The sequence below is a fragment of the Rattus norvegicus genome, chromosome 5 (assembly GCF_036323735.1).
Source record: "Rattus norvegicus strain BN/NHsdMcwi chromosome 5, GRCr8, whole genome shotgun sequence".
NCBI classification, from domain to species: Eukaryota; Metazoa; Chordata; class Mammalia; order Rodentia; family Muridae; genus Rattus; species Rattus norvegicus.
In genome coordinates this window covers 148,954,631-149,026,567 of record NC_086023.1, presented here as the reverse complement: position 1 = coordinate 149,026,567, position 71,937 = coordinate 148,954,631, and the positions used below count along the sequence as shown (strand labels likewise).

At 49.5% G+C, this 71,937-nt stretch overlaps 1 long non-coding RNA gene across 2 annotated transcripts; it reads left to right on the top strand.

Annotated features, from left to right (window-relative positions):
• The first annotated feature begins 53,095 nt into the window (after positions 1–53,095).
• Positions 53,096–64,620, top strand: LOC134479036 (uncharacterized). 2 transcript variants are annotated; one of them, XR_010051990.1, is made up of 4 exons: positions 53,096–54,007; positions 54,473–54,603; positions 57,831–58,974; positions 64,087–64,620. It is a non-coding gene; the product is annotated as an uncharacterized LOC134479036 (long non-coding RNA). The 2 variants fall into 2 exon arrangements; XR_010051989.1 differs by having other exon boundaries at positions 54,473–58,974.
• The last annotated feature ends 7,317 nt before the right edge of the window (positions 64,621–71,937 follow it).

Here is a 71,937-nt window from a genome sequence, read left to right as displayed (position 1 = left end):
AGCACTGAAGACCCACTGGGCAAAGCTATTTCCTCCTAGACAGAAGAATAAAATCTACCTGGGAATGGAGACCTAGCATTCCTGTTGGGCTCAGTCACTCACCTGGCCAAGGACCCACCCCTCAGGAAGATCCTGCTACCCCTGTAGAGGTAATGTGCTCTTTAGTGAGGTAATGTGCTCTCCTCCCAGGCATCTGTCCATGGGGGATGTTGGTTTATGGAGCCCTGGTGTGTAGCTGTGCTGTCTGCCCAAGTTTGTTTCCCAGCCCTTATTCAGCAAACCATAGCATTTCCTTTTTCTTTGTCTATCTCTTTCCTAATCGAGTTTCCCCAGACGTGTTGGGCTTCCTTACTCTTTTCTCTGAAGCCTCTCTCCCGTTCCGTGCCCACCTGGTTGAGTTCCGTGGCAGAAACATCCTGACTTAAATGTCGTGGCTTTCTCTCTTCCTTTTCTCCAGCTTCCTCTCCAGCAGCTACTGAGATGAGGGCTTGCCCGCTCTGCGACTTTTCTTTAGAATGCTACTAAATTGTCCTTGAGCTTCCTTTGAAGTCCATTCTTAAATTCTCTTGTTAACAAGACCAATAACCCGAAGACAGAGGACGCCGATTTTCCTCATAACACTTTCTCTGCCCAAGGTCGTTCTTTCTAATTAATTAACTAATTCATACTTTGAGATAGGGTCGCCTGTACCCCTGGCTGGCCTTCAAGCCACCATGAAGCGGGGATCAGAACCGTGAAGTTTTGCATCTCTTGGCTCCACCTCCTGAGTGGAGGATTACTAATGTGTGACACCTGCCTGGTTTTTGTGTGGCACTAGGCTTGAACCCAGGACTTTCTCTATGCTAGAGGAGTACCCTCCCAACAGAGCTAGGTCCCCAGCCCTGTCCTCCTTGTTTTGGAAGCTGTTTCTGTGTCTAGCGCAGAGTAGGGTCCTTGGGGGGAAGAGCTACAATGTTACAACTGCTAGCTTCTTTTATTTTTCTGAACACAAGCTGTACTTGATGGGGACTTAGGGACAGCGAGCTGCAGATGAGGGAACTCCAGGGGCAAAGGCTGTGGGGTGATACAAAACTCAGCATGGTCAAGTAACAGAAGGTGGGCCATTGTGGCTAGTGAGGACCTAGACGGTTCTGGGCTGGGCACTGGGAGGTTTCAATGCCAGGAGCTCTGCTTCCTGCACATGGGATGTGTGGTGCTGTTATTGGGGGTGTCATGGTTAGAGAATGTTTCTTACCTTTATGATGGCTGTGAAACAGGAACACCCTGGAGGGGGTGGGCAGAGAGGCCATGCGGCCCCTGTTATGACACTACAGGAGATTATGAAGCCTTCTGGCAGTGGATACCGAAGGACAGCAGGGGACAGGCAGGTTTAGAGACACTTAGGGACTGCTACTGTATTGGCACACTTTGCTAACAAGGTCAAGTGTCCTGAGTCAATGGGAGAGAAGTGTTGAGGTGAAGATATCTCCATTCCGCTTCCAATTTCTGTCGCGGAATGGAGGCCAGCAGAGCCATCTAAGGACACGGTGCCAACAGAAGAGCAGGTGTGAAGTCGGGGCGCTGCCTCCCCCACTGGGTGAGTCTGACAGGCCTTTGAGATGGGCAGGCGTGTCTGATCAGGAAGCCGAGCTGTTTACCATTTCTATGGTCTCTTGTGTTCCAGAACGTCTTGAAAACAGAATTAGAGAGTTCACTCTTCACGCAGGCTTCTTCCTCCTAGCAATGCTGTTAAGGTTTCAGACCTGGGACAGATGGCTGAGGTGCCCATTTGACATAGCAACACAGATCTGGCCACCAGGTTCTCCCTCAGTCCCTACCTGACACAGTACCCTTCCGTCTGGTGTACCCTTCCCCCTATCGTAAATTCTCCAGCTCAGGAGGCTGCGCTGCGCTTCCTTTTATAAGTCAACCATTTCTGGTACCCGCCCTCTTGGTAACTCCGCCTCTTCTGACTGCTGCACCTGGTTCCTCTGCTCTCCCCTCTCCCTAACCCTAACCTTTCCCCCACTCTTCTCACAGGGCACAGCTCGGTCTGCTCCTGTCCATGACGCTGTACTCTCCCAGATGTCCCTGCTTCTGGCTATACTCTCTCACGTTCTATAATAAACTTTCTCCTCCGCCATGCCTAGGACCCGTCGTGTTCCTCCCCTCCCCTCCCCTCCCCTCCCCTCCCCTCCCCTCCCCTCCCCTCCCCTCCCCTCTCCTCTCCTCTCCCTTTCTTTTTTTCTTTTTCCATTTGCTGCTGAAACCCGGGACCAGTGATGCTCTTGCCTTTCCTTTTTATTTCTTCAAACGTGTATTTTAAATGCACATTGTTCTTATACAGCTTTATACCGCACTCGTATTTTTACCATTGAGTAATACTCCATTGCATAGGTGCCCCACGGCCCATCTTAAGAGCTTGCCATTTGGGAAATTATGAATAAAGTGGCTATGGACATCTGCCTGGACGAGTTTTTGTACAAACAGATGTTTTGAGGTCAGTCAGGTCAACTCTCCTGAGCATAGATTGCGTGACTATTTCCCTGGGACATGTGAACAAATGCCTACTTGCCTCAGATAGGAGATCAATCATAGATCAAAGCATGCACACCAACCAATGAATTTCATTGGGATTGCTTACGGGAATATGGCAGGGGATCATTCACAGAAAAAGAAATGACTCATAGGCAGCTGTGTCACCAAAGCCTGCCCCAGCATGGCTGACAGCTCATGAAGCTGGGAACCTGGAATTTACTGCAAACTTTCAAGCAGCTTAACAAGTTAGAGTGTCTTTTCTAGACAGCTCCACTGATTTAAGAGTAACTCTCCACACTCCTTAATTACTAACTTCAGGGAAGGGGAAGCCTTATACAAAACAACCCCTGGTTAGTTCTAGAGACTTCCTGAGCCTTCTGAGTTGTTTACTTCCTGAGTCCTAAGGAACCTCCTTTTAGAACGTGAGTCTTTTTTTTTTTTTTTTCCATACAGGCTCTCTGTTGCATAGCTCTGGCTGTCCTGGAACTCACTCTGTAGAGCAGGGTAGTGCAGAACATACAGAGATCCACCTGCTTCTGCCTCCTGAAAGCTGGGATTAAAGGCTTGTGTCACCACACCCAGCTCATATCCTGAGTTTTATGGGCATCCCTGTAGAGACTCCTCAAGATCCATGAGCCTTAAAGAATTTGCTTCATAACAGCTCGCTATTGTAATGTTTTCTGTTAGCTCTGAAAAAAAAAATAAAAGCTTGCAGGTCTTCCACAGCTGGCGAAGTGTCTGTTCAGATCTTTTCAATTCCTTTGGGGAGGTGGTGTCAGGGCAGGCCAAAGAGCTCAGAAGGGAGAGGTACTTGAGCATAACCCAGTGACCTGATTTCGATTCCCAGATCCTACCAGGTAGCAGGAGAGAACTGACTCGTGAGAGTTGACCTCTGACCTCCACACAAGTGTGGTGGCATGCACGCAGCTATAATCACACATGCAAACTCAACTGAATAAGTTAATTAATGAATAAATGTCAAATAAGTTGTTTTCTTGCCATTGAATTTGAAGGATTCTTTGTATATTTTGACTATGGACACCTTATACTGGGTCTATATTTTGCAAATATTTTTACAGTATTTATCCTGCTACTCCAGATTTTGGTCTTTACTTTTTCTGTTTTTGAGACAGGGTCCCACTATGTATGTAACCCTGGCTGGCTTGGAACTCACTATGTAGAGGCTGGCCTGGAACTCACAGAAATCCTCCTGTCTCTGCCTTCTGGTTGCTGAGATTAACGGGGAGCACCAGCACACCCAGCTGATGTTTATTTTTTAACCTTTTTTGCTCAGCAGTTTTGTTTGTTAGTTCCCACTCCTGAGAGTGGGACTGGGACCATGGACATGTGCTCCCTGTTAATAGCCCCGCCCCAGCTGTGCTCCCAGCCAAGCGCCCCGCCTTGAGCTGTGCTCTCAGCCAGGTGCCCCGCCCCAGCTGTGCTCCCTGTCAATAGCCCCGCCCCAGCTGTGCTCCCAGCCAAGCGCCCCGCCTTGAGCTGTGCTCTCAGCCAGGTGCCCCGCCCCAGCTGTGCTCCCTGTCAATAGCCCCGCCCCAGCTGTGCTCCCAGCCAAGCGCCCCGCCTTGAGCTGTGCTCTCAGCCAGGTGCCCCGCCCCAGCTGTGCTCCCTGTCAATAGCCCCGCCCCAGCTGTGCTCCCTGTCAATAGCCCCACCCCATCTGTGCTCCCAGCCAAGTGCCCTGCCTCAAACTGTGCTCCCAGTCAGGCGACTCACCCCGAGTCAAGTGTTCTGCCCCAAGCTGTGCTCTGTTAGGTGACCTGCCCTGAGTTGTGCTCCCAGTCAGGCGCCCTGCCCCAAGCTGTGCTCCCCGCCTGAAGCTTTTCAGTTAGGTAGGTTTCAACTTGCCCAGCCCAGACCCTGGTCGTGCTCCATTTTGAGTGTTGTGCCTAAAACCATACAGACTGAAGATCGCCTTGCCCTCTCCTCCCTGTCTTCCACATTTCCTTTTAAAATTCTTAAGTTTTGCATTTTGCACTTAAGACATTTAGTTCTACGCTCCGGTTTGATTAATTTCTGCGAAAGATCTAAACTTTGGACCGAGGCTCTCTTCCGTTTTGTTTACACCGGGGTCCAGCTATCCCAGCAGTTCGCCGAGAAGACCATTTTTCCTCTGTTAAATTGCCTTGCTCCTCTGCTTAAAAAAAAAAAAAAAAAAAAAACACAATGCGCCAACTATATTTGTGTCTATTTCTGGGCTCTCTCCCGGTTCATCGATCTGTGTGTCTAACGTTGCCGTCTTGATTACTGGAGCTTTATAGTCAGCCTTGAAATTGGCTCAGACTCATCCTCTATTTAATTTTTCTTTTCTGGCTTTTTTGTCTCTGTGCTGGCCACTCTAAGTCCTTTGCCCTTTCACATAAATTTTAAAATCAGTTAGTCGATAGTTACAAAGTATTTTACAGAGACTTTGGGGCGGCATGAAATCTATATCACAAGTTGGGAGAAAGTAGTGCCTAGCCATATCGAATCTCTCAATCTACGAATATGGAGTGTCTTTTCCATCTAGAGAATTGAGACTTTCCGTCATGTTTTGTATTTTTCTATATGTGGCCACTATATATGTTTTGTTAGAGTTCTAAGTATTTCATTTTGTTGCTATTATAAACGATATTTAAGTATACATATGTGTGCCCACGTGTGTGTGTGTGTGTGTGCATGTGTGTGTATTTAAAATTCCAACTATTCATTGCTGGCATACAGAAAATAAATGTTTTTTTTTTTTTTTGGTTCTTTTTTTCGGAGCTGGGGACCGAACCCAGGGCCTTGCGCTTCCTAGGTAAGCGCTCTACCACTGAGCTAAATCCCCAGCCCCGAAAATAAATGTTTTATATGAACCTCATATCCTGTGATTTTGCTGTATTCACATCCTAGTTCTAGAAGGACTTTTGTTTGATTTGTTCTTTGGTTTTACGTAACTTCTTAAGACCTTCTAGGCCATGATATCACCCCTGGCAAGGACAGCTTGCTTCCTCTTTCTGAGGACACACACACACACACACACACACACACACACGCACACACATACATACACACACAAACACTCACACATACACACAAACACCCAAGCACACACATACAAACACACACACACACACACACATACAAACACAAGCACACACACACACACACACATACAAACACAAGCACACACACATACATACACACACAAACACTCACACACACAAACACCCAAGCACACACACAGGTACACACATGTACACACACACACACACACACACACACACACACACACACACACACCGTGTGTCTTAGTCTCACTGTCCTGGTAAGGACTTCTTGTGCGGAGTAGAACACTTGCGATGACCGAGGCTGTACTTGTTTTTGTTTTTGTTTTTTCTTTTCTTTTTTCCGGAGCTGGGGACCGAACCCAGGGCCTTGCGCTTGCTAGGCAAGCGCTCTACCACTGAGCTAAATCCCCAACCCCGAGGCTGTACTTGTTTTATTCTTCATGTCAGTCTCACGACATTAGCTGTGGACTCTTTTCCTTTTATAAACCATTCTGATTAAGTAGGGGGGACGGGAACGTATCCCGAATCTCGGATTTCTGGGAGCTGGGTCCATTTCCCCCTAATTTCTGGGCATTGGCATTTTTGTCAAATGCACTTTCCACACCGACGGGTACCATCGTGTGCTTTTATCTTCGGTCTCCTGATGTCATGTCAAGAGGCAGCATTGCCATGAGAAACTTCTCAGAGCACTCAGGGGATAGCGTGATAACAAACCTCTTTAACCACAGTGAGTGTCCAGTTCTGGCTAGTGCCCAAAGAGAGGCCAGGCCTGGACAAAGACTCTCTGCAGCTTGCACTGGTTTGAGATAGAACATCGTCTTTCTGCCTATGTTTCCATCGGCAAATCTCCTCTAGGTCCCACACACCATGAGCAATGAAAAACACTCCACACAGACAGAAGCTGCAAGCCTGGTTGTTTTTGGACAAACAGGGAGATTTACGATGTAAAGCTATGACCATGGTTATTCATTCCAGCACCCCAGAACTCGTTGGTTTGCTGCCTGCCCTTACACATTTGCTATTTGGAGGACAGATCACATAAAGGGGGTTCTTTACGGTTGTCTTTACTGTCTGTCCTCCTGGCTTAATTCTCTGCAGATGTGCTCACGTGAGATTCATGGCAGTGGTCCACTCCTTTCTCTGGTTGAAGCATCTCGGATGGACAGGCTGTGCTGGTTTCAATAGAAATGTCCCCCGTAGGTTCATAGGCATGGATGCCTGGCCATTGGGAAGTGTCTATGCTTGACAGGGACTGCAAGTGGGACCTTGTTGGAGTAGGTGTGTGCTTTTGAGAGGAAGTATGTCACGAGTGGTGACTTTAGGGATTTCAGAAGCCCACTGGCTCTTTCTCTGCCTGCAACCCACCAATCCGGATGTAGATCTCTCAGCTACAGCACCATGTCTGCCTGTAGACCACCATGCTCCCCCACCATGACAATAATGGCCTAAACCTCTGAAACTGTAAGCCAGCCCCAATTAATATTTTCTTTTGTAAGAGGTGCTGTGGTCCTGGTGTCTCTTCACAGCCACAGAATGCTGACTGAGACACGAGTCGTGTGCATTCTTACGTGATGGGGTAAGAATAGGCTAGTTCCAGGGTTTTGAACCGTGGTGCTATCGTGTCTGGTTATGAGTCTTTTCCTTCACAGGGATTTCTATTTCTCTCAGGCAGACTGCTGGCTATGGAGCTGCGTAGTCCTACATTATGTTTGACTTTTGGAGAAACAGCCATACCAAGGCTGGAGGTGTAGCCGGGCGAGTAGACCGCTTGCCTAGCATGCAGGAGGCCCTGGTTTTTATTCCCAGCACCGTACAAAAAGTGTGTGGCGGTGCACGTGTGCCTGTAATCCCAAACATGGCAGAGGCGAAGGTTGGAAGTTGAAGGTCTACTCTAGAGCTCAAGGACAGCTTGGACTGCACCAGACCCTGTCTCAAAAGCAAGCCAAACCAAGAACAGCAGAGAGGAAGCTGCCTTGTCACTGTGCCAGCTCGGTGTCATCGTGCCAGGGCAACTGTGTGATTTCCATCCCGTGGGTGGCAGGTCCTGCATTCCCACAACTCTTCGCAGCACTTGGCGCGGTGGCTTTAAGCCTATACAGTTGCCGTGTCTCACTGCGGTGTGGCAGCCATTACTAATGTTACTTTAGAGCATGTTTCTGCAGTCACTTAGCTACCACAGGTTTGCTTCTGGGGAGCATCCGTCCAAGTTTCGGGAACTTTTTGTTTTGTCCCAAGTAATTTTATTTTTTTTAATTAAAAGGTAATTATATCATTTCTTCCCTTCCAACTCTTCTTATCTCCCCCCTGGTCCCTTTCAAATCCATGGCCTCTTTTTCTTTGTCACCCAATTCGGTCCATTTACTGTTGGCATGATTTGAGGACTGACCACTTGGTGTTAGATAACCAGTTAGGGAGTTCATCCCTGGGGAAGACTCTTTCTCCAGCTTTCAGCATCCCTTAGTTGCCTGTAATTCTTTGGTAAAGGATGCCCCAAGCTTGCGGCCTGTCTTTTTATTTTCTTAATATTCCCTGTGGAACAAAAGAAGATTCTTTTCCCCTCCTCTGGAGGGGTGTGTTATTAGTTACTTTTCTAGTTATGACAAAACACCTGGAAAGGTTCCAGTTTTGTTTCTGTTGTAGAATTACCTCTAAACCCCAAACAAAGCAACTCACAATTCCAGGTCACAGTCCAATTACTTTGGGGAGTCCCAGTGGCAGGAGCTTGAGACAGCTGGTCACATGGCATTTGTAGTCAAGGGAAGAGAGAAAATAGATACAAGTGAGTTGCTTGTTTGCACTCAGCTTGACTTCTATTCTCTTATACAGTTCAGGAACCCCTGCCTAGGGAATGGTGCTGCCCATAGTAGGCTGGGTCTTCCATTATCAATTGACTTAAGGCAATGCTCACAGGCCAAACCGATGTAGGGAATTCCTCATTAAGACTCTCTTCTTGGTCATTCTAGGCTATGTCAAGATGTGTCAATCAAAGATAACCATCACAGAATGGCTTGTTTTGCCTAGATAATTTAAGGATATGGTTCATTATGACAGAAGGAACTGAAGACAGCTGGTTCCCATGTATCCAGAGTCAGGAGGCAGAAACATTAGTAGTGGTGTTCAGTTTGCTTCTCTCTCTTATTCTATCTGGGCCCCTAGCCCATAGAATGGTACCACTCACCTTCAGGGTGAATCTTTTCACTCTCGTTAACCTAATCTAGAAATTCCTCATGGATATGTGTTAATTTTACCAAACAAGAGTAAAAACCATTACCTAAATTCTTTGGTCAACGTTAAGTGAGCTTTGTTTTTTGCAAGATGGGGCTGTCTCCCTAAACTGGGATTTGAGAAACTTTGAACTCAGGAAAAGTGGAGCTTATATAGCCCCCCAAAACTGCAAGACTAAGGGGTTTTCAAGGGTTGGGTGATTTCCAGAGGAATTTTGGATATGTACGAACTTGTATGAACATTTCAAAGTTATTCGGCAGAACATCTTTTCTTATCAGAGTACATTCAAGGGGCACCAGATCCCGTAGGGAGCATGTCAAATTCGAGAAACGGGTTAAAGTATGGTCAGCTTGGAGGTTTTCAGCAAATAGAAATGGACTTGTTCTGATCTTATACAGAATTACTTCCGTCCTTAAAATGGAGTCAGGGTGGTTCATCATATGCCCACAGGCTTGTCTCCAAGATGATTGTAGATCCTGTCAAGGTAACAGGTAATATTAACCGTCACTTCGGGTGCTGGGTATTAACCATGACCTTGAATATGGAGTAAGTGCTGTACTGCTGAGCTACATACAGCCCCAGGCCCTGGACAAAAGGTTTTAATTTCAACAGGGTCATTGGTACTTTCTTCGTGGTCATGGGTCACACTTTTGATGACATTTATAAGAACCCTGCCTGGCACAAAACCATGAAAATTGACTCCTCTGTTTTGTTCAAGGCATGTCATGGCTTCTGTTCTTATATGCAAATCCTCCACTCATTTGCATACAACCTTCGTGCCCTACCACTGCCTTGCCCTGGCTGTGTGCTCGCTGAGAACCAATTGGCCACAAACACACAGCTTGCCTGGCCTGGAGCTCTTACATTTGATCTACCCACTTGTCTTTGCACCAACGCTGAGCCGTCTTGATGAGTGTGGTTTTTATGAAGCATTATAAAATCAGGCAGTATCACTCCTCTGACTCTGTTCTTTTTTTTTTTTTTCAAAATTGCTTGCATTTCCACATAAATTTGAGGGTCACTGTGTCAATTTCTAAAGAAAACAAAACCAAACTTCTGAGGCTATTGTTGCTACTGCATTTCACATGCAGATCAATTAGAGAGAGCTGAGATAATGCGGGGTCTGTAGCGTGTGCTGACTATGAAGTGACTCTCTCTGTGTGTTCGGGTCTCCTTTAATTGAGTTCACCAAAACCGGAATTTTCAGCATCCAAATCTTTGTCCCTTTTTTTTTTTTTTGGTCAGTTTGTTGTTGAGTGTTTTCTTGTTCACACTGCAGCTGTGTATCAGTGTTTTGCTTTAGATCAGTGAAGTTTGTGGCTATTCTATCCTCTAGACTTCTGGCCCCTTGAAACAGCTTCAGAAGAACTAGGGTGTCAGGAGGGCCAAGCACTGGCACTTGCCTTAAGCCTCTTTCTCTTCTCATCCTTTGCCTTCTCCTTGGAGGGAGGAACCTGGGATGGGGCAGCAGGAGGCAAGCAGGACTGATGGGAGGCTGAGCCGCTGGGCAAGGTCCAGATGTGCGTTGAGCCCTGTGCCCGGTTATCCTGGAAGCTCCAGATGAACAGATAAGGCTGTCAGATCAGGGGCTTCACAGAGGTGGGATTCCGATTCTCGTGTGTCTAGGTGGCAGTCAAGAGCACAGCACGGGAGTTGGCTGGATGCAAAGGTCTTGGACACAGTCTGAGGGTCAGGGTCAGAAGTTGACTTCAGTACTCTGAGTAGTAGAGAGATGGTTGTGGAGCAAGGTGGTGTTTGTGACACGGAAGCCTAAGCCGCCTCAGGGAAGGCATCGCTCCCACAAGTTCACCCTCAAGTGTCCACCATGTGCTAGGTGCAGAGGCTGGCCCAGAGCTGAGGCAGCCAGAGAGGGAACAGCAAGGAGCTCAGATAGAGTAAATACCAGGTAGGCTAACCTCAGTGACCACTTACTGAGCACCTGCTGTCTATTCGCTCAGTGCTATGCCTTAGGACATTACAGTGAGGAGCTGATTAGCTTGGCTTTACACTTGAGGAGGTGAAAGCTTTAAAGAGGTGAGGGGATTGGCAGGTGGGTTTTCTGTTTCCCTGGTATGACACCAGTGGCTAGGTTGACTTTGGGGCATAAGTAGAGGGTGAAGTGGAGGTTGCTTTCTCCTTCTTATTCTACCTGGAACCCTGGCCCATAGAGTGGTACCATTCACATTCAACATTGATCTTTTCACTCTTGTTACCCTCATCTGGAAATTACTCGTGGATGTGTGTTAATTCCACCAAACGAGAGTAAAGACCATTACCCAAATTCTCTGGCCAAATTAAGCACGTTTTATTTTCTGCCAGACAGGGCTATCTTCCTAAAGTGGGGGCCTGCAAGCATTGCCTTCAATCAATTGATAATGGAAGACACATCGCTCCTCCGATGCACTGCATGGCATGGGACCCACCTTGCCACTCAGGGTGACAGAGAAGCACTGTAATCTAGACAAAAACCAAATGGCGTTATATTGAGTAACTGGGGAGGGGTGGGTAGTACAGAGGCTTCTGAATGAGGCCATCAATATAGCTGTGGTTATCTGGAACCAGCTGGCCTTCCTTCTTTTATTATCACCGAACCCCAGGGAAGCTTACTGACTTCTATCACATAAAAGTTGGATACATTTGATCTCTCCCTGAGACTGGGTGGTAAAGCAGGAGAATGCCCTGCAGTGAGAGAGAGAGAGACGAGGTTCCTGCTCACCTGCCCTGAACTCTCATGAGGTGAACCGTAGCTATTTCTAACTTTTATCCCCACCCGTGGTCTCATAACAGTCCATGCTTCTCCTTGCCTGCTCTGGGGACTTGTGCAATCATCCTAAGACCCGAGGGGGCTGCTTGCCAAAGAGTATCACGCAGGGCTGTGGCCTGCTGACACTCCTTCATGGAAAGAAGAGGTGTGGGGTGGGGGTGGGGGAGGGGGTGGGGGTGGTGTCACTGGATCCTTCCCTGAGTGTCCAGTCACTGACACCAGCCACTTGTATGCAATTCAAGCTGCAAAGGATCTCAGGGAGGAGTAGAATATGTGTTCTAGGGAAGGAAGAGGCTCCATCCATGTAGCCGTGGGAAGGCTTACCCATGCGGGAGGCTAACCTTCCAGGGAAGATTCCTTGGAGACAGCCATGTTCCTGTTTGTAAACCCTGACCCACCTGTGCTTTGCAAGAGAACCTGACGAGCCCATTGGTTCTCCAGGGTGAACTTTGGCGGACGTGAGTGAACTTCAGTTTGTTGTTGGGACCTTGTGAGGAAGAGGTAGGGGTCACTTAGACCTCCCTCACCCTGGTCAGGTCACAGGGATTCTTTGTGGGCCCCATCAGAGAAGCACCTTTTACCTTGTGTGAGGATGGTTCATCATCTCAATCTGTTGTGTTTTCCTGGGTCCCGCAAATCTGGGTTTGGGCGAGCATCTGACTCACAGCAGCTTGAGAGTCAAGATGATCCCGGAGCAAGGTGCTGGCTCTGGTGGGCGTCAGCCTTCAGGGTCAGAGCCTGAGAATCCTAAATCCCTGATGGCCCCCACCTTTCCCTCAGCAGCTGCTGGGACCCCATTTGTAGATGGAAGGAGTCACTATTAAACTGTGCTGAGCTCACTCCCGCCTAACAAGTCTCTGTGGATGTAGTTTGGTGTTTTGTGTCTTGGCGAGAAGAGGAAGAGGAATCCTTCCAGGGCACAAACACATGAAGAGCATCTCCTTTTGGGAATCCACTCGCTTCTACTCTGGGAAGGTCTAGGAGGTGCCCTCCCAGGACCCTGGCAGACACTCTGTCAGCCTCCCGTCTCTTCTCTCACAGACACTCTGTTAGCCTCCCGTCTCTTCTCTCACGGTCTCCTCTTTTCTGGGTGTAGGATATGGGAATCGCCCTCGTCGGCTGCATACTTGCGGCCATTGGCCACCCCATCTTAGCATAGCCCACTGGCCATCACTACGTTCTTCTTTGTGTCTCACTAGCAGCTAGTGGCTTAGCCCTTGGAGGAAGAGACCCCAGTGTTTTAGCATTGTGATCTGGAAGCTTGTGTCTTAGTTTCTACAGGTAATTGGCTCTTCTTCGAGGGCTGAGAAGGGACAGGGCTGTTGAGTGTATGGCTGACGCTGTCATTCCGTAATCCGTGTGATAGAAGAACAAGTATCTTCTTTCCAGCTGTCAGGGAGTCTTCCGTTCTCACCCAGCAGGCTCAGCAGGTGGTGGACAGAGCTGAGGACATTGTGTCTTCCTGGACACTTGGGAGAAGCTGTCACAAGCCACAGGTGGTGAAGTTATTGTCACCATCTCTTGCCCTTGTCTAAGACCCCTTTGCTCTAGGGCCCTTGCTTTTGGTGGCCACTTATCTCCATCTGTCACCCGAGAAGACTTGATTACTTGTGACCCCACTGAGTGATGCTTATGTTCAGCATCCCACGTCCTGCTATGAAGGACTCCTCGCTGAGTTCCAGTCCAAGGCTGTGACGAATCAATGTCAGGGGTCTGTCTCCTGGGATAGTCCTGGGGTCAACTCTGTACAGTCAGGAGATGTAAACCACTTTGGAAGTTTAAACATGGACGTTTTAATTTGAAGCGATTAATGTTAAGCTAATGAAGGTGGTGGAGGGTTCAGAGGGAGTAAATACATCGACCAACGAGGCGGAGAGGCTGAGCAGAGAAGCAAAACCTCTCAGAGATAATGCCTACCCAGGGCCCAATCATAGGGTCTCTTTGGGAGGGCGTGGCCCTCTGAGGGACACGCCTCCCACCAGTAGCCAGGAAGCCGCTGCAGCGATCTTGTTGGGTGGCTCAGGAGACAGTGCCCCCAAGCGGAAAAGCCTCAGCTGAAGACCAGACTTGAACCCCAATCCTGCTTCTGAGCTCTTGCCCTCTCCTTCCAGCCCCCACCATTGACAACGTCTGCCACCAAGCTCCTGGCAAAGGGAGTGCGGTGACAAAGCCAGGTTTTTGTAACCCAGATGGAGAGCCCAAATAGTGACAGACTGATCCTGGCAGTGTGGAGGAGGACCCTGGTGCTGGAAAACGCTCTCAGAGCGCTTGGTCTCTGGAAGCTCAGGAGACTTCTGGAGTCTGCTCTTCCCCGCTACTTCTCAGCTCACGGACCTCAGATCACCCCTCTGAACATCCGTTTCTCCATGTGCTAAGGGTTGGTCTGATCCCTAGAGAGAGAGGTCGGGGTGAGTGTGAGGAGGGAGTCATCAACTTTCTGATCAGCAACAGTGGATGTGGTCAGGGGGTGACAATTAGATGGGTGTGGGAGTCACTCTGCTCCTGTCGTCTCCTGGCTTTGTGTCTCCATCATCGATGCTCTCCCTGCCCACATCAGCGCCCTTAGCGACTGCGACCTTTGTATTTATCAGGATGCCCAGGATCCAAATTAAAGCCACAACTCAAAGTGACTTGCATAGTGACGGCATTCATCATGGCACGTGAGGAGAATCCAGGGTGGGTGAAGCTTCGGGATTGGTTCGCTGTGTACCTAAAGGACCCTAGGAGAATTAAGAAAGGGTCTCAGCAAATCGTCAGCAGGATCTGAGGGAGGGGAGGCCTGAAGAAGATGAAATACATTTACACTATGAACACTTTAGGTAGCACGATCTCGGGGAGCCCTTTGGCTTCTAGGAGACTCAGTTTCCTTGACTGCACAACTGGAGGCTTGGGGTGGGGGTGGGGGTGGGCACAAAGTCCTGTGTGTGGTGCCTGACTGGCAGCAAGCAAAGAGTGAGCCCTTGTGGCTGTCCGGTGACACATGGAGGCCGTGGTAGGTGATCTCATCTCAGCTTGGGGACATAGGGCTTCATGGTCCAGTGTGCTGAGCAGTGAGGAGCAATGGTCAGTGCTCTGAACCTAGAGGTATAGGAGCTAAACTCAGGAGAGGCAAGGAGGGATGTGCCACTGCCAGGAACTGTCACCTATTTGAGGAGGTGCGTACCTGGCTGGGGGGCATTGGAGGGCAAGTTAATGATGAGAGGAAACTCTACATATGCTAAGCATGGGGGAGGCTGATGCCCTTCCTGGGCCTTGTACAGTCACGGGGTTAAGGGCTGGGGAGATGGCTCAGCCAGCAAAGTGCTTGACATGCAGGAAAGAGGAACTGAGTTTGATCCCCTGGACCCACATTAAAAAGCCAGGTGTGGCAGCACGCGCTTGTTGGGGTAGAGATATGGAAGCCAGAGGATCCCCAGGACTCGCTGGCCAGCCAGCCCAGCTGAACTGAGCTTCAGGGCACTGGGAGACACTGTTTCAAATAACAAAGAATATGGTACTGGAAGAATGACATCTGAGGTTCACTTCTAGCTCCCATGTGCACCCCCAATACACGCCCATACACAAGAACATACCTCTACACACACACACACACACACACACACACACACACACACACACACACATGTAGCTTTTTTACACCAGGATTCTTATCTGTTAGTCAGTGATTCCTGACTCAAACCTTGCATGGCCACTGGGGATGGTTGGCCAGAAAGGTCTGAATCACAAGGTCCTTTCTCTCTGGGCTCAGCCAGTCCCCGGTGCCCTTCTCTGGGCAGAGGCTGGGCAGAGGCTTGTCCTTCTGGGCAATGTCCTGCAAATCAGCCAGCTTTGATACTGTTGAAGCTTGGACTTGCTTGTCCAGGCTCCCAATCTCCCTTCCTACAAAGTGTAACTGGTTCCACTTTGATACTTTACTTGGGCTGGCACCAGCGAAGGGACCCTCTGGACACTGGGTCAAGCACTCTGGGCTTGTCTTAGTGAATTCCCAGTAAATGCCACTTCCCTTAAAACTGAGTCACTGGTCTCCATGGCTGGAAAAGAGGAGAGAGTAATGGGGCTGTGGTGGGAAGGCCCTGGGTTCAAATTTCTGCTATGCTTGACATCCTGAAACTCAAGCCTACTGCATGGAAACTGTGCTGCCAAATGCCTGCCTCCTGAGTAGGTGAGAGTCAAGGAGGCTGACCAGGGCTCTCAGGTCAAGTCCTGGTCCTGCCACCCTCCCTCTGTGTGACCTGCGCATGGTCCATGTCCTTCTGGTTCTGATTTCCTCATTAACATGGGGACCATAGAGCTGTATAGCCTGTGAAACACGAACATAGATTCCAGCAGAGCTGGGTGTCTGTTCCCACTCAAACCACCACAGAGTTAGGAAGGGAGAGTTATCATGGTGCTGAGGCCGCCTGTGTGGCGGCCATGTTGAGGCAAGCATTCCTGGGTCTCAACTGTCTGGGTTCTCAGCCCAGATTCAGGTCAGGGTAAGAAGCCAATGGAAGGAAACACCTGGCTCCTTGCCAAGTCTGCCTACTGCCCATCAGTCCTGTGACTCCCTTCCTCCCCTTTCTAGGCCTCCATCTTCCCTGTCTGGAACTATCAGGGAGCCAGATGACTGAGGCTGTGGAGGAGGGAGGGGGAAACAGAAGCTACGAGTTCTTCAAATGAAGTCCCCAGGGTCAACCTGCTAGCTGGTGACCAGCGGGGCCTCTGACTCTTCCAAGAACCCCCATTTTCAGTGTGAGGCCTTCTTCTTCTGGGCCACGCTTCAGAGTGGCAGCACAGCTCCTGGTAGCGCCCCTCCTGGGGGGCTTGATGCTTGTCTCTGCCTTTCAATTAGCGCCGGGGCTGTTTTCATTAAGAGAGGGCCTTTCAGAAGTGACATAAAACACGGCTTGAAAGGAAACTCCAGTTCCATTCCCCGTCTTGCTTTCATTACACATTTCCATTTCAACGGCTTCTCTTCTTTTCCTGCTCTCATGTTTTAAGCTCAAAGCATGAAAGGGCCCTAGAAACGCCCCTTGGAGCCATTCTTCCCCTGCGCCTTCCAGCTCCCCGAGGTCTGGGCTTAAGAGACAAGGGCAAAGGTGACTGTATACCAAGGTGAACTCTCTTGGACTCAGGCGTGGTCGTGTTCGGGCACTAGGGTGTTCTGACTCCAACAGTGGGGCTGGACTGGAGACAGAGACATGGGGTGGAGGCTAGCTCAAGGGGCCAAGAAGGAGGAGGAGGAGGGCACAGAGCAGAAGAGAGGGACTTCAAAGGGCCAGGGCTTGTCATCCAGTGGCAGAGTGCTTGGCTGGCAGATGTAAAGACTTGAACTCAATTTTCAGTGTGCAAAAGGAGGAAGAGGAAGGAGAGGAGGGAAGGGAGGGAGAGGACGAAGAAGCTGAAGAGTAGGACAAGGGAGAGGAGAGGGAGGAGAGGAGGAAAAGGGGTGAAAAGAAGAGGAGGTAGAGGAAGGAGAAGAGAGAAGGAGGAAGCGAAGGGGGAGAAGGAGGAAGAGGAAGAGGAGGAGGAAGAGGAATGTAAGTTGATAGTCAGTAGCTTTTATAGTCATTCAGGATTTTCAGTCCCCAAGACTAACTGGCTGATTTCAAGGAATGGTGGAGGATGGGAGGTTTTGGCCCAGGGCTAATAGAGACATTGCTGAGAGACAGATGAGCACAGGGACCCACAGAGAGCTGTGGTTCTATCAGCACTTGGCCTCAGTTTCCCTAGTTATAGCCATGTGAGCAGAATTACAGAAGTAGGCAATTGTGGTGGACATTTTTATAGCAACTTGACACAAACTAAAGTCATCTGTGAGGAGAACCCTCGATTAAGAAAATGTCACGCTGTAGGCGAACCTGTAGAGCATTTTCTTACGTAGTAAGTAACAGGAGAGGATCCAGCCCATAGTGAGGAGTACCAGCCCTGGGCTGGGCTCCTGGGTTCTGTAAGAAAGCAGGCAGAGCAAGCCGTAAGAGACAAACCCGTAAGAGCATGGCCTCTGCACCAGCCCCTGCCTCCAGATTCCTGCCCTGTTTGAGTTCCTATCCTGAACTTGATGAGGAACACTGATGTGGAAGTGTAAGCTGAATAAACCCTTTCCTCCCCAACTTGCTTTGTTCATGGTGTTTCCTCACAGCAGTGGTAACCCTGAGAATGACAGTAGTAGATAATTAATAGTGATTGGTCAAAGGGAACAGCTGGAGCAGGCAGTCCAGCAGGGGAGGGGGGATTGGTGTACAATGCTACTTGCTGACATCTGTCTCTTCCACCAGACTGTGGTGCTATCTTTCATGTTTACTGCTGTGCCCTTAGACCCCACAGGAAGCCTGGCACTTAATGGCCATTCAGTTTATTCCTGTGTGGGCAGACCAATGAATGCCAGTGGAGAGCAGCTACACCTCACATTCCCAAACCCAGTAAGATCCAGTAGGATCCAGGTGCCTTTGACCAAGTACGCAGTCCAGAATGCACAGGAAGTAGGCTGTTTCCCTGACACCTGCCAGACCCCACCCCCACCCCATGTCCCTGACCTTCCCTGTTTGGAGATGGCTGTTGTGTGGCAGGGGGCCTCAAGCAGCTGGGTGCTTACCCTTTGTCCAAGAGAGTCGTTGTGGGCTGTCCCTGTGGCCACTCGGTCCTGAACCAGGTGAGAGTGTGGGGCTCACGATGATGTTTGCCTTTGAGGGCAAGGAGGCCAGAGAAAGGACACCAACCCAGGTGCACAGCCTTAAGAGGCTGCCATGTCACCACTTGTCCAAACAGTTCAGGACAGATGATTAAGTATCTCCCCATCTGTACCTATGCCCGGGCCCTGCCCTGTCCAGTCAAGCACCGATCTGGACATGACCTGGCTCTGCTTTTCTAATGTGCTCAGTTCTGACCCTGCCAGCTCTGTTCAGAAATAGTTTGGGTGCTTCTGCAGAAGAGAGCCACAGAGCCTGGGGAAGGAGGCTGGTCTTCACCTTGGTCAGGTCTGTGACAGTCCTGTAAAGGCCTGGGCAGTCGACTGGGAAATGGCATGGCACCGCTCCAAACCTTGGCTCAACCATGACTCGGAATGAGAATACTTCTGAGAGAAGCATCTGGCTTAGCCCTGGACCACCCCGATAGATACATCTTCCGAGTTTGCGGAGTCAGCTCTCCTCCCTCCTTTATCTGCTGAGCCATCCCACAGACCCAACACATCTCCATGCACGTCTGGCCGATCTGTCACTTGTACCTACCAGGGCCAGGTCAGCCCTGAGTCATCTGTTCATCCTTCCTTGTTCCTTGGCTCCAGCCATACACATCTGCTTCCAGGCAGCGGCTCCTCACAGGCGAGTGCAGCTCACATCTCATCCCTGCACTCACTCGCTCTCCCCTGCTTGCTCTCCCTCTGCTCAGATGCCACAGAGCCTTCAGTGCCACAAGTCTTGGGAACATAGGCAGCGTGGGAGTAAAAGGAGGACCTCGAGTCAGAGCTGTGTGGGTCATCCCTAAGTGAACAGGCTTGGAGCCCATCTCTCTGAGCCTTAGTTCATCCAACTAGAGCAGGCCTGATGCCACTCCCCTCCGCATGGGACTCTCACATGCCTTGACTCTGGTCATTTCCCCCTATTGCATGGTAGGTGTTTAATAATTGCCGGCTGGCCTAGCCAGTGCTATGCTGATACTCAAGACCTTCCCCTGCCATGTCACCTCCCAGTGGATTAAGGCAAAAGCCCTGGGGAAATCTTATCCGCCAGCCTGGCTTTTGGAAAGAGAATTGGACAATACTCTAATTCCAAAGAGTAAATGTCACAGGCTTGGGAAAGATTTGGAGAATAAATACCAGCTTGGAAGGAGGGAGGGAGGGAGGGAGGGAGAGAGAGGAAAGGGAGAAGGAAGAGAAGAGGAAGGAGGGTGGGGAGGAGGAAGAGGGGGCTCCTTTCTTCCTGGATTTCACTTATGGGACCCCACAAAGGAAGAGAATGTGACATACTCCCCTGTGTATATTTATGGGATGAGAGCTGGGCAGGGCAGGGCAGCAATGGGCAGCCTGGATCAGTGAGCTGGCTGGCTGTGGGTTTTTGTTCTCCCTTCAAAACGTTGCTTGACAATATCCCGACTGTCTCCACTTAGATGTCATTTCACCAGAGGCCTTTTTTTTTTTTTTTAAATATTTATTTTCTTTACATATATGAGTACACTGTAGCTGTCTTCAGACACACCAGAAGAAGATTCCATTACAGATGGTTGTGAGCCACCATGTGGTTGCTGGGAATTGAACTCATGACCTCTGGAAGAGCAGTCGGTGCTCTTAACCGCTGAGCCATCTCTCCAGCCCACCAGAGGCCTTTCTTGGCCCTCAGGAGAAAATGGTTCTCACTGTCCTTCCTCTTCTTTCTCACTGGGAAACATCAGTAGCCAATGGCTGACCCTTTAATGTCCATGGAGAGTTACATTCAGAGCAGCACAGCACCTGCTCAAGGACACCCAACCTCTGATTTAGTCACTTGGACCACAGGATTGTAAATGGTGTGTGTGTGTGTGTGTGTGTGTGTGTGTGTGTCTGTGTATATGTGTGAATGTGTGTGTGCATATGTGTGTGTGTTTTGTGTGTGTGTGTATGTGTGTGTTCAGGGTGTGTTTGTGTATGTATTTGTGTGTGTTTGTATATATATGTGAATATGTGTGTGTGTACATATACATTACAGAAAACCTATAATGTGTGTGAATATGTGTGTGTGTGTGTTCAGGGTGTGTTTGTGTGTGTGTTTGTATGTTTTTGTCTGTACATATGTGTGAATATGTGTGTGTGTGTGTGTACATACATTACAGAAAACCTATAATTAAAATACCTGTAAGGACTTCTTCGGGCAATGAGATTAGAGGAATCTTATTTTAGTTGCGGTCTAAAGCAGTGTTTCTCAGCCTGTGGGTTGTGACTGCTTTGGAGGCTCCGATGACTCCTTCACAGGGGTCACATATCAGATATTTACATTATAATTCATAACAGTGGCAAAATCACAGTAATGAAGTAGCAATTTATGACTTAGGGGCACCACAGCAGGAGAAGTTGCGTTAAAGGGCGGCAGCGTTAGGAAGGTTGAAAAACACTGGTGTGAAAAGTTTTCAGAGGGAGTGAGTTATGGAGACTCCCACCATGTGACGATCCTTCTGTCTGCTTCCAAGTAACGTGCTGAATTTAAAAATTCAATATGTTGCGTTTTAGCTTATACCCCAAATTCTGGATGAGGTAGAAAGAGATTTGGATGAGGAGGGGAGAGCTCAGGGCTCCAGTCCTGGCCTCCTCTTCCCAGAAGCCTTCCTTAATTGCCACCTCCGGCCTGGCCTGCATGAAGAGCACCTCTTCCCTGCATCAGTTCTGCATTGTGTCCGTTTCCAGTGGTAACTCACCACTTACATGCCTCCTCCTCTCCGCTGGGGCTGGGCATGGTGGCTCATGTCTAGAACCCCAGGACAGTGGAGGCTGAGGCAGGAGGACCACGAGTATGAGGTCACTCTGTGAGTTCTACAAACCAAATTCTAGGTCAGCCTGGCTACATAGTGAGGTCCTGTCCCAATCAACCCATAGGGAAATAAGGGAACAGGAAGTTGTGGTCTGGCAGAATGAGAGAAAGCTAAAGAAAGAGTAAGAGTCGAGGTGTGATTTGAACCCAGGGCCGCAGGCTAAGCCCCCGTGGATCCTCATATGGAAGCAGAATATGATATTAGACAGGAAGGCAGATGGACAGTTAGAGAGGCTTAGCAGGGTCTTGTCAATGTCTGGTGACTTACAAACGCATCTGCCCTCTCCAGGAGAAGCCAGACGCTGGGTCTCTCCTTGGCATAGCGGGTACTGGGCCATTTTAACTTTAACTATCAACTTGACACGACCTAGCATCACATGAGAGGGAAGTCACAGTTAAGGGATTGCCCAGACCAGACTGGCTGATGGGCACATTTGTGAGGGATTAGCCTGAATGTTAACTGAGGTGGGAGGACATACACATGTACACATACACACACATGCACACTCACATCCAAGCTTCCATACATGTATACCCACACACATGCAGACACACACAGGTGCACACATGTGTATACACACACACATGAATATACACACACATACATATAAGCACATACATATATGCACACATGTACACACACAATGCACTCATGCACACATGCACACACATGCACATAACACATGTGCACATATACATACATACACACATGCACACATATGTTTACTCTCCCACATATGTGTACCCATACACATGTAGGCACACACATGTACATACATACATGCACACACACATGTACATACATACATGCACACACATCCAAGCTCTCACATATGTGTACCCACACACAGGCACAGGCACACATACACACACACACACACACACACACTTACAGAAAGGCACGCTTAAAACCACAATGCTTTCTTTATAAATCATGCTCTTTTCCCTTCTTCTGACTCTATGATATTTTCTAGACTTTTTTTTTTCAGAGCTGGGGACGGAACCCAGGGCCTTGCGCTCACTAGGCAGGCGCTCTGCCGCTGAGCTAAATCCCCAACTCTATGATATTTTCTTTTTCGCAGTCCTCTTGAGAAGTGATTAGCAGGTCCCCTTCGAGTAAAAGCAAGTGGAGATTCCTCTGTGAATGACACACACATGGCCAATAGACTAGGAAGGCGGTTCTGCATTTACTGCTGTGGGTTAGAGTTGGGAAGTTCTTGGAAGTTCCTTTTTGGGGATCCAGGCCCCAGAGCCTGTGAGCTCCTGCTCTGTTTAGCGCATGCACTGCTGGCATGAGCCTCTTCAATGCCTGTCTCTGCTGCCGTGTCTCGTGTGCTGATAACATGGCTCTAATACATTTATAAACATTTGGGGACCTTCTCAGTTATTAATTTTCATTTACGCTTAGGAAAAAATAAATTGTCTCTGTACTCTAATAAAACCGCCGTTCCGTATCCTTGCACTCGCTAAGTGGATGTGAGCTGGAGGCCCTGGAGCTGCTGGTGCTGAAATGGTGTACTGTTTCTAGCACTGGATGGCCAGGGACCTTGCTTTGCAGCTTGGGGACAGTTGCTTTCCTTCTCTGGGCCTCAGGGGTGTCCAACCTGCAGCCCACTATCTGGGGACAGTCAAGGACAGCTATAAGTGGGGTCCCCCAAGCCCATAAACTTACTTAAGACATTATGAGGGGGTTTGTGTGCAATGTGCGTATAGATGACAACAGTGTGTCCCGATGTCAAAGGTTACACATGCCTGCAAGTGTCTTGTGTTCACAGTCTCAGTGCTCCAGGAGAATGAAGTTCTGTGTAACAGGCATAGAGAAGATCGGCTATTAAGCATATAATGCACCCATTATGTGGCTGGCACATGCCGGAAGCCAGCGAGGCCGACTTATCTGTGATCATAGAGTATGCATTTTGGAGCAGACAAAGCCCCAAAGTTGTTGTGTTCTCAAGTTCAACACAAACAGGGATTTCCTGTTCACTTTGCTCTCTGTTGTTGCCTCCTCCAAGGACGACCTGAATGTCGCAGAAATGGGGCATGGGACACGTCCAATGGAGCGCCATCTTTCTTTTGTTGTCTTTGCCCTGCCCGGAGGTCAGCCATGTTAAGGGAACCTGGTACATGTCTGAGACGTGTTGACCCTAGGCAGGCTCAAGACCTCAGGATACATTGTGCATGCAGCAAGTGCTGGTCTCAGGGGCAGATGGATGGCACAGCTGCTTCCTAGGGGCTCCTACCCCAGACTGAGGTGGCCATCGCTTTGTTTCTCCTTCCCCATCTCCTTTTTGAAATCACCCATCATTACTTTACCTAATGCCAGCCAGGAACTTGTTCTTTAAGAATAGAAAGCTGGTGGACCCTGTTGTGGGCTCTATCCCTGGACTGAACCTTGGACTCAGAGAGGCGGAGTCACAGGAATACATAGCCCAGATGTGACCGTTTCCCTTTCAGCCCAGGACTGAGAGACATTAGCAGCACTTGTAGCTATGATAAATGGATGTGGCTGCCATGGTTCTCCAGAGAGCCAGGAACCTCAGGCTATGGGGGCGGGACAGGAGGCTACCTGGCGAAATGACCACCTGGGAAAGGAACAGAGGCATTATGTGCAGGGGAGGCATAACTGTGAGTGGGTCCTAGAGGTGACAGGGTAAGGTGGGGCCTGACCATGGGACTTTGAAAGCCACAGCTAGACAAGGTAGGTCTCGGGAGTCAGAGAGCCCATGAAAGACCTCACACAGTTCCTCCCCAGAATGGGCTGAACCCTGCCTTCTGGAAGACCCCCTACTTTTGGCTAGCTCATCCCCTCCCTCTCCCATGTATCATGGGACATATTTGAGCATTTCCCGTGGCAGCCAGGGGCAGCTGCAGACAAGCTCTGCGTCTAGCCTTCACATTTCCCTTCTTTAATGTCTGTCTTCTGCAACACTACGCAATTCCTCACGGGGGATCCCAGGTGCAGGAAAACCGGCTCAGACTTAATCACTCACTGCTTTACGAAACCACCACGTGATCTTGCTCTGTTCCCGGTCCTTTTTAGGACCCCCATGATCAAGGGTCCAATATTACGCCCATTTCACAGGTGTGGAAACTGAGGTACAGAGAACCTTGCCCATCATTACATGACAAGAAAACAAGACGCCTGGAACTCTGGACTGATTATCCACTAAGAGCTGTGACCCTCTAAGTGGCCCGCTGTCACGGGGTGCTCTTCCCAATACTCTATTCCTCTTTGTTCTTCTCCACATCGCCATCCCAGTGTGTAAAAGCAAAGTAAATATTTAAAGAGCTTGGCTCTGGCCTTCCCGGGCTTGGGGGATGCTGTCCGACCAGCCGTGACTTCACATATTATCCCTTCTGCTAAAGGGAGCTAATTATCCTCTGTGATGTAGGCCCAGCACCTCTCATATAACCCAACTGAAGACCTCTGAGAGGCAACACTAATTATCTCCATGTCACAACCCAGGATAATATACCTCAGAGACTCACGGGGACTTGCCTAAGGTCACACAGCTTCGCAAAGCCAAGGACCAAGATACCTGGCTCTTGTTCTGAGCCTCTCAGCCAGAGAGCTCTCTGATCCAGTCTACCTCTCATAGAGAGGCCATGAGCAGAAAGAACGAGCTTGCTTTGGCTTCCGGTGGGCGGAACCTGAACCCACAGACTCGTGTCCCCCCTCACCGTTCACAGGCTGCACCTACTGATATGCCCAACACCTCAAGCTGGGTTCCAGCCTGAAAACCGAGCTGAAATGCCAGCATTCACCTCTCTCTACTTCCTCTCTCTGGGAATAATGTGAACACTGCCTCACAATTTGGCAGCCTCAGCTAGAGCCGCTGTGGTCTCCAATCCTTCCCCAACAGAATGGACTGAACCCTCGAACTGTGAATCCAAATAAACCTTTCCCCGTTGCTAGCCTAGAAGGAATGCTAACACCCATTTTTGTCAGGTGTTTTGTTATAGCAATGAGAAAAGTAGCTAATATAAAAAGCAAGTTGATTTGGTCCTTTATATGGTAGACTGGCAGAGCAACTCCTACATCACCCCAGAGCATGAGGACACACTTCTGCAAAGCTCCAGGCTCAGGACTAAGCCATTTTGCTTGCTGATGCTGTTCTTGACCACAGCCTCATCGTCTGCCTCCACCTGCCTGTCTAGCCATGCCCGTCACACCAGGGGCTCCTTCTGGCTTCCTTTGTGTGCCCCCTGCCTGCACACATCCCGTCCCAGTCCCTGCTCAGCTCTTCCTCTCTTGACTTCCCAGACTCACCCCCAGTTACAAAGCCAGCGAATCTAAGTGTCTGCGGCAGAGACAGAGTTCTGGGCTTGGGGTTCCCTCAGAGCATGGGTCTCAGATTTGCAAGAGGCTGTTGTGAAGTCATGGCTGATTATTAGGTTAGCCTCAGGTCAGAGTTCTCTCAAACACCTGTAGCTGAAGTGGCATAAATTATTCTGGTCTGTCTTCAAGGACCTGACTTTTGGGTGACCTTTTAAGCTCACTGTTGCCCTCCTGTTTCACACAGGAGGTCTCTGCACCATACAAGAGTCATTCTAAACTGTGGGTTGTGACCACTTCGGGTGTCGAGCGATCCATTCACAGTGGTTGCTTGAGAGCATCTGCTTATCAGATGTTCCCATTACGATTTATACCAGTAGTAAAGTTAGTTATGAAGTAACAACAAAATGCTTTTTATGGTTGGGGTTCACCACATAGTATTAAAGGGTCATAGCATTAGGAAGGCTGAGAATCACTGATGTAGAAGATGGGAGAGGGTAAGGGAGAGGGTGTCAGGGTAGCCCAGAGTGAGCCTGAGCTGAAGGAAGGAGAAGCTCACAGACTCAGGGAACTGTCAGGGCAGAGGAATGGCAAAACCAAGAGGGCACAGGGCACAGAGGCGAGAGCCTAGGTCCAGCATGGCATCTGCAGTCACTCTGACTCTGCCTGCTGTAGCCTGGCTGTCCTTAGACACTGCTCCTCACCCATTAGCTGAGACCTGTGAAAGATAGATCTGTGTTGTCCTATGTCAGTTCCCTGTCTGTGCTCAGTGCATGAAAGCAATTGCTGGTCCTAAGGCAACTGCAGGGCCTCAGCCTGCAACTCAGAGACAGATTTTTCATAGTCCAACAGGTCTATGAACACATTGGTCCCCACTATCCACTTTCTCTGAGACTCTGTCCAGAGACCCATGTCACCTCAGGTGGTACCACAGAGACCTAGGAAGCACAGAGAGTTTCCAAGATGCCACCACAGAGAAGCTGTGGCCTCATAGGCCACAGCTGGAGCGTGTCCTTCTCCCTAGAGATGTCCCCGTTCTAAGAGCACAGTCTTCTTCTGGAACACGGCACTGGCCAGGCTCAGCTGGGCCTCCGGAGGGCAGCGCCTGGTGGCCCTTCCAGGTCTCAGCTCCCTCACAGCCTTCACTTCAGGCAGATGGCAGGAGTGAAGTGGGAGGAGCAGGGGGCAGGGGTGGGCTCCAAGGGGGTCCTCTACTCCTCTGTACTCTGGGCTGTCTTTCAATGAGACAAAATGACCCACCAACTGCTTTCCTTTCCACTCAGTGCTCCCAGGAAGGCCCGCGTGACATTTGAGGCGGAGAGAAAGCAGTAGGAGTGAGAGGCACACAGTGTCTGATGGAGTACACAGGTGTGAGAATTCCTGTGCGCTCAGCTCTGAGTGAATCTTCGTATCTGTTTGTGGAACCAGGTGATGCAGGGGGACAGATCTGACATGGGACCCTCAGACAGCCTCATCACAGGAGGGAGTAGTCGGGTAGTGTGTGTGCGTCTACGAATGTCTCCTCCCTAAGACATGGTCTCAGGCTCTCACCAGCCCACCAGAGAGGCCCTGCTCCCTTTGTGACTCCCCTGCAGCCTTCATAACCCCAAACAGAATCCCACCTGAGCTGTCTTTCTTTTCTCTCCAGTCCCAGCCACACAGAGGTCTAGCCATCCATATGGGCTAAGAGGCAAACTATATTCTGTCTTTGAGGTCTGCGTGTGAGAAGGACGGAGCCATTGTTTGTTTACTGTCCCCTTGATTAGGGTCACGACCACGGGAGAAATCCCAGGTATGGGCTCGTCACAGCAAATGCTGCTGATTCCACTGCCAGGGCACCCTGCTTCCTCCTCTGTCCACCCTGTGAGCAGAGGCAAATGTATGACATATGTACGCCCAGTCTCCTCACCAGGAAAGAGACCATCACGGGCCTGTCTCTAGCTGCTTATTTCTGCAAGCTAGAACCCACGTCAGAGTCTCCACAGCCTTCAGAATCAAACTGCAGGCTGGGGACTCAGTGTTCAGAGCATGAGCCTTGGGACGGTTCAGATTAAAACCTTACCAGCAGGCTGGCCTCCAGGACCCTTATTTTGCTATTACTATTCCAACATGACCAGAACAATGGCGCTGCTTTTATGATGGACAGCGGCCTCTGTGTGCACCTGCCAAGAGCGTCAGACACAAGCTAGCCAGATCAAGCCAGCTGGCTTCTCATCTTGAGTCTCCTGACACTCCCTATGATCTTGCAGAGTCCTTGTCCCTCTTTCCAAGTGTCAGGTTTTCATCTGTTAAATGAATTCATAGTCTTCTGGAAATGTCCAGGAAATAAAACATCCCTTTAAATAGATCCACAGGCCTTAGGCAACCTTTCAAACAACTTAAGACAACTGAGGATGACTAAAGATAAACCTGCCAAGCTTTTTTGGGTCCTCTGTGTTACATCCATTTGCTAATTTACTGAAAATACCACAGGCAAGGCCAGGGTTTGGGGAAACATTCATTCAGTCTTTCATGCATGCATCCATTTATTCATCATCATCCATCTATCCATCATTCATCCATTATTCATCCATCCATCCATCCATTCATCCATCATCCATCCATCCATCATTCATCCATTTCCATTCATCATCCATCCATCCATCATCCATTCATCCATCCATCCATCCATCCATCATCCATCTATCCATCATCCATCCATCTATCTTTAGTTCCAGCTCTATCACAATCACTATTTGGGACCACTAGAAATACAATTGTAAAAACAAACAAACAACCCCTAAAAACCTATCCCCAAGACGTTCACATTCTAGAGGCACAGGCAAGATGTGAGTAGTTGTTTATCAGTGAATAGACAGACAGATTTCAGACTGCACTGAAAGCTATGAAGGTAACAGGAGACACGTGCTGGAACTCAGTGGGTGAATGACACAGGGAGAGAGAGTACCTCCAAAGATGTCACCCTGGAGCTTATCTTGAGCAATGGAAAGATTCGTCATGTGGAGATTGGGGCAGGAAGAGGATGGGAAGCAGAAAGCTCTGGACAGAGGGGACAGTGTGAGATAAAGGCCTGAGGTAAACATTGGCTATGAGGTAGAATGGAGGAAGGCTCAACAGAACAGAGATCTGGAGGGGAGAACAGGGGGAAGGGAGGTTGGAAGTAAAGCCATGAGGACCAAAGCGTTTATGCAAGTTCTTGGCACACAGTAGGTCCTTTAGAGATTCTACCTGATCCTGCATTTCAGAATCCCCCACAATTCAGGTAACTTTGGAGGGAGGTTTGAGATTCTTGTTATGCCCACAAATTTGTGAACAGCGGTGGGAGTTGAGAAACAAACTCCTTTCGGTAGATAAATTCTCCCACACCTAAACAAGCTGGTGCTACTAAGTGGTCTAGGAACCATTCTTCCTCCCAGGTGATTCAGAGGTCTCCAGAATCATGACTTTTTCATTACTAGGATTTTGTTGTGCTTCTAAAGACAGGTCTAAATTTCACAATGAAATGCAAAGATGAACTCAAGATTTCAAACTCTTTCCACGAGTGTCAGAGTATCCAACAGTATTCTAAAATTAGACATTTGGATATGAGGTAGAATTTCACTTTGACATGTTTGGAAGCTCCTCTTGTCCTTCCTCTCCCCCTGTACTGCCTGGGAAGCCTGTGTCTCAGAATTCTGCTCGCTGTCAAGGGCTGTGCAAGAGTTTGTCAAGGCTGACCCTTCTCTCTTGACTTACAGGGCTGGGCCCAGAGTGGAAAGTCAAAGGGCCCATTTCCCGGAAGAGAAGACTGAACTCAGAAGTCGGAGACTTTTCTAGGATGTCTTGTAGGATAAAATTGGGTTGTGGGCATCTCCCTCAAGACCAGTGATGCCATAGTACATGGGAAGCAAATGATCATTCCAGGTGCTACACGACATTGTCCGAGCAGACATCAACAAACATCTGCTTGCCCCAGAGAGTTGGCAACAACCGCAGATCAAAGAAATGATTGTGTCCACATCTGGTCTAGTGAACCAATGAGATTATCAGAGCTTCTCGAGTGACTCTTGCAAAGCTTCATAACTCAAAAGCCCACCTCTGTGTAGAGAGCATGAAAGCTACATTGCAGAAGTTCCTTGCTCAACTTGCAGGCAGCTCTACAGAAGAGTCTCCTTCCTTGAGCAGTTCCTTACCCCTGTGGAACTGAGGAAGGGCCTTTTGTGCATCTTGTAACTTTTACAGCTTCCCAAGCCTGTAAGTTTCTTGACCTTCCTGAGTCTAGTGGCTTTTCTTTCCTTCTGAGTCTTATGAGCCTCTCACTTCCTCCAGGAAGGAGTATTTCAATTCCGAGGAGATAGCTACCCAACACTAAGCATGTCCAAACTGTCGTGGCCAATAACTGCAGTTAGTTAATTGATTAATTCTAAGAATATTTGTTGATATGCCAAATAACACTCAAGACACTAGGAAAACAGAACAGACTAATATTAAATATTTGCTCTCAAGGGAGTGGGACTGTGATTAGACATGGAACACATTGTGCCAGGTGGAAAGGATCGAGGTTTGTACAGGAAGCCATCCATGGCAGAGGCAGCAGGAAAGTAAGTGAGGTACAGAGACAAGGTGGGTGGGGCAGCATTCAAGGCCTTGCAAATATGGGCAGGGGAGATGGCTTCGTTGATCAACTGCTTCCCCCACAGACATGGTGGGGGTAGAGTGGGCTAAGTTTAATTCCTAGAACCCATGTTAAGCACGAGGCAGCAAAAGCAGAGCGTGTCGGCACACTCTAGTCCCAGGACTGTGTAGGTGGAGACAGGAGGATCCTTAGAGCTCCTGGGTTGGCCAGTTTACCTGAACTGGTAAATTTCAATTTTGGTGAGAGACCCTGCCTCAAAAATCTAGGTGGAGAATGATTGAGAGAGGCATTCAGTGTCATCTTCTGTTCTTTGTAGGCACATACACACATACATGGGTATACATACACACACATCATCTGAAAATACTCAGAGGTCTCAAACACTAGCTGTTGGAGATATGCTTGGGAGGGGATGGTTAGGGAGGCCCAGGCTAGACCATCAAGGCTTTCCAGCAACAAACTGTCAGACTAAGAGCCTCAGTTCTTTCTTTCTTGTTTGTTTTTTCACTCTTTCTTGTTCTGGCCAGGTAGCCCATCAACGACCCCCCTGAATCACATAGTAATCATGTGACCCAGAAGTATCCATTCATAGTATCGCCTCCAGACATTTACTCTGGTTGATATGGGGATAATCACGTGACTCTATTCGGGCTAGCCACAGTGTTCCTCTGGATTTTATGAATGGTTGGAGGAGTGGGTTAGCCTGGTCTCTCCCTGGGCTATAAATTGATACTGTCTTCAGCCAGAACCTCTGGGGGGTGGGGTTGAGATGAGTAGAACTGGGCTCTTGTCAGTTTTCTATCTCAGTATAAAGAGGCTTCCTACTTAGGTCCGACTCCAGGCTTACACGAAGCTCACCTCTCTCACAATCCCTGTCTTCCTGGGTCTGCTCAGTGAAGACTGTTCTTCTACAAGTCTTGTCCTTGCAGTGTTGGAGGCAGGAACTGGTGGCTTCTTTTTTCTTTCCAGGAAGCCCTAGTGGATGGCCCAATTATTTGCAGGCAGGGTCCTCTTCAAAGAGTCTGCCAGAGCAGGGAACTCTCCCCACTGGAAGTCACAGGGCCCTGCTGATTTAGTGATGGGCCAGCGAGAGCCCTGTTTCTGGAGGAGATTGTTGGAGAGATCTGACAAGAGAGAGAGAGAGAGAGAGAGAGAGAGAGAGAGAGAGAGAGAGAGAGAGGGAGAGAGGGAGAGAGGGAGAGAGGGAGAGAGAGAGATCAGGATGGTTACTGGCCTGGTTTGAGAGCAGGTTTTATGGGGCTAGCACATTGGGACTGCTCTGAAGGATACAGAGAAATCTAGGTGCTGCCTGCGTGTCCCAGATGGGTAGACCTGAGTGCAGAGGCTGTTGAAAGAGGATGGAAATCCTGCCCCATGGCTTTGTCTATCTGTGGATCTGTGGGAGGTACCTCTCAGGGGTTGCTTGGGTTACCAAGGTTCCATCCCTCACTTCTTCCTGGGGAAGCTATGATAGGTAACATTACATTTAAATCTTTAATTACTCTGCTTAAGATGAGTGCCTCTGTGTGTGTGTGTGTGTGTGTGTGTGTGTGTGTGTGTGTGTGTGTGTGTGTAGCAAAAATGCCTCTACCATGTAAACCTCTAGCTTGTGCAGGCTCTACCCTAGCAACCCTCTGTTTCTTTTCCCCAGACACTGAAGACTATTCTATAATTACTGATCTTGTAAAATTTGCTACTCCTGCAAGCTAGTAGATCATGAGACTAACTGCTAATTCTGCTTTTGCAATCCAGCTTACTTACTCTTCTCAGAAAGATGACTAGGACAACTGCAAGACATATATGTTAAAGCAAGACCCAGTCTACATGAAGACAGAACACATGAAACCGTGTGGGGTTTCCTCTATAAGCCTTGGGCTCGTGTGACTAGGGCCTGCATCTTGGGAGTACTTCTCTCCATATTGTACACCAGTGGCAAAATAAAAGGCTCCTTACTGAAATGTATTCACGGTCATGGTGAATCTCTGAGCGGATCTCTGCATGAATACGTTCATTTCTTTGGCATAGCATTTAGGTCTGTCATGCACAGGTCCCCAGGACACCCTCAGCCCCTTTCTGGCCACAGTAAACATGTCCTCGGCATGTTATGAACCTGCATGACTCTGGACCTTTGAGTTCTGTCATAACTAGTTTTTGGTCAAATTGACACTGTCACACACACATACACACACACACCACACAGAGCTCTCACCTTAAATGGAACAAGAGATTATTTATCCTGGAGCCAAATCAGAGTGACAATGGCCTTGGAACAAAGATTTCGGTCATTCCCAAATTCCATGTTATAATGTCAAAGGAGTTTTATGAGTTTTATGGGTTTACAAAGAAAGTCATAAATCAAGGCAAGCTTAGAATACATTAGTGAGTACACCAGAGACGTGTTTACAGCGAGATGGAGAAGTTTTGCTGTGGACCTCAGATGACTTCTGATGACATCCTTAGCTTTGGGTTGGTAGAAGTGGGTGGTTGGCTAAGTTAATAGGTTAGAAAAAGGGAAAAAGGGTTTTTTTTGTTTTTTTTTTTGTTTTGTTTTGTTTTTTTATCTATCAGTCACAGGATGTTAGTTCTGACATAGAGGTTGTCAGGAAGCCTCTGTTCAGATAAAGTAATTAATCTCTAGACCTGCAACATCCCAACCCCCCCACATCACTGCTGTGATGAGCTAATCAGTCCTGTAGACCCAGCTTCTTGACAACACAAACCAGGACACACCTGGGAAGAGGGGCTCTCAGTTGATAAACTGCGCCCATCAGAGTGGCCTGTGAGAGTGACTACGGAGGCATTTCTCTTGGTTGTTAGTTGATGTGGAAAGGCCCGTGAGCAGTGGCATCCCTGGGGCAGGTGGGCTGGGCTGTTTAACAAAGATAGCTGAGCAAGCCGGGGGGAGCAAGTCAGTGAGCAGCATCCTTCATGACTTCTACTTCAGTTCCTTTCTTGTCTTCTCACAATGGCAGACTACAACCCTGTCAGCCAAATAGCCCTTTCTTTCCCACAAGTTGCTTTTGGGTCATAATGGTGTTTATCATAATGACAGGAATCAAACAGGGACACTCTTCATCTTCCCTGTCTGGACTACTGCTCCTCCCTCTCGGCTGCTACCATTTTAACACTGGATGAGGAACCACCCTGTCCCACTGGCAACGCTCACCGCTGTCCTCACCTCCCACTGAGGTCTCAGTTCAAGTGTTTCCTTATTAGGGAGACTCTCCCTGTCTCCACAGCCCCCCAAAAATCACTACTATGTCCATCCCTAAGACTTCTTTCTAACACTATCCTTCCACAGATGTCTTTGTGGCTGCATTGATGATCGCACTGGCTCCTGGGGACAGAGAACTGCCTGCCCTCGACTTCACTGCCAGACCCTGCACACAGCACATAGTAGGGCATCCTTGCTAGAGTGAATAAGAATGAAGTTAGTCGTTTCCCAAATCCCTTGATCTCCCCCTGGAATGTGCCGGAACTGCCGCTGCCCCGAGGCTCCATCACCTTCCCCGGTCCTTCCTTCTATCTCATTTCTTGGCTCCTTCCTGAGATCCTAATAGCAGCTACATTTTAGGGGCTGAGAATAGCATTAAGACCAGACACTTTTTTTTTAAATGGGCCAAACATGGATTTGCACTGCAGCCTGTGAGGACCTTGCCTTAGGGGGTGAGCTGGCAGCAAACATTTATTTTTTCCAAAGGGTAGAAATAATGAGGGCTACTTTAAGATTCTGATCTTCTCCTTCACTCCCAAGGAAACAGAAAATCCAGACAGTGGTGGTATGCATTTGTAATTCTGGAACTGGGGACCAGAAGACCACAGATGCTTGGGGCTCTATGGCCAACAGCCAAGCCAGTTTGGAGAGCTCCAGCAAGAGAGAAACCCTACCTCAAAAACAAACAAACAAAAACCCAACAATAGTAAATAACAACAAAACCCAAACCAAACTCACAAAGCAGACAGTAGCACAGGGACGACACCTGGGGTTGTTCCCTGGTTCTACCTGCATGCACACACAGGTATGCATGTGACACACACACACACACACACACACACACACACACACACACACACACTAACTTTCCTGGGATTGTCATGATACAGTGACCATCTTTGTTTCTGATGGTGTCTGCATTGAAGTCTCTCACCTTCAGGAGCATAAATACTTTCTCTTTGTTTGCAACAGTATCAACCTATCCAGTCTCCTTTAACCCACTTCCTCCTTTAGACTTACTTGGGTTTTCTCTCAGCAGCAGTTCATAACTGGGTCTGGCTGCTTGCTCTAGTGTAACAGTCTGCCTTCTAAGTGGACATGCTTCTCTGGGACTGGTTTCTATTCTTCCTTCAGTTCCTTGCTCCTCCTTTCAGATGAGTTTGGCAATGTCTACAACAGCTTTTTATCCCCTCTGCTGGCTTCAACTCTAACTCTTTGTTGTTTTGTTATTTCGGTCTTTGCCTGAGGGCGCATAGTAAACATTTTTAACTTCTCGCAGCCCTCTTTCAAATGATATCTCAACACTCCGGTTTGGTGTAGATCCATTCCCATCTTGGTGCTAAAGCTGTCCCGTTTTCTTCCACATAACAGTACCAGTCAATTATCTTTAAAGGGGCTTTAAATAATGACATCATCATTGATATTTACCTGCAAGGCTCTCACTTGCAGAGCTGCTGGTCATTCTATGTCTGCACCCATTGTTCCCATCCAGAACTGCCGATTTCCTTCCATCCGCCCTGATTAGAATTCTAAGTATCCCTGAGACTTGGTGTTTGAACACTTGGTCCACAGAGTGGCAGCGCTGTTCTGATAGGTCGTGGAATCTTTCCGAGATGGGGCCTGCCGGAAGAAGTCAGTTTGTAGAGAGTGAGCCTTAAGCTTGATACCTTGGCTTGCTTTCTGTTCTGTCTGCTGAGGTATGAGCCAGGAGCAGCCTCATGTTCCCACCAACATGAAGCTACCTGCTGACACGGAACTGCCACCACCACTTCCCCGACTCAGCAGAATGGAACTCCTCAAATTGTGAGCTAAAATAAACCTTTCCTTTCTTAGGTTATTCTTGTTGGGCATTTGATCACAGCAAGGAAGAGAGTAAGTGGCTGATACTCCACCATTAAGAGCCACACGTCTTTCTGGCTGTTTGTCCCAGCCTTCAGCACCCTCTCCCACGCCTCTCTGTTACGGCTCAATGGGAGCCACAAGCTCTGTCTGGAACATGGTGGGTGCTCAGGAAACAATGGCCTCTGATCATCTGTGTCGCACTGTGCGCACGGTGACATATGAGGACTTTGGGGTTCTGATGCATCTAGCTAAGCCAGATCCCAGGAGCAGACGAGCACAGGTACAACCCCTAGTTCTGATATGTATCTCATGCTACTCTGGCCCACTCAGGCCTCTCCAGATGTGACCTGCCCACATCTGCATCATCCTGTAGGAGCAGACTCTCCTCTCTGGCTCTAATCATCTCTAATAGCCAAGATCCACTTGATTTTAAAATACTCGTGTGTCATACACAGCGCTCCAGGGAGACCATAATTCCACGTGCACAAGAGGCAGGAACCATATCGGTAGGCTGTTTCTCTAAACACCTGCAGGGCCTCTGGGTAATGACTTCATTTAAATGGAGTATCAAAGAAATCAGAGGTGACGCTGGTATTTCTGCAACAGGTTGTTTGGCTTTGTGAGGAATTAATCAAGCGCTGGGCCAACTCCCGTTTACAGGATCTAGTCATCTGCTTAGAAGCTGAATGAAACCCATTGTCTCCTACCCAGAGCACAGGGTGAGGCCCTCAGAAAAGTGATTGGCAGCTGTCAGTGGCCCAATAGGGGATGAGATGGGTGAGGTGGGTGATGTAGGGATGGGATGCTATGCCAACCATCTTTACAATCGAGCTGCCAGAAACCTCGTCCTGTTTGCTTTACAGGTGGAGAAAGGTTGGCTGCATGAGATGAGACAGCCTAGGAAGAGCCACAGGGTATCCAGGGAAGACTGACACCAGGTCTCACCAGAGCAACGTCCTCAAACTGGGATCTTCTCATCCCCTAGCTGGTGAGTGATGATTGACTTTGAGATTAACTTGATGGGATTTAGAATCACCTAGGAGGCAATTCCCTGGGCACATCTCTGAGAGAGTTGAGGTGGAAACATTAACCAGAAATGTGAACCGTGCTACTCCAGGAGCTGGAGTCCTGGGGAAGACTAAAAAGGAGAAAGCAAGTTGAGCCTTGGCATTCATTTCTCTTTGCTTCCTGATTGAGGATGCCCTGTGACCAGTTGCTTCACGGTCCTGTCACCATGGCCTCACCACTGTATTACCGCTGCATTCTTGAATTACGAGGTAAAATAAATCCTTCCTTGCTTTGTATATGGGCAAGGGGGGGTGCAAGGACCACAAGGACAGGGACTGGACAAACCAGGGCGAGCTTGGGATATAGTTCTTGCTCTCCAGCCCATCAGCAATGGGGAAGATCAGACTCCTATAAGTTCTCATTTCTACCCTGTGGAAAAATAGATGTTGGCTGCCATCTTGTCCCCATAAGATGCGGTCCACACAAGCTACTGTGCACATTCATGCTTGACCTCATCCACCTCACCACTTACTGAAGAAAAAAAAAGTCTGGTCTCAATGCTTTTCTCCAATCTCTAAAATATGGCTGTTAGTGGGAGCTCAGGAAAGAGCTAGAAAATGTCACCGGGACCGGCCTACAGAAGGATGATTGTCTCTGGGGGCAGCAAACAGTCCGTGCACATTGCAGAGGGAGAACTTGGGACTCTGGAAACACCTATCTTCCTTCTCATTCACTCTATCAAGGTTCACCAAGCTCTGCTATGAGCTGTGGGTAGGGCCTGGCAATGCAGCTGGGGGCAGGCATGTCTCAGTCCCCAGGAGCTAGTGGGATGTGGGGATTGAACTCAGGTCCTCGGGCTTGTGGACAGATGTATTAGCAACGGAGCCATCTTCTGCGATTTCAAAATGAAACAACAGCCTTAGATGAACCCAGTAACAGAGGTCTGAAACTAAAAGAACATCAGAGAGATCTATCACGACTGGATGAATACAGCTGTGCTGATTTTCCGGTACACAAGGGAACAAATAAAACGTGGGTGAGGGTACAGAGAGTTAGACGACACCTTCAAAAATAGCCCAACTCACACTTGCAGCAATGTCAGAATATGCACTGCTTTCTAGTCTAGGCTATGGAGAGACTGTGCTATAGGTTAGGGTATGGGGAGACTGTGCTATGGTCTAGGATATGGGGAGAGACAGATGACACGGGAGGGAGGAACTCAAAATTATCTCAGAATTTATTCTCTAGCAAGGAACATTCTCTAAGTACTAAGTACACACTGAGTTAGTGATCCGTTAACACAGAAATATCTAGAAAACAATGGTTTGAAAAACCAATAACTGACTTTAAGATCACCCACGGTATGGAAGAAAGTCAGAGAAATGACAGAATTTCCTGAGTTGAATACACATCGAAACATAACAGGACAAGTTGCCAGCTGTGAGTGGGATGTTAGAAGGAGTTCCTTCACTGGCTGTAGGGTGATTTGGTTGCTGATGGTTCAAGTCTGGAGCCAACCCAAGTATTGACTCAGATGGATTGGGGTGTATCCATTGTGGGAGCAAGACCCATGAAGAAGAAGAAGAGAAGGAGATAGGGGAGGAGGGAGGGAAGGGAGGGGGAGAAGGAGGAGGAGGGGGAGAAGGAGGAGGAGGGGAAGAAGGAGGAGGAGGGGGAAGAAGAGGAGGGGCAGGAGGAGGGGAGGAGGGGGAAGGAGGAGGGGCAGGAGGAGGGGAGGAGGGGGAAGGAGGAGGGGCAGGAGGAGGGGAGGAGGGGGAAGAAGAGGAGGGGCAGGAGGAGGGGAGGAGGGGAAGAAGGAGGAGGGGCAGGAGGAGGAGGGGGAGAAGGAGGAGGGGCAGGAGGAGGGGGAGGAGGGGGAGAAGGAGGGGGAAGAAGGAGGAGGAGGGGGAGGAGTGGAGAATAACAAACCACAGCTACTCACCACAATTCAGGGAAATCTCAAAATAATTCTGCCGGGTGAACCAAGCCAGACAAAAAGATTACATGTGTTACAGCTCCATTTATATATAATTTGAGAAAATGCCACCCATCTGTAGTGGCAGAAAGCAGACTGTGGACTGCGAGATGGTTTGGTAAAGTGCTTGCCACATAACCACGAAGACCTGAGTTGAGATCCTCAGTACCCACTCCAAAGCCAGGTATGGTGCCATGCTTGCATCTGCGATGCCAGCTCTGGGGCGGTAGGGATAGGCAGGTCCCAAGAGCTCATGGGTCAGTCATCCTGGCCCAATGGACATGGTACACTGAGAGACCCTGCCTCAAAGAGTAGAGTGGAGATCCACTGAGGAGACACCTACTACTGATCACACACATCTGCACACTTTCAAGCACTTGTGCACGCATGCACACGTGCACATATGTGTGAGCACACACACATACACATGCTCACACACACATGCATGCACACACAAACACACACACATGCATACACACACACACACACGCACACACACACACACACACATACACACGTCTGGGGTAGGTAAATGTCATCTGTTGTAGGTCTGGATCATAAAGGGATTCAAGAAAGATCTGGATGCTGAATGCTCATCTTGACTGTAGTGAGGGTTCTGTCGATGGGTCTGTATGTCAAATGTATCAAGCTCGAACTTTAAATCTGCTTGTTTTATTGAATGACACATATACCCCAGTGAGGCGGTTAAAAATAAGTCTCAGGTATTTTTAATACCCGTGCTAAGGATCGTTCTACTTTATTTTTATTTTTAAATAAAATATGAGGATGATTCCGTTTTTGCCTTTACTTTGTGAATCATCACACACATAGTAAAGAGACCAGCACAAAGCCATGTGGTTGACCAGTAGGCGCTTCTGCTAGAATCCCATTCCTAGTCAATATCACTCCAGATACTGTGCTTTCAATACCCAAGAAGCACATCCCGCATCTTTTCCCAGTGACCTTATATGACTCAGGCCCCAGTGATGGGATTTCCTGAAGACGCTGGGGGAGGTAAGGATAGAACTTCAGGGTTCTTGGGAGCTGGGTGTCACCTCTGAATGGGAGGAGGACAGACAGCTGCTGCCCTCACATTCCCTCATCATTTAGCCATCTCTTGGTTGTCAAGAGGGAAGAACCTTATCAATTGGTAGGGTCACCTGGGGTCACAGAAGCAGAGCAGGCTGAGCGGGAGCTCATTTCCACTTCTGCAAAGTCGAAGTGCCTCCCCTCCTGTTAGCTCTCCCCTCTGTCACCCATCTGTACCCAGAGTCTTCTGTGCAACGCTGAGCTTCTCCGATTCCGGGACTCTGACATTAGGGAAGGGCCTACGAAGGAATAGTAGACTGACAAGAGGAGCAGGTACAGCCATGCTTGAAAAGATTCAGGCAAACTAAAAAGCCCTCCTCAATCCTGGTGTAGCTTCGTGATGACAGAGACATTTAACACATTCTCTACTGTTGCTTACCTACAAAATGGAGTTAATCATGTCAGCCTCAGCTGGCCCTTAAGATACCAAAATGGGTGCAACTAATACTCCAGGGAAAGACCTTGCCCCCTCCTCAGAGCATTGAGCTTTAGGTGTTCCAGGCTTCCTTTGCCTCCGCATACAACCTGAGATTCCTCAGAGAAAGGCAGAAAGAAGCTTGTTTATATAACTGTGGTGCTCGGAACACAAGATGACCCTGAACCAGCAGCCTGACAGCACCCAAATCAAGGCTCTCCTCCCTGGAGCCCAGGGTAGTGCAGACCTAGGACCTGCCTTCCCTAGTGGGGATCCATTTCCTGCCTTCCTTACCTGATAATTGCTCAGACAGAGCTCAGAGAGGCCCTACTGAGGGGTCAGGAAGCTAAGAATTCCCATCACCCCGAGGACGGAGGTAGACTATCCTTGGTATATCCTCTTTGCAGTGTGGGGCTGCTCAGGCAAGGACGACATTTTTAACCCTCTGGTATCTGAGTTCCCCTAGAGAACAGCCTTGGCCAGTGGTGTGTGGGCAGTGAGGGAGTAGACCCTTTGGATCACCTGCCCTGGGCTCTCCCTTCTCAGGACCCCAGAGGCCACAGTGCAAATAACATTATGGTTGAAGGCGGCTGGGTCGCTGCACCACACCTGGAGAAGACCACCCTGGGGAAGGTGAGGTAGAAATGTCATCTTGGGATTGTCTGGGAGAGAAACAATCTGGGGAGCTTAGGCAAAGTTGTCACAACTCAGGACTGTTTGATGCATATGCTGTTCTCATCCTCCTCTCCATCCAGTGGGCATGCATCTGGCCTATCATACGATATCCATGGTGAGAGAACAGAGAGGGGTGGGGGGAGAGACAGAGACAGTGACAAAGAGGAAGCGAGAGTGACCTAGTGCTTAGCTTATCCCTCTCTGGACACACCCTCACTGACATACCCAGAGGTATGTTTCTCAGGTGACTCCAAATCCAGTCACACTGACAGAGAAAGTGAACCATCATGACAAGACTAGGGAAGCCAAGCAAAAGGTTAATAACACGTACATTGTGTGATAAATGAAAAGGTGACACCATGAGCCGGGGGAGACTAGAGGTGGACTGCCTCCACTCCAGGCACCTCAGCTCCGCACTGTGTCTAGGGATCTGAGTACAGGAGATGGGGGAGATTCAGGTGACAGCCTGGACTCGGGGAGTCTAAACAGAATGTCCACTGTTGTCAGTTCTTCATTGTGATGTAAGCCTTTTAAACCTTCCCCTAGCCCGTCAGTGTCTCCCCAAGCCGCACATTAACACCTGCCCCTGGCTGCTGCTCTAAGATGTATCTAGCTGTAGTGCAGCATATGAGAAATGCTCTACCCAGAAGCCCTCAGATCCTCTTGGGGTGCCCGGCTATCTGTTCCTGATTAAGCAATATACCACAGGTCGCCATGTGGCCATCTTTAATGTTGGGTCCTTTCTGATGTTCTCATTCCTACAACCTGCTAATGGCCAATTTTCTTCTGTGCCTGAAGTTTTGATCCATGTCTCTGACGCAGGGTCCCCGGGTCCCTGCCTGCTTGCTTTCCTTCTTCCACCCAGAGACAACATGGCCCAGGCCAGAAAGGTCTCCATGACTATCTTCCTAAGGAGGGAGGCCAGGGCAGAGAAAGAGATGTTTCTCTACCAGCTTTCTAGAGCCCAGTGCTCGTGTGTGTGTGTGTGTGTGTGTGTGTGTGTGTGTGGTATGCATGTGTGAGTATATGTATGGGTTGCTTGTATGCACATGTGTGCATATGTGTGCACGTGTATATGTATTTGTGTGCACATGTGTATATTTTCATGTGTGTGCATGTGTATTTGTTCCTGTGCACATGTTTGTATTTGTGTGTGCATGTGTGCAAGTGTGTATGTGTGTGCACATGTGTACATGTGTGTGTATGTATGTGCATGTATATTTGTATGTGTATGCACAAGTGCACATGTGTGTGCATGTGTGCACATGTGTGTGTGTTTGTATTGTGTACATGTGTGTGCATGTGTGGGTGTGTGTTTGTATTGTGTACATGTGTGTGCATGTGTGGGTGTGTGTTTGTATGTGTGCACATGTGTGGGACAGACCAGGGCTTGACATTGATAATACAGCCCCTGATGTCATGCACAGACATGGCAGTAGGGTCTCTCTTTGTCAAGGCATTTGTTCTCAGAGCTGATTCTCACCTAAGAGACATCAGAAAATGCTTGCCATAGAGAGAGGTAGGTGAGAGGGAGGGAGGCTGGGGTGCAAAGGGATTGCTGACTCCGCAGCATCCAGGAACTGAGCTACAGAATTCCACCCACGAGGGCATCTGGCTCCCAAAATATCCCTGGCTTCCCAGGCTAGCACACACACCCAGAGCCCTTGTAGCTGAGCTGCTGTGCAGTTTCCTGCTAGAGTGAAGAGGCCAGATGCAGTAACCCCAGTGCAACCTCTCAATGGAGTTCTCCCCAGTTGTAGACACTGTGGTGGGGTCTTTCTTTTTAGAGTTGCTTCTTTCCCTCTGAGGCATTGTGCAGGGTTGTGAGTGTGCTGGTAAGGTGATTGACAGGCAGAACATCTATGACCTCATACATAACGAAATGTTCATAGATGGGTCATAAGGGGTGACAGTCTGGGGGTGTATATGCCCCACTCCCCTTCCAGGAGACACATACTCAATGCAGTCTGCAGAGCCTGGGAGTCGTCTAAGCATCCTAGGACCTACCTGAGTTCTCATTCAGGCATCTGGCTCCTGACAGACTGTGGGGCATCAGAGATCCCCGCTCTATCTGAATTCTGATCAGAGAGCCCGGCATTCGACAGAGGGGCTGACAGCTCAGCGCACAGCAGAGCGGTTGATGGCACTGTGGGCCGTTTAGTGCACATTCATTCTGCTGAGCTGAATGCCTTCCTGCTCCTGTACCAACTGTGGAGCTGACCCAGATCTTGGCTGGAAAGAGCCTGGACTTCAGTCCAGGCTCGCCCACTTGCTGGGCATGTTCAAGCATTTAGAGTCAAGTGCCGACTAAGCCCCAACCGAGCCACCTGATTGTGGAGTGGGGAAGGTGGACATGGCACATAACAGACGCAATTTCCATCTCTGCCCTGGCCTTGCAATGTCTAATGCAGGAACTGACCAAAAGGCAGCAGTCCTTGCAGCATAGCGTCCTGTTGGACTCTGGCTACTCGGATCGGGTGACCATACCTGTTTTCTATCCACCCCACAGGCCTGATCTATCTGAGAGTGGCTACTGCTGTGCTGCTACTGAGGTAGGGTGCACATGGGGACTTGGCAGGCTTGCACATTGTGTGACTCTGACTAAGCTCTTCAACTTCCCCAGGCCTCATGTTTCCTTAGGATTGAACTGGGAACGGTGGGCCCATCTTGATGAGGGGAGACCTTGTGAGGTAACCTGGGGGTTACCTGGCTTGTCCCAGCACTGTAGCCACTGTGGAGGCTACAGTTGTATACAGCATGTGCTCATAGAATAACGTCTGTGCTATGGCCTCTCGCCTGGTGGTTGGTGGGCGTGGGGATGGTTAGTGTTGCCTAGGGGTCTGCCTCCCTCACCTGACTGTGTGTGTTTGCAAGCACGTTTTTTTTCTGTGCCCTGAACTGTGTGTACATAACTGACACTCTGTGGTGACACCTGTCAAATCGCTGGAGACTGACACACCAGAGAGCGGGGGGGGGGGGGGAGGGAACATGGTCACTGTCCAGCAGCCACATGGCTTTGAGGCTGTCTGGAGTGGAGTGTCTGCTCACAGTGCGCCTGCCTCGGCAGGACAGAAGTTTCTTGGCAGTGGAGGGAGTTATTTAAAGTCTCCATTAAAACAGCTGGATCCCAATGGAAATAGTGCAGCTGCCACAGCAGGGACCTGAGAGAAGCCGGAGAAGGACAGAGACACATGCAGGGCACCTATTCCAGGCTTTGCAGAGAAACCTGCCTTCTGGGCACAATCTAGATGCGACTGCACCATGGTGACACCAAGGGGGCAGCCTCATGCTCATGGTGGGCGTCTGTCAACACCGAGTGACCGGGATCAAGGTAATCCTTGCCTCTGTCACCACCAACCTCATTTGTGAGCATTTGCCAACAACTGGGCTGTAGGCGGCCACTCTGAGGGGAGGCATCTCCAGCAGTGTCACACAGGCCTCCAGGGGCGGGCCTTGGGACTGATCAGGACAGCCAGTGTAGACACCTAGTGTATACCAGGCTTGTGATCAGGACAGCCAGTGTAGACACCTAGTGTATACCAGGCTTGTGATCAGCAGTCACACAGTACGGAGAAGGCAGGTGCACAGTAGGGCCACACACATTTACCTGCCCACCCTCCATCCTTCCGCACTTGTTCCACAGTCAGACAGTCACAAATTACCAAGGAGGCAGATGCATAGTAGGGCCACATGCACGCCCTTCATCCCGCTGTACTTGTTCCACAGATAGGGCCTTCCCTCCCTTGGGTTAGCCCTGGAGTCCTGTTCCACACCAGGTAGAAGGGGGGCCCCCTTTTATTATGAAGAGCCACCCCTTACTTCAGTCATTCTGTGAACTGAACACCCTCTGTTAGATCAGTGGGACTGGGATCAGGTTGTCTTCATTTCTCCTAATGTTCACAGCCGGCCGATGTGACAAGTGTCACCGCCCAAATACGGATTGCCACCAGAGCACTTACACCATTTATTTATTTATTATTTCCAAATACCCTGGCTGGACTTCCCTGTACAGACGCACCAGAATGGGAAGAGTTGGGCAGAGTACTTGGTTAACCGAGGTAGAAACGTGGAGAATTGAGACTCTGAGAAGGGAGGGAGGCAGCTCATTCCAAGACACACAATGGGTTGCTGAGTGCTGGGGCTTCCTCAGCTCGTACGGGGTGCATGTGCATGTGTATTTGTGTCCTTGTCTGTGTAGGTGCACACACGCATTGCGCATATGTGGAGGTCAGGTGTCCTTCATGGGGTCCCTCAGGTATTACCCATCTTCCTTGAGACAGGGGCTCTTACTAACCTGATACCCACCCACTCAAGTGTCATGGCTGGTCAGTGAGCTGCCAGAATCTACCTGTCCCTACCTCTGCAGGGCTGGACTCATAGGACTGTGTCACCATGCTCAGGTTTGTCTGTTTATTACTTCAATACATAGACATATATACACACATGCTTTTGTGTGTGTGTATGTATATATCTGTGTCTCTCTGTGTGTATGTGTGTATGCGTGTGTGTGTATGTGTGTGGGTCTGTGTGTGTGTGTGTATGTGTGTGAGTGAGAATATGTGTACGTGATGGTGTCAGAGGAAGCCTGAAGAGGGTGTTGGATCCCTGGGAGGCAGAGTTATGGGTCTTGTATCCTTACAATCCTTTAAGATTACAGAATTGCATGCTGGGAACAAAACTCAGGTCTTCTCGTGTGCTTTTAACAGCTGACAGTCTCTCCAGACCCCATGTCTACTTTTTTTTTTTTAAATGTTAGTTCAGGAATTGAACTCAGGTCCTCATGCTCGTCAGACAAGTGCATTACCGACCCAGCGCTCTCCTTATCTGGCTCTTAGTTCTCACCATGTAGCTCTGTCAGGCCTGAAACTCTCTATATAGACCACACTGGCCTTAAACCCACAGAGGTTCATCTGCTTCTGCTCCTGAATGCTGGGACAGAGCTGTGTGCCTGGCTCTCTCCCCTAGTTCTTAGTTCTGTATGAATCCCAGGTCTAGGGAGGCTGGGCTGTAGCTCAGAGCTGAACAGACAGGAGCAGGGCTGGAAGGAGCCATGGGCTTGGGCTGAATCAATACCACGGGTGAACAAGGCTCATGCTGAGGACCCGTGGACTCAGGAGGAGGCAGAGAATGAGGATTCCCAGGTTTGATCAGCTGACGGCAGACTAGAGTGAGCATGACATCATGCCAAACAGCAGGAAAATTGTCTTGGGTTTTGGTGAGACAGGGGAATCAGGCCCGTCTTGTTGGTGGTGTGAGCTTGCAAGAGGATAACACCCCTCAAAGCCCACCGTTCCCGATCCCACTTTGGGAAGTATGTCTAGGACCTGACACGATACAGCAGTGAACTCTCATGGCCCTGTGTCAGCACAGGCTGTTGGGAGCACATGAGCCTGTGTCTGCTCCCTCTCTTCCTTGGCCATCTGGGGTGGTAAGCTTTCCTGCAGACAGTCACAGTGATGCCAGATCACCACCTCTTAATATAGGCACTACGTGGAACTCACCAGGGACACACCAGCACCCACAGGGACTCCACTTCCTCCAAGTCCTGGATCCTGCAGTCGCCTAGTCAACTCGCCCCTCTGTCTCCCTACTGATGGTACAGGAGTAGGTTACCACAGGGCCTGGAGGATCAGGAAGGCGAGAATCCCACCGGTGTTCCTGGAGCCCTTTTTGGGTGGAATGGTCCTTGATCGAACTACAGTTTCCTCAATTGTACAAAATGGGACTGAGGGATGGGGAAGTCTCCTGTCCTGTCAGTTTCTGGGCATAAGGGATGGGGAAATGAGATGCTTGGAAGTATCACCTAGATACTCCTTTCTTTGTTAGCATTTCCCTGCCTGCACATCTGGGCAGGGGCTCTGCTGCAGACCTGACCTCTCAGTCAGTACCTGTAGACCAGAATGCATCATTCCAATCAGGTGCCCGTCTGGGTATTTCACTCCCACAGTCTCAGTCACTGAGCCGTGTCATGCCCACTGCTCAGACAGGGAGGTGGAGGCCTGGCCAGGGCCACCCACCTTACTCCTCTTTTGGGATCCTCCCTTTCTCTTTCTTTGTCTTTCTGTCTCTGTCTCTGTCTCTGTCTCTGTCTCGTCTCTCTCTCTCTCTGTCTCTCTCTCTGTCTCTGTCTCTGTCTCTCTCTTTCTCTCTCTCTCTCTCTGTCTCTCTCTGTCTCTCTCTGTCTCTCTCTCTGTCTCTGTCTCTGTCTCTCTCTCTGTGTCTCTGTGTGTCTCTGTCTCTCTCTCTGTCTCTGTCTCTGTCTCTGTCTCTCTCTCTCTCTGTGTCTCTGTGTGTCTCTGTCTCTCTCTGTCTCTCTTCTGTCTCTGTCTCTCTCTCTGTCTCTCTCTCTCTGTGTCTCTGTGTGTCTCTGTCTCTCTTCTGTCTCTGTCTCTCTCTCTGTCTCTCTCTCTCTGTCTCTCTCTCTCTCTGTCTCTGTCTCTCTCTGTCTCTGTCTCTGTCTCTCTCTCTTTCTCTCTCTCTCTCTCTCTCTCTCTCTCTAATAATATATATTGCTTTCCCACTCTCCAGACAGCTGACACTATTGTTTTCCTGTTTCTTGATCTTTACCCCCATTCAACAACCAGGATGCCACACACACACATGTGAGAACCATAGGGGCAGGGATATGGTCCCAGAGGGGTCCATGGACACTCCAGACCTGAGGGTGCTGGGACTTCTGAGCTGCCGGTGGGAGTCCCTGGGTCTTCTAGCACTAGGCCCTGCATCTTTCTGAAGGAGGGCAGCTCAGGATCCCACACTTGTGCATACAGGCCATTGTGTCTTTCTTGACAGTTTAAAGGCTAATAAGCTCCCAAGAAATGGATGTGTTAATCTTATGTTTTCCGGCCCAAACACCTCTGCAGGAAGCTGGGGCTAGCTGCTCGCCCAGTTCTCAGAGCACTTAATTGCTGTCTCGGTGGCTCCTACATCCTTTACACATACAGGGTAGGGGAGACTCTGACCTTGGGGCTGCAGGGATGCTCTCTGAATCAGGAAGGCAGCATAGGAGGGGCTAGCAGAGAAGGTGAGCTCTCAGGCCTGGAAGAAGAGGAGGAGGAGGAAGAGGAGCACGAGGAGCAGGACAGGTCCTGATTATCCCTGAGCTAGGCCTACCTACACCTCCCCCTTGTGGGAGCCCATGAGGGTTAAGCACTTAGTAAGTCTCAGGTCTGATTCTGAGTCTAAGATCCAAAGTGAGATCCCTGCCCTCTTGGTGGGCAGTGGAGGGTGCATGTTAGAACGTGTGCTGCCTCAAAATATGCCTCACTGATATCTGTAACCAAGCTAAAGGTACTTAAGATTTGGGGAGCTTGGAAATAGGCTTCTACAACAAAAGACAGACGAACAAGAGGAAAACAGGCACGTTCACGGACGTGTGAGGTGGGCGTCACACGAAAGCTCGGGTGAGAAGCAACTCAAAGCGACGGCTTCAGCTACAGTGTCTGTCTTAAGCAGCCTTCTTATAATGGGTGATCAATTTGAGAGAAAGCACAGGATGATGCATGGCAGACACGGGGGGTGGGGGGAGGCTACACGGAAGGAAGAGGATAGGACCCACAGGGTAGAACCCTAGCGGACTCTTTTGGGGCCATCCTCCAGCTGCTGGGGATATGAAGGGTCTGAATTTACATCCTGCATTGAGCAGGGGAAGCCAAGAGGAGAGCCGACCTTTTGTCTTTGTAATCTCTGCTCTGCTTTTGGACATTGCAGCTGCATGGAGCAGGTGCAAATCCAACGGGCCGTCCTAACCATAAGCCTCTGGGATCGCTGGCCAGTGTGTATCTGGATTAGAACTCTGAGGTTCACTGACCTTAAGGGCCCAGGACACTATGATGGGATAACGGTGAACTTGTGAGTCCTTGTGATTTCAAGGCAGCCATCCAGAACTCTGTACTGCCCACAGCAGCAGGCTTTCTCTCATCTCCAAGTGAGCTGCCTTGATCTTGAGCTGAGAGACCGCATAGAACCATGGATGAACTGGGGAAGGCCACCCCCATGCTGAGAAAGCTGCTGAGCGGGTGGGAATTCTTTTCAAGAAGGGGCTCACCTGGAGAGCATCCCTGGGGCTCACCTGGAAAGCATCCTTGGAGCTCATATGGAGAGCACCCCTGGGGTTCACATGGAGAGCACCCCTGGGGTTCACATGGAGAGCACATCTGGGGCTCACATGGAGAGCATCCCTGAAAGGCTTCTAGAAGATTTGAATGTCATGTTGGGGCTCACAGACTTTGGGATCAACTTTCTGAGTGCAAATCCCGCCTTACTCTTTTTTTGTTTCTCATCTCTTCCCAGATGCTTGACAAGTTATTTAGTCTCCCTGGGCTTCAGTTTTCCCATCTGTGCAATGAGGCCATAGAATTCGCCCTCACAACATTGAGCTAAAGATTGAATATAAGCTGTATGCTTTCTGCAGAGCACAGACCCCAGCCAGTGTCAGGAGGGCAGTTCAGATTGGGCTCTTACAGAGGTGGGTGGAACAGACAGACTTGGAGTTGTCCTCCGACGTCAGAGGTACCTGGAGGGTAGAGTGGGCAGGATAGAGGATCTCATTGAAGAAACTGAGTCTCTGGCAGGCGATGTGGCTTCTTTTAGCTTGTATGGCTGAGTTGCAGAGGAAAGGCTGAGACCTGCCCCTGTTTATGTCACTGTGTGACTCTGGAGGCCAGGATGGGGTCTGAACCTGATGGGGCTGCCCCAGGTCTCCTATGCCTCTGGGACGCTCCTGTAGCCCAGCCTGAATAAGCCTGAAAGAGAGTCGCATGCACGCACGTGATCTCAGATGCTGGGGGAGCAGCCAGCTGGCACCCCGGAAGCTGTCAGGTGCTTTCTTTCCCACCTCCTTTACTTTCTCCTCTCACCCTAGATGGAGCTGTCCCACCCACTCCCATTCCCCGTGGGTTGCTCCTCCGATGGAACGATGGAACGGAGGTTCCAAGGTTTTCTCCTCCTGGTAATGTAAGCACCGCATTTCCATCGAAATCCCTGCCTGGATGAGCTGCTGGCTGGCGGGTTTAACTCGTGTACACAGTCAGAGCTCACCGGCTTGTCCCTAATATTTATTCTGGTGACTGTAACATGCAGATAAGGTGAGTGCCTGGCGCCGGCACACAGAATAAATTTACATTCTGGAAGCCACAAAAAGCTGAGTATACAAGGCATTATGGGCCTGGCTGGGGGCCTATGGAGGAGAAAGCCAGCTTTTATCTCAGCAGGTTCTGCCTGTGATGCTCTAAGCTGAGGCTAGCCTTGTAGTTGAAGCAGCATTGGCCTGTCGGTCTGTCAGTCCCTGGATCCGAGACAGCTGAAAGCTTTGTGGTGGGGAAACCTCCACCGCCACCTTTCTAAGACGCCGGCTGCTAATCCAGCCCCACCCACAGTGGACATGTGAGGGTGAGGCTTCTGGGTTTGCCTTTGCAAAACCCTTCCTGTCCCTCAGCCGGATCAGAGCTCCCTCAACCACAGGAGCAGAGGGGCTCTCCCATTGAGGAGTCTCAGTGCAGGGATGGTGTATAGTACGTGTGTGATGATTGTATCCTATGTGCTACCTGCTGAAGTGGGTCTTTCCGGTGAAGCTGGATAAGGACGGAGGTGGGGCTCGGTGGCAGGAACCTGGGTAGCCTTACATGATGGAAGGGGTACGGACTTAGGGACAGGACTCCCTCCACACTCTGCATTTATTCTCACCTATTGAGAGACCTTGTGTTGGAGGTGCAAGGCCTATGTCAGAGCCTTGGTATCCTTAGCTGAGCAACCTTAGAAAGAATGTTTGACAGCCCTATGCTTGTAACATGGGATGAGAGTTCTTATTTCATACTAGGGCAACTAAGCACTTGGTATACATAAGGCATTTAATAAGTGCTCCAATCTTTGTACCACATATCCATGCTTACTATAGAGTATGCCCAGGGCCAGAAACACTAAACAACGAGGGCGATACAACCATGAACATTGGTCCTGCCACTGCCTACCCACCCAGGTGGGAAGATAAAGGGGGCGGCTGTGTGAGGGTTCAACAGTATGGGGCTCCAGAGCCAGGGCTGCTCCATCCCACTGCCAGCAGCAGAGGCTACTGCCCAGCCACTGAAGGGACACCACTCCTCCAGGAGGCCAACTGGTAAACTGACCATGTTGGTCTCCTTCCATGGAAAGGCCCAGTGGCTGTTTACCCAGGAATAGATGTGTGTTCCTGGTAGGTGGTTGTCTTTCCTGCCTGCTGGGTCCAGGCTGTTCCACTAGTCAGAGCTTCAGAAGTGTCTGATCCACTGGCGCTGCTCCCACCCGGCAGAGCACCAGGCCAGGGACTGAGTTACTGTGAGCAGGTGCAACAGCAGGCTTGGGCAATAAAGAGCGAGACATTTGCATAGCATTTGCACCTCCTAAAAACTGCCAGCCTGTTAGAGGGCTGTGCTGTCCTTCTGAGAACCCAGTTTAGAGCTACGTTGGAGTAAGACTTCTGAGGACGGTCCTCCAGTCTACCAAACAGGCTCCACACACAGAGTTTTGGTACTTCCTGAGGAGATCTGTCCTTTACAGGAATACAGGGACTTGGGTCTGGGGAGTTTGGCTCCTCAGTTGGTAAAGTGCTTGTTGTATAAGCATGCAGACTTGAGTTCCATCCGTTGACCCACATTTAAAAACCAACCAACCAAACCTACCAAACCAACCAACAAACCAACCAACCAACCAACCAAAACAACCAACCAACTAACCCAACAACAAACCAAACCAAACAACCAATCAAACCAACCAACCAACCAACCAACCAACCAACTAACCCAACAACAAACCAAACCAACCAACCAAACCAACCAACCAACCAACCCAACAACAAACCAAACCAAACAACCAATCAAACCAACCAACCAACCAAACCAACCAACCAACCAACCAACCAACCAACTAACCCAACAACAAACCAAACCAACCAACCAATCAAACCTACCAAACCAACCAACCACCCAACCAACCCAACAACAAACCAAGCCAACCAACCAACCAACCAAAGCAACTAACCATCCAACTAACCCAACAACAAACCAAACCAACCAACCAACCAACCAAACCAACCACCAAACCTACCAAACCAACCAACCAACCAACCAACCCAACAACAAACCAAACCAAACAACCAATCAAACCAACCAACCAACCAACCAAACCAACCAACCAACCAACCAACCCAACAACAAACCAAACCAAACAACCAATCAAACCTACCAAACCAACCAACCAAACCTACCAAACCAACCAACCAACCAACCAAACCAACCAACCAACCAACCAAACCAGCCAATCAAACCAAAGAACCAAACCAACCAACCAAACCTACCAACCAACCAATCAAACCAACCAAACCTACCAAACCAACCAACCAACCAACCAACCCAACAACAAACCAAACCAAACAACCAATCAAACCTACCAAACCAACCAACCAAACCTACCAAACCAACCAACCAACCAACCAAACCAACCACCAAACCTACCAAACCAACCAACCAACCAACCAAACCAGCCAATCAAACCAAAGAACCAAACCAACCAACCAAACCTACCAACCAACCAATCAAACCAACCAAACCTACCAAACCAACCAACCAACCAAACCAACTAATCAAACCAAACAACCAAACCAACCAATCAAACCAAACAACCAAACCAACCAAACAACCAAACCTGCCAGTCAGCCAGCCAGCCAACCAACCTTCAAAAATACAAAACAAAAAATTCCAAAATAGGTATGGTCAGCTTCACTTGTAACCCCAGAGCTGGCGAAGTGGAAGCATGTGAACCCCCAGAGCTAACAGCCAGTCTAGCCACTTGGCCAGCTCTTACTTCAAAGAGCAGGTCCTCTCTGGGAGGGCACAATGACCAGGGCTCAGGTACCCTGTGGAACAGAAACTGGGTCATGTTTCCAAGCTCCTAGCTGGGTGGCGAAGGAAGAATGGTCAGAGGATGGGGAGGGCTTGAGTCTTGGGGAAATAGTGGGGCCAGTCTCTGTTCAGGAATTCCTCCTACCTCCACCTTCTGAAAGACAGCGAGGCCACAGGAACGCTTCAGAAGCCCATCTCTTTCAAGAGTTCCATTAACACAGAAAAGAACTGAGGAGCCTGGGTAGACTGAGACATACTTAGGGGCCTAGTACCCTTTTGCCTTAACCTCTCCAGTTGCAGAGTGCTGTGAACAGAGGCTCTTTGAGGAGGCCCTCTGTGAGGAGGCCCTTTTTGAGGAGACCCTCTGTGAGCCTCTTAGCTTGTTCTTGGCTTCACTATTGGGATGATCTCAGGGTCTGATTGACCAGTTCTGCCTATTGTCTGCCACCTCTGCACTCCTTGCCCCCCAGAGACCTACCAGGACATTTTCTGGGTCTTTCTTTGCCCTTCCCCTCCTTGCTGCCCTCTTAATTCCCATCTTTCCCTCAAGCCCATCTCTGTCCCTGCCTCTTCATAGTCTATTTAGTGATGCAGCAGAAGCCTGTATAATTTGGTACCAGTCAAACCTGAGTGGGGCCCCAACATCCATGACTTAACTAGCCAGGTGATTTTGGATGGCAAACGACTCAGCTCTCTATGCCTCTGCTTCCCCTCCTCCAATAGCGAGAGAGAACAAATTCCGTAGGCTTGCAGGAGGCAGATCTTGGACAGGAAAATGCCTGATAAAGGAAAGCACACAACATTAAGTAAAATCCTGTCTCCTCATACCTGTGCCTGAGGTGCAGCCTGAGAAAGATGGGGAGGGGCAGGCTAAATCGAGACCTGCAGGGAAAGAGTTCCGCCCCGTGGGCGGGGGGGGGGGGGAAGCCTGGTGCCAGGATGTCCCAGTACAGAAAGCCGTGTGGATGCTGGGCGGATGGCAGGCGCTGTGGGCTGAGCAAGGGTGGGGTGTGCGGTGGAATGTTCTCAACTTCGATTCTGTCCTCCTCCTTCCAGGAAGCCTCACTCCCCTGCACAGCTGCTGCACCACATTTCATATCGGAACATCTAGATCTATCCAAACAAGAGGTGGCTGCCATCTGAGATGTCTACACAGTCTGGGAGTTGGGGGACTTGTGGGCACACCCCCGCCTGTGTTGCCCAAAAATCCCTGGGCTGGGGAGGGAGAGGAAGCCGTAGCTGCACAGGCCAGACGATGGTACCAGAAACAGATGGATTCAAAACGTAATAAACCCAAACGCAGGGCTGGTAACATCCCTGGTCCTGGATCCCCATTCTCCGAGGCTTCGAGTAAAATTTCCCCAATACCCCTGCCTTAGGGTTGGCTTTTCACTAACAGTGATAGATGTGCAGGTGGTTGTAGTGAGCTTGAAAACTAGGAGACAGCAACAGGGCTGTCCGCGTCCGTGCAGCTGGCCAGGCACCCTAAGGAAGTACAGTATTAACGAGGGCTGTGGGCGTGCTGCATTATGGGAGTCCGATGCAACCGAATAGAATGGAAGGGCTTTGACTAGCTTGAGGCTTATGTGAGCGGGGCTCTAGGCTTCAAGCCACCAGGATAATGAGAGCCTCAGCAGACACCCACTTGCAGCCACAGAATTCCCCAGGGGTTTGGGACACTGGCATGGCTCAAGACCGTGTCTGCCCCCTCCTTGGTGGTTCGTGGTAGAGAAGCAGCAAGTGTGCGGCTCGAACTTTCTGCTAAGGTCATTCTGGCCAGTTTTAGCATCTATCCTCTAGGGGGCGCAAACTGTGAGTCCTCCTCCTGTGGTTTTGTGCCACCTGGGCATGCTGTGGACTCAGCTTCTCGACGGTTCCTCAGAAGCCAGGTGTCAAGAGCCCACCATCCTGCAGGACCACTGAGGCCTCACAGCTTTTCTCCCTTGTCATCAATCCACAGTGGACATCTCTGAGCACAAGCTTCTTCTCCCAGGTCTCTGGGTGCAGACAAGTGATGTCTTCTTGTGTGTGTATGTCTGTGTGTGTGGGTGGCTATCTGGAAATGCATTTGTGTCAGTGTGTGCACACATGTGGGCATGCAAAGGGAAACCAGAGTCCGTGTCACACCAGTGTCCTCTGTCACCCTATTTAGGAGTTGGGGGTCTCTCCCTGAACCTGGACCTCACACTGGGAACTCTGGGAACTTACCTGTGTCTGCCTCCCCTGTGCTGGGATTACACAGGCACATCACCACACCTGGCTTTCTACATGGGGTGGGGGGGCGGACTAGGGATTGAATTTGGGTCCCTTCCTAACTGAGCCCTCTCCTGAGCCCCCTTGAGCAACTGGCCTTTCTATAACAAGGGTCTTTCTACTTACAATTGCCTTCCACAGAGCTGTGCTTGAGAAGGGCTGGCTCACGCCACTGACCAGCGCCAATTATTCTCTCCCTGTATAGTCTCTCTGCTAATTATACATCATCAGACATCATCAGGCACAGACTGACCCTGAAGCTCTGGGTGATAATAGGATTAGAGTCAAAGGCTTCTAGCAATACTCTGAGGGCAGCCGGTGGAAGAGGAGACTCTGGTAAGCAGAGGGCCTGAATTTCCAGCTGTGCTCACTGACTGTGCGACCTGGGTGTATTGCATCTCCCTCTCTGAGCCTTTGGGTGTTTATCAGTCTGTTTCTACCACCTCTGGGTCGGCTTCCCTGCCTCCACTACATCTCCCATCTCGAACAGGCAGCGGAACACATGTGCGGCACTGATATTTGCTACAGACCGAGCTGGCGAAGTGACCTTTCGAGAGGGAGGATTCCGCCACCTCATTATGCGGCCTCCAACCTTTGCTCAGGCTCCCAGCATCCTGTTTACTCTCCTGTCTTCTCATGAATTTCTGCTTCTGCTTAGGATAAGAAAAACGCCCGAGATGGAAAGTGAGAAAGGAAAAAAAAAAAGGTCCGACAACTTATAAAAAACCAAATCTTTCCTGAGCCTACCAGAGATCTGGCATGATTAGATAGTCATAGGAGGAGAGACTGGGTCTTCAGGCTCCATGACGTACTCTTTTAAGATATCTTATTACATTTTGTTTATTTATGTATTTGTTTTGTGTGGGAGGTGTGGCCTAAACACATTCTGGGACACACTGGAGATCAGGGGACAACTTTAGGAGTCCCCTCTTTTCTTCCTTTATGCATACTTGCTGTCCTGCTGATTATAGGCTCAGGGTACACTGGAGGAATACTCACCATTCGGCACCCCTGGTGCCCTGGGCACAAACAGGGGTTCACATTTCCTCTTAGGGTATACAAGAGAAAAGCAGGAGGCTGCCACTGTGCTGGACATGAGGCATTAAAGGTCTTTGGAAACAAAGGCTATATGTCATTAGGTTCAGAGGTGTTGTGCTGGCCCATCTGATGTCAACTTGACACACAGTCTAGAAAGGTGGGAACCTCAATTGAGAAAATGCCTCCATAAGATTCCGCTGTAAGGCATTTCCTTAATTAGTGATTGATGTTGGAGAGCCTAGCCCATTGTGGGCGTGGCCATCCCTGGGCTGGTGGCCCTGGGTTCTATAAGAAAGCAGGCTGAGCAAGCCATGAGGAGCAAGTCACTGAGCAGTACCCTTCCCTAGTCTCTGTACCAGGTTCCTGCCCTGTTTGGGTTCCTGCCCTATTTCTGTGAGCAGACACCATGACCAAGGCATCTTAAAAAGAGAACCTTTAATTGGGGCTGGCTTACAGGTTCAGAGGTTTAGTCCATTATCATTACATCAGGAAGCATGGTGACATGAGGACGTGGTGCTAGAACAGCAGGCAGCAGAAAGAGAGAGTGACACTGGGCCTGGCTTGAGCATCTGAAACCCCAAAGCCCACCTCCAGTGACACACTTCCTCCAACAAGGCCACTCCTCCTAATAGTGCCGCTCCCCATGAGCCTATGAGGACCATTTTCATTCAAAGCATCGAATGTCCTGATTCCCTTTGACAATGACCAGCAATAAGGAAATGTAAACCAAATAACCCTTTCCTCCCCAACTTGCTTTTTGGTCATGGTGCTTCTTTGAAGCAATAGAAACTCCAGGACAAGTGGAGACAGGGGCTCACCTGCCACCCAAGCAAGGTTCTGCCTCTGTCTCTGGACCTAAGTGCCAGTCTGTCAGGGACACTGTGGGAAACCCTCTGCCTGTTTCTGGTGGAGGTGCTGTTCATACAAAGATCTGGGATGTATCCTCACCCTGGCCTCTCATAAGAGGGTCTTAAGGGTCACACTGTCTGCTCCCAGATGCAAGGATATAAGTCCAGTTCATGAAGTTCCCTCAAAGACCATCGACAGGCATGGAGGAGGTTGCACGTGAGACCAGGGAAGGTGGGAACCTCAATTGAGAAACCTCTGGCCTCAGAGGTCAGAGGAGGGGATGCCCAGTGGCTGTGGTCTGCACCAGAAAAGCACACATCAGGCAGGAAAGAACCTTATATGGGTGGGGCCATCTCACGGCACAGCACCCAGATAGGTGAGTCAAGAGAGGACCCAGGATGGGCAGGTGGTGACGATCTCTGTCCCCAGACACTCCTTAATCAGAAGTGAGAACCCAGGGCTCCATTCCCAGCAGACCACAGTATTTCAGGCCTTTGCACTCTTGCCCCTCCAAGCACAGCCCTTTAACACACTGTACCCATCTTCCAGTGCTCACTGGTTCTGTTTCCTCCACTGCTGAGCTCTACCTTGGCAGGGGCAGAAGATATCCACCGGTCATGGGTAGAAAGGCTTATTTCACCTTTGGGGCGTGATGAGGAGTGAATGTGTCTCAGGGGTTCTTGCTGCTTTATCTGCATGGGAGAGGGAAGGTTGGGTAGATTTCCCTGGGATAGGAACCTGAATAAAGAAAGAAGCTACCTGGAGCAGACAGAGCCCTGAGCCACATCAGCAGGAGTGAGGCTATGGCTTTGGCTTCTCTGAGACTCTCTGGGCTGTGCTGAAGCCCCTACTCTGCAACTTGCTCTTGTTGGAGGCTGTAGAGAAGCTGGACCAAGCCACTGGGAGCCCTGGGAAGGACTGAGCCAGGGAGGGATTCTATATATCTACAGCTAGGTCCAGAACCTTCCAATCTGAAACTTGGAGTTACATGATAGGCCTGGAGATGGTCTGGTCTCCAGAGGAAGATGGCTGCCTTCTCCTGTAGCCCTCCTGTTCTTCCCAGGCTCCTCGTCCTCTCCTCTTACTTAAAACTCACAATCTGTTTTGTATGTATATATACATGTGCCTCTGTGTGTGTATACCTTGTTTACATGTATATGTGTACATGCATTTGTGTGGATATATACATGTGTTTATATATATCTGTGTGTATGTGTATATGTATGTATGCATTTGTGTGTCTATATACATGTGGGTATATACACGTGTGAATGTGTATGTACATAGGTGTTTTTAAATACCTGTATGTATATGTGTGTATACGTATATATGTATGCATGCATGTGTGTGTGTGTGTGTGTGTGTGGTGCCAGGATACAATATATAAGCGCCTGTGGAAACCTTGGTGTCTTTCTCAGTCACTATACAGGCTAGTTTTGTGTGTCAACTTGACACAAGCTGGAGTTGTCACAGAAAAGGAGCCTCAGTTGTGGAAATGCCTTCATGAGACCCAGCTGTAAGGCATTTTCTCAACTAGTGATCAAGGGGGGAGGGCCCAGCCCATTGTGGGTGGTGCCGTCCCTGGGCTGGTGGTCTTGGGTTTTATAAGAGAGCAAGCTGAGCAAGCCAGGGGAAGCCAGCCAGTCAGTAACATCCCTCCATGGCCTCTGCATCAGCTCCTGCTTCCTGACCTGCTTGAGTTCCAGTCCTGACTTCCTTTGGTGATGAACAGCAATGTGGAAGTGTAAGCTGAATAAACCCTTTCCTCCCCAACTTGCTTCTTGGTCATGATGTTTGTGCAGGAATAGAAACCCTGACTAAGACAGTCACTCTGTACTTTTTTTTTATTCACTTTACATCCTGCTCATTGCCCCCTCCCAGTAACCCCTCCCACAACCTTGCACTTTTTCCCCTTCTCCCCTTCTTCTCTGAGTGGGTGGGGGGTCCCCTGGCTATCCCCCCAACCCTGGCACATCAAGTCTCTGTGAGGCTAGGTGCATCCTCTCCCATTGAGGCCAGACAAGGCAACCCAGCTAGAAGAACATACCCCATTTTGGGATAAACCTGGCTCCAGTTAATCAGATCCCTCATGGAGACCAAACTGCACATCTGCTACATATGTGGGGAAGCCTAGGTCCAGCCCATGTATGTTCTTTGGTTGGTGGTTCAGACTCTGAGAGACCCAAGGATCCAGGTTAGTTAACTCTGTCTGTCTTCCTGTGGGGTTCTTATCCCCTTCGGGGTTCCACAATCTTTCCTCTTACTCCTCCAATAAGAGTCCCCAAGCTCTGTTCACTGTTTGACTGTGGGTGTCTGCATCTGTCTGAGTAAGCTGATGGATGAAGCCTCTCAGAGAACAGCCATGCTCCTGTCTGCAAGCACAACAGTGTGTAAGGGAGCTTGCCCACTGGATGGGTCTCTGGTTAGCTGTTCCCTCAGTCTCTGCTCCATCTCCCGTGCCTGTATTTCTTGTAGACTCTGTACTTCATACTTTGATTCAGGACCTCTCACTGGCCTGGAGCCCACAGATCCAGCTAAATCATCCAGCCCCATGATCAGCCTGTCTCCGTGTTCAGAGCTGGGATGATAAGCATGTGCCTCTATATTCAAGTTACGCTTGGCTTCTGTGGGCAGAACTCAGGTCCTCCTTCTTGAGAGCATGTGCTTTCCTGATTGGACCTCCACCATCCCAAACATGGCCTTTTGCTTCTGCATCAGGGAACTGAACTCCAGTCTCCCACATGACAAGCAAGGATGCTCACCCTGTACTATGAAGAAAATCTCCACAGTTTCATACTATGTTCAACTCCACATGCATGGGTAAGCTTCTTGAAGTACTTCCTGTAGCTGGGGGTGTCGGGTAGTGTCTCAGCTTCCCACAAGCTGTACTGAGGTAGGGTTGGGGACACAGTGGGGAGAAGTACCTGTCACAATCCTCCATGCCTAGGACAGAATTGCCTTCTGGGAACGGTCCTCACAGTGATCTCTTGGGTGGGGAATCCCACAGAGGGGGTGAAGCAGGCTCTAGGCTTCCCAACCTGCTGTAGGGCATAGTGAAATTTTCTACACCGCAGAGCCTCAGTTTTCCCACTTGAACAATGTAGCTTGGTGTTTCTGAACCCCAGCAGTAGATACTTTGTTTCAGCGATTAGAGGCAGCGGCAAGGATGAGAGTCTTGATTTCAGTAACAGGATACTAGGACAAAAGCAACAGAGCAAGAAAAGGTTTGTTTTAGCTTACAATTTGTAGTGGTTTGAATAAGATGCCCTCTGCAGTGTTTGGGAGGCTTAGAAGGCGTGGCTTTGCGGGAGGCGGTCTGTCATTAGGGGCGGGCTCTGAGAGTTTATGCGGCCCGCCCACTCCCAGGTTGTGTTCTCTGCTTCCTGCTCATGATTTGGGTGTGAGGTCCAGCTTCCAGATCCAGCTGCCACGCCTCTGCTCTTGTCATCATGGACTCATCTCTCTCGAATCATAAGCCTTGAAAACGGTGTTACATCACAGCTAGATAGAACGTATCTAATGTACAGCTCAAGGTGCAATCTGTCACCACGGGGGATGTCCAAGCAGCTGGTCGCATTGCATCCACAATCAAGTATCAGGGGAACGAATGCACGTAGCTGCCTAATAACTTTCTCCATTTATGTGGTCCAGGATCCCAGATCAATTAATTTAATCGAGACCTGTCTCCCAGCTGATTCTAGAGACCCTGTCACCATTGCCTCCAATCACCATACTCCAACAGACAGATAGCTGTCTTTTCCCTGGATATCTGTAGGAGCTTGGCTTCCAGGGTCTTTCACAGGCACTGACATCTCGGGGTGTACAGGGAAGGAGAGCTTGGTGAGAGAGGAAGGGGATTCCATGTATCTGGAGCGAGGTCTAGATGTTTTCGGACCTGAAACTTCAAGGGAGTTAGTGACAGGCCTAGAGCTGGGCCAGCCTCCTGATCTGGAGCTGGGCTTAGCCTCCGGAGTCTCCTGCAGCTTTCCTTATTCTTGGATGAAGGACTTGTGGAGACTGAGGCTGATGGTATATAATACAGCACTTTACAAAGACGGGTCATCAGGTGGTGAAGAGAGATGGGGAACAAATGGAGTGAACCCACAGCTTCCCTGGCATGCAGCCGAGAATTTGCAGTCCATGGGGCTGAGAAGAACAGCACTCTCCACGACCAGCAAGGACTAGAGGAGATCTGACAAAGTTGACATTTCAGGAGACCAAGGTATCTGGAATCCATAGCCCACAGCACCAGAGAAGAGAGCTGTGTGGGGACAGAACACTGAATCTGTGGAAGGGAAAGATGAGTCAGCCAGGCTGCTCCTGTCTCCTGTATGAAATTCTTAAGGCAGAGCTTCAGGAGATCTGAGTGTTTATGAGCAGCTTAGCTATGTCCCAGAATGCAGCCTGCAAACACGTAGCTAGCAAAACGAAACACCCATCACTCAACACGGTAACATTCATTATCTCTGGCAGGGATGGCTGGAGTGGCTGATCAGGTTTCAGAGCAAACAGTATCATCAGGTAGGGAAGACAATGATGCCGATGTGTCCAGGGATATCACAAGCCTGCCTGTTCACAGACCCCAGTGACCGGAGACCTGAGAGAAGAGATACACAAAACCACACTTACCACAGGAGATGAGAACACTTCTCCCTCAGTCACTGGTGGAGTAAGCGGGAGGGAAGCCTGGCAACCGAGCTGTTGCTGTGAGTCTAACAGAGCATCTCACAGGAGGAAGGGCCTATTTTGGCTCACAGTTCAATACGGACCACCATGGCAGAGACGTCAAGACATCAGGAACCTAAAGCAGATCATTAGATGTGCTAAACACCTGTGCAGGTAACATTAGAAGTGCTTCTGTAAGCAAGATTCTCTGTCTGTCCATCCATCTGTCCATCCATCCATCCATCCATCCATCCATCCATCCATCCATCCATCCATCCATCCATCTGTGTATAATGGTCACACAGCGTCCATCACCAGGAGCAGAGGGCGATGAATGCTTGTCACTGTTCAGAACCCTTCTATACAACCCAGAATCCTAGCCAGGAAATGACGCCACCCATAGTGGTCAAGTCTTCCCATCTTTCTAGAAACAACGCAGACAAAGTTACCCTACACACAAGTCTAAAGATTTCTCTCCCAGATGATTCTAGCTTCTGCCAAGGCAGCAGTTAACACAAACCATTGCAATAATCATACAAGATGGAGACTCAACCCTCAGCAGCAGCAGTTTGACATTCTGGAACATTCCTCTCGGCGGCAGAGCTCACTGTAGGTAGACAGGATGGACCCTATCTCAATGAGTCACGAAGTCAAGTTGGAGAGAGGATCTAACTACAGCAGAATGGAATTACAAATCACTAAGAGAAAGATCTCTAAAAACAACAAATTTCAACATGTTTAGAAACTTGAGCAGCAGGCTTGTAAATTACCCATGTGTTACTGAGTAAATCAAAAGAGGAATTAAAAAGTATTTCCAACAGAAAGAAAATGAGAACAACACATCAAAATTAGTAGGGAGTTGCTGAAGTGATTCTTCGGAGACATGTGGAATACTAAAGCCCACGTTAGAAAGGAAGGCACGTCTCAGATCAGTGACCTGAGCTGTCACCCAAAGACACCAGAATCTGAAGGGAAAATCCCAAGCAGGGAGCAGGAATGAATACAATGTTAGAGTAGAAGTCAGGGGAGAAGAGGCAGAGAAACCAGGGGATATTAGCACAGTCCAGGAGCCTCCTCCCTAACACTGATGGGACTGAGAAGATGGCCAGGAATGAAGGAAGGAGACATTTCAGTCTGCACAGGTCATTAGAAGGGCTTGTATAAGCAAGATTATCTATCTATCCATTCATCCATCCTTCTGTGTATGTATGTGTGTATGTATATATATATGTATCTACCCATCTATGTGTGTATGTATGTATGTGTATGTATGTACTATTTTCTGCCCATCTATCTGTGTATGTGTGTATGTATGTATGTGTATGTATATATATGTATCTACCCATCTATCTGTGTGTGTATGTATGTATTATTAGCTACCCATCTATCTGTGTATGTATGTGTATATATATTATCTATTTATCTATCCATTGATCTATATCTATCCATCTATGTGTATGTATGTGTATGTCTATATCATCTATCTATGTATCTATCCATTTACCTATCTGTGTATATGTATGAATGTATGTATTACCTATTTACTTATTTCCTATTTATCCACCTCTCATCTATCCACTATGTCATCTTTTATCACCTATTAGCTATCATCCATCTATCATTTATCTGTCTATCTTCTTTCTCTTACCTATCTACACATCTATTAATCATTTATCACCCATCTCTTATATCAACTATCTCTCATTTATCTTCTGTCTCCTGATAATTTATTATCTATCTTCTATCTATCTATCTATCTATCTATCATCTGTCTATTGATTGGTTGATCAATCTGTCTGTCTGCATATCTACCCATCCATCCATCCATTCATCCATCCATGCATTCTCTATCTTTTGTCTACCCATCCATATATCAATCATCTATCTATCTATCTATCTATCTATCTATCTATCTATCTATCTATCTATCCATCCATCCATCTATCTATCCATCCATCCCGTCTGTCTTCTATCTGTGTCTTTTATCAATTGGTATATCATACATCTTCTATCCACTTCCTGTCTACCCATCAGTCACTTGAGTCCTGAATGTTTACTCCATGCTTTGGATGATACTTTATTTTGTTGTTTAAATCATTTCAGGCTTGGCTAACGAGCGCTCTTCTGTTAGCTCATTCACGGTGCCGAAGCCTCGCCATGGTGGGTTCTGTTTACTGGGTGCTACACATCCTTGTTTCCTGACACTATAGGATACCCTAGGCTCACCCTGGAGTGCCCAGCCCCATCTTAGCACCTCATATTTCTCATTGGAAAATGATATTCGAAGCAAGGTTTGAGTACCAGATGTGGTCTTAGCTGCTGTTGCTTTCCGGTCCCCTCAGCTCACAGAGTGAGACACTAACCTCTGCATGTACCCATGCAGGTGTTCCTGTATGTAGACAAGCATTCACACCTGTGCTCGGCTAACCACAGATGCGTCCACTAATCCATCAGTGACTGCGTGGATCCTTCTAGCCTTCTGTTTTTGCTCATCTGGAACTTCCCACCCCGGCAGAGAGGAAACAATGCCCCCCCTCCGTACTCCATCATTTCTCTCAGGGTGCAGTATAGTGATTTCAAAGGCGCCCACCCCACAAATAAGAACAGAGCCCATACACTTGTGACCACAGGTGAACAGGTCACTCCTGTGTCTCCCTGCTTTTGTGAGGCTGTCCTATTCACCTGTGATACCCAGGCTTACCTTGGGAACGTCCAACCCCATCTCATAGTTCCTATTGGAAAAACAGTGTTGGAACCAAGGTTTGAGTATCAGATGTGTTCTTCGGGACCAGGGTACCACTGCTTTCAGATCCTCTCAGTGCAGAGTCACCACCAGCATATATTCCTCTTGGGGTCCTCTGATATTGATTGTATTTTTAATCTATATGTATACCCATATTAAGGTTATTTTTTTTCTTACTGGAAAATTCCAAGGATTTTAACAAAGGCATTCACCCACCATTGTGTTTTGTGCAGTAGTTTTGCTGTTCAGACTCTTGTAGAGTAACCCCTCTTCAACTTTCCTACTTCCCAAGTACTAGGCAACCACTGATCCATTCAACATCAATGGTCTCACCTTCTTTCTGAATGTCACAGAAAAGTAACTCTTGCGAAATGCTTCCTTTCCCCTAACATAGTCATGTGGGAGTCAATCCATCCTTGCTGACTTGCTAGCTTACTCCGTTTTGACTACTGAGTAATATTCCAGTGGGTGGGCATACCACAATTTCTCCATTCACCTATTGCATTCTTGGGTTGCTTTCTCAGCAAACTCTGAATGGAGCCTACACCAGCACTCCAGCTGGTTCTTTGATGCTCAAAATCATCCACACCACTTGGATACATACTCGGGGGACCTGGTTGCCGGATTGTATGGTAAGACTATGATTAACTCCGTGAGAAACCGTCAACTCGCCCTCAAAGTGGCTGTACCATGTCACACTCAGAGCAGCTGAGAACAGGACTCTGAGAAAGTTAAAGAAGGAAACAAATTATTGATCTAGATAAATGGAGACATCTAGATGCCCTGCTTCCTGAGTCTCTGACTCCAGCAGCCAGCAGCCGGATGCAAGCCCTCTGACTAACATGGGGATCCTGGTCCTGAGTTGTGCCTTTCTGTCCTGGAGGCTGGGCTCTTTGGGGGTCACAGCTCCCCCTGCAGGCCCTCCTTCTTGCCACCCCCACCTGTTGCTTCCACCTGGGGTGAGGGCAGAGGGGGCCCGCTCAGTTCCAACTGCTCCTCCTTCCCTGTTTCTTGTTCCCTGTAACAAACAGTTTCACTTTAAAAGCCATCTGGGAGGATAGATGGCCCAGGCGTGTTTTGTGGAATAAGTTTTCAAGGCAAAGAGCCAAGAAATTAAAGCCACAGCACTTAGGACTCCAGTCTCATTAGGCCCCGTAACTCTGACTGTAGGGATTGTATTTCTGAGTTAGCCGGTTACTCCCCACCCCCACTGCCTAACTTGTGAGCTTGTTTTCATTAGTCTTCCAGAGGCCTAGTCCTGATGCCTCAGGCTGCTTCCCTCCCTCAGGATACCCACCTCCACCCATCTTTCTCCAGGGTTTTCTGGTGCAGCCTCTGCCCTACCTCAGTGGGAGAGCCTCAGCGGGCCAGGGGATGGCCTGCCTTCTGAGGTGTCTCCCAAGACCCACTTGTAGCTAATGGATAGAGGCTTTGTAAAGGAGAGATGTGTCCAACGTTGAGACAGGTAGGTGGCTCTGGGGAGGGTGACAGAGTCCCCTGCCTCTGGGGGTGTACGCACAGGACAGTTGAGCACTCAGCAGGGGGTGGCTGAGAGACCTGAGTGGTGGCCTGACTTTCAGGCCTGAGGGTTTGTGTGACCTCAGCCGCTGGTTTGCCTTCATGGAGCCTCAGTTTCTTCATCTGGAAAATCAGGCCAACCTGATCATCCCTACATCTTAGGGTTGTCATGAGGGTGGTCAGGCACTCTGTGCAAAGGACTGAGCAAGGGGTGCGTGTGTTGGTAAGTCTCAGGGAGGGAGGGAGAGCAGGCTGGTCTGTAACACCTCTGAGCAATCTGAGATTCAAAATTGCTGTCATTTATAAACCCGGGGACTGAAAGTCAATGATTCAATTATTCTAAGATTTCCCCTAGAATTCGAAGCTTTAAGGAATTACGATAGATATTGTTATTCTTACCAGAGCTCCCCGGAAGCCCAAGACTGTGGATTTTGAGATCACACCCTAAGCTCGTCCCTCTGTTGTCAGTCAGCGACATTCGCCCAGCCACAGGCTCTGTGGGTGCTTTCATTTCTATCCCTTTCCCTTCAGAACCCCCAACTTTGCCTCGCTCCTAGCCTTGACTCCTCTCCAAGCCCACTCCCCTCATTCCAATCTTCCCACTTTGCAGTTTGTTCAGAGAACAAGGCCCCAGTGATGTTCCAGAGGTGTAACCTGCACACAGGCTCAGGACTCTGTCTTCTCCAAGTCCTGCCCTCCCAACTGAGCCCTGCTTTTGCCCACTGAAATTGTCCACTTTCAAGGCCAGTGACAAAGGACAAACTCTGACCTTCCAAGGTGGAGGTCATCACCTCCCAGCTAAATGAGGGCCCTTCCCCCAACCCCTGCATTCCCAGGAGAGTGACTGAACTCGGATGGCTGTTGTGTCACTTGCCACAGTCCCAGTCAGAGTTGGAAAGAAAACCCCCAGTGACCCTCTAAGACTACCCCTTCCCCAGGAAAGGAAGGGGTACCAGTCTGATGTATCACAAGTGGGACACGGATGGTGGCGGGCACGGTCACTGCATGGAAGGTGAGAGCTGCTGAGCCTCTGTCCCTCCCACTCGTTCTTCCACCACCTGTGCCAGGAACAGACCAACTCTGCAGACCCCAACTGTGCCCCAGCGCCTGTGCACCCCCTCTTCCTAGGCAGCCCATTCCTGTCTGTGGGCTCACCACCATCCATGTGCCTGTCGTCTAGCTCTCTGGGCTCCCGATAGGCCTGGTGCATCCTTAGACTGTGCAGAGCTAAGCTGATGGGCTGTGCTGCCCCAGGCCTTTGGTTGGGTACTTCTGTGGCTGCTGCCCTCTGAGCCGTCACGGCCTCCCCACTGGACAAGTGCAAAGCCTTTATCTTCCCACCAGCCTGCCTCCCGAGGCCAGTCCCATCTCTGCATTGCCCTAGCCTCCCAGATGGGCACCTGCGGCCTCGTCTTTACTGCCAGTCTTTCTTCTTCACCCTCTGGAGTCGTCCCTGCCCAGCTCAGACCTGGGTGATCTCCACCCTTCACAGCCCCATGTCTCCTGTCTCAGCTTAGCTCTGCTACACTTCTGGGACTCATCTACCCCTTATGTACTTAGACCTGACCCCAGGACCTGCTTAGACCTGTGATTCAGGGACCTTGCTCTAGAATTCCTGTCTGTGTGCCAAGCCTGCTCCTGGTCCCATGCATGCAGTGCCCAGATGTTCGTCCTAGAGTCCAGATGCACAGCTGGAATGAGGTACGGACAGAGCATGGGGCCTGCAGGTTGGGGGTTGCCCACTATGTGTGACGGTGGTTGAGCTGAGTGGAGAGAGCCAGGGCAAAGGAGGCTTCCCATGGATAGTCAGAAGTCAGGGCCCAAGGGGAGGGAAGGGTCAGCACCAGCTCTCTCTGTTCCTTGGGGAGTCCCTGAGGCAGGAGGGTAGAACTTACTTAATTTAACACTTTGTTAGCTTAATTTATAGTTTGTATTATTGAATCTGATGGCCTGTGGGTCTCCAGCAGGCTCTGACCCAGGTCTGTATAGGCTGAGAAGGGGTGGACCCACCGCCAGCTGGCCCCTTACAGAGCAAATGTCCTAGACACAGGGTGCTCCTATCGTACCTCGTACACCCAGTGGATCCCACAGTGTTGGGATTGGTGGCTACACGCTGAGATGACCTACAGAGGTCTAGGTGCTGTGACTCTGCTTCTCCACTGTCATACCCTTTGGGTACCAAAAATACTCTCTGTTGAAAACCCAGGTTATGCAGACAGTACTGCCCGAACCTCTCACCACCAGTCTGCAGGAGGGGCAAGGTGGAGTCCAATACAAGGGTGAGGTGGTTCGTGTCTCCTGGGTCCCTGAACGTGGCTGCTCCGCAGGAAGCCAAAAGACTCTGGGCTATACAGACACAGCCAACAAGGCCACATGCTTAACTGGAGACAGACAGGGCATAGCCGAAGCCTCCCAGAGATCAGCAAACCACCTAAAGGTTTGGCCGAAGTTTGGGGCTTGGGGTACTGGGGGGAAGCTGTAGCACCCTCCACGTGCCTCAGCTGCCCCCTGAGAGAGAGGTTGACACCATGCTATACAATTAGTTGTCTCACTGCTGTGACCAAATGCCTGGCGAAAGCCACTTGATGGAGGAATGGTTTATTTTGGCTCAGGGGTCTGAGGCCACAGTCTGCCCCTTTAGAGAGAGCACTGTGCCAGGTGTGCGAGGTGATGATGTCCACAGTGACGAAACAGTGAGACCCGATGCAGGTGCTCAGACTGCTTTCCCCTCTTTCTTCTTCCTTAGGATCCCAAACATTGGAATGGGGCCCCCCATATTTAGAGTTTGTCTTCCTATCTCAGGTAGCCTAATCAAGAATCTCCCTAGTGAGGGAGAGCGGGCCCTAGTGGTATAAGCATGAGAAAGCCTGCGGGCTGACTACCGCCAGGCTTTGAGTTGGCCCAATCTACCCCAGCTATGAGCTGCTGGAGCACGAGAAGGGGCTGGACCTGCAGATCCAGGGCTGCAGAATCCCCACGACTCAGGGCAACAGCAGGATCTCTGAGAGTTTCTGAGAGGGTCCGGCATAGATGTTAGAGCAGAAGTCAGGGACCTCGAATTAGCTTAGTGACTCATTGCAGTGAACACTCACAGGTAAAGCTGTTTGGGCCAAGGGGTAACTGTGTGGCACACCGCAGCCTCTAATGTCACTATACTGAACAAATACACGAGGGAGACGTGGGAGGAAGATGGAGGCGTGGAATGGTACGTGCGCAGGAAGCTGTGGTTGACAGAGGAGCAGGTGGCTGGCCAGCAGGGTCATCGGCTGGTTTTTTTTTTTTTTTTTTTTTTTTTGTTGTTTTTGTTTTGTATTTTGTTTCTTTTCTAATTTTATTTTATTTCCTTTTGGTGGGGAAAAGCTACAAGGGTGAAGAGCGGATTTGAGAGGATTAGGAGATGAATGGGATTGGGGTCCATGATGTGAAAATTCCCAAAGATTCAATTAAAAAATATGTTAAAAAAAAAAAAAAAGAATCTCCTCTGCAGACATGCCCAAAGGCTAGTCTCTGAGGTAATTCTAGAGCATGTCAAGTTACAGTCACTATTAATGGTCACAGGAACTCTAGGCTTCCCTGGCCTCCTCGGGATCCAGGTCTGGCTCCTCTTGGGCCACTCTGAGGCCCCTGTACTTAAGTTCTGAGCAGAGAGGAAGGCAGTGCACAGGAGCCCAGTCAACCTCTGGGGCCATTATGAACCCAGAGGAAAGAACAGAAAGCAGACAGGGGCTGAGACCACCCCAGCTCAGGTGGATGAATCCATAAATACTGAATCCTGGCAGGGGAAGATACTCAGGACCAGTCTTGTACAGCCACCGGTTTCCATAGAAACCAGAGCCCTCTGTCTGGGGCTGAGCCTCCCATGCCTAGCCCTGTCACTTGGAAGAGGAGACTCAAAGCTGGCTGCCCACAGGACTGCCAGGGTGATGCCAGCCAGGTAGGCAGACCCAGACTGGGTGAGGTGTTAGCCAGTCGCACTGGCAAGCATCCTCTGTCCTCACTGGGTTTTGATGGAAAGAAAGGAGGCTTTGGCAAAGGACAGCAGCCCCCCACCCCCTTGTCTTTCTTTGAGGTCTAATGTATCATTCTTATCTCTCTGGCTGCCATGTTCCAGCTTGGTCCTCATCCTGTGGCAGACAGAGGGCCTTGTGCCCAGTGGCCAGACCTCCGTCCTCCCCAAAAGCCTAACAAAACTGAATCCCTGTGTGCCCTGAAGCTGCTGTGTGCTGCTCTTCCTGTAGGCCAGCAGTCTGGAGGGGCTTGAACTGCTGATGCCTCAGTCCCATTAGTTCCGCTGCCCGTAGGGTACCATGACTACACACTGTTTCACCCCTTCACTGTTCCCAGGTACCAACTTCCTTACCACCTACCTCCTTCATCAGGGTCAAGGAGGGGTCTCCCCACCTCTTGCTCCTTCCTGTCATGTGACAAAATCTGTCTCTCATCTCATAAGGCTGTGGTAGTTCCATTTACCTCAAGAATAGTCTGTGCATTCATTCATTCATTCATTCATTCACTCATTCATTCTTCACGTGTCTGATAGATGTTTAGTAAGCCCCTGCTTAGGGCCAAGTGCTGGGGACAAAACAGAGACAAGAGTAGAAAGGGCAGGTTCTAGGCTGCAGAAGTTGAGTTTCCCTGGAGGGAGGCAGGGGGCAGACAGATCAGATGTTACTGGTTTATAACTCGGCAATAAACGCATGAAGACATGGAAGTGTCAGGGATAGTTAATGTTGATGTCTTTGGAGGGAGCCATGGGGGCGTTACAGGGGGAGAATTCTAGGCAGAAAGAATGCTTGCCGAAGCTCTCCCTGCACCCTGCCGCTCCAGTTCCTCTACTCCAGGCTTCTATATCGGCCATGCGTGGTGCTAGTCTGAGGTGAACTGTTCTGGGGAGTCGATGGGAAGACACTCTTCCTGAAGGGCTGGATAACCTGTGTGCTCCAGGGCCTTGGGAGCCCCTTGCCTGGCTCCTTTATTTCTCAACCTAACGCCACTGTATGCCCAGCACACAGTAGGCACACGGCAAATCACCTGGGGGCGGGGGTGGGGATGGACAAGACAGCGAAGGAGGAATTACCTCTTTGTCTCTTTCCTCTGAGCAGAAGGAGCTGAAGCTCCTGGAGAGAGGGGGAAGAGTGGGCTCCATCGCAGGTTCCTGTCTCCCCACACCCCTCCCCTCCTCCTCTGTCTCTTCTTCTCCCATTCCCCTCAGCATCTTCCTTCCCCCTCCCTTTCCCTCCTGCTTCTTCCTCCCTCCTGTCTCTTCCCCTACCATTCCTTTCTTTTCCCCCTTTTTCTTTTCCACTGTCCCTGTCTCTCGTCTCTCCGTTCCTTCCCTCTCCTTGTTTGAGAGCGCACCTTGCATAATCAGAGCTGGCAATTACACTGCCGTCCCTGGTTCTGGCTTCATAGACTCTGGGCCGGGAGGAGAGAGGCCGTTTCATATTTAATCAGTATTAGTTCTAGAATGCCCTCAGGGGAGCTGGCTCACTTCAGGGCTGTGTGCTTTAATTCTCCCCAATGCTAATTAGATCAGGGAGAGAGTCTGGGGCTTGGAGCAGGACTGCTGTGGGGGGTCACTCACAGCAAGCAGACAGCCCAACTCCCCTGCCTCATCCACACACCTGTCCACCCCGCCCATCCTTATACCATTAGACCCTAGGGGCAGGATAGAGGAAGCTGAAGCCCAGTGACTGGCAGGTCTCCTGAGAGAGGAAGGAGCACATGCAGTGTGCTCGAGGGAACAGGACTCCCCTCCCTCCTCTGCGTGTGTGTGTGTGTGTGTGTGTGTGTGTGTGTGTGTGTGTGTGTGTGTGTATGTAGTTGAATGTTGCATATGTGTGTATGTGCATGTATATATGTTGTGTTTGTGCATGTATATATGTTATGTGCATATGTCTACATGTCTGTATGTGTATGTTGGTATGTGTGTATGTGCATGTATATCTGTTGTGTGTTATGTGCATATGTCTACGTGCATGTACATGTTTATGTATGTGTGTACATGTGTAAATGTGTGAGCATGTGTGCACATGTCTTCACCTGGAGCTTTCTTTTCTAGCTCTCCCCTGGCTTCCCAGAGCAGTTCCTCCTGGTCCTGCTTGCCGTTTTGAACACACACTGGGCCACTATGTTCTCAGCAGCCCTGGGCCCTCCGCCAGTCTCGCTAACAGTCCCAGCTGCCACCTCCAATGCCCAGCATCTCAAGTCTCCAGTCCCAGGGTGGCAAGTAGAGACAGGAAGGCAGCCTGGGTTTAGCAACTGTGATTTGTGTGTCTTCTGGTCACGTTTCTTCCCTAAGCCTCAGTCTTCTCACCTGTGAAAGGGCCACTGTGACAGTCAGGAAACTCAACGTGCACTTTGACCAGTTAGAGGCCTGGGATAGAGCAGGTGCTCAGCAATCCTCTCATCTCCTTCCCAGGACCTTCCCCTGAACCCCGATCCTTCCCCAAACTTTATCTACGCACTCTGGGTGGATCCCACATTGAGAAGGAGCTTCCTTTAGATATTACAGTGACTTTCAACCTGCGGGCCTCAACCTCTTGGGGTTGCGTTATCAGACAATCCTGCATATCAGATATTCACATTACGATCCCTAACGGTAGCAAAACGATGGTCATGAAGTAGCGATGAAATAATTGTAGGGTTGGGGTCATCACGACATAAGAAACTGGGTTAAAGGGTTGTAGCACTAGGAAGGTTGGGAACCACTGCTTTAGAAGGATGTCTGAGAGACACGTGATGGAGGAGGAGGAGGATGTCAGGGAGAGGGAAGAGGCATCCAACTCGCTGGTTTCAAAGGTCTCAAAGCCAGCCTGGTTCCCTGACGGAGTGGGAAGGGTCTAAAATGCAAGTGG